Genomic DNA, 72,089 nt, shown 5'->3' with positions numbered 1-72,089 from the left:
AACAAATGCATACTACTCCCCAACCTCTCACTCCCCCCTCCCCCCAGGCTGTGGAGACCTAACTCATTTCTTCATTCCTACAAGGCAAGAACTTCACACCTGAGCTAATTCCACAGCCCTGACCATGCCTGTTCACTTTCCACGCAAGAGATAGAATCATAGTAATGGGAACCTGAGATTTCAGACTGTGTTTCTGTGGGCTGTCATAGAATGGAACACAGCCAGGTATAAGATAGCATGAGGGGAAGGCAAAGAGCGTCCTTGACTGTAGGAAGACAAACAGCATACTTAACAGCCCACCTATGTGTTTCAGGAATTCACACTCATGGTGATTTCCTAGGCCCCACCTCTCATGGTTTCACTATCAGTGTTCTATCTTCAAAGATGGCTTACTTACAGTAGGTTACTGTAGGACTTTGCAGATGGTCCTCCTCTAAAAGTATTGCCAGCTCTGTGGATCCCTTTCAGTCAATCCCAACAAGCCTTTTTGGTACATGCAGAGGATCTCTGTTCTCAATCTTCTCTCTTCTCAAATCTTCAACCCATTCTCTAGGAAAAGGTCATAAATTTGTGAACTGCAATAGGAAAACATTCAAATAGCCTCTTTTTTTAAATTGAGACAGGATCTCACTATGTAGCCATGGCTGGCCAGGAAGTTGCCATGTAGACCAAGATGGCCTTAAACTCACAATTATCAGCCTGCCCTTGCTTCCCAAGTGCTAGGCTTACAGAAGTATGCCACCACATTCAGCTTCAAGAAAGTCCATTGTTAACATGGTTCCTTCAGTTTTTCTTGTTTCAAATTCCTAGTATTACACCTCCATGAGCCTTGCTCGACTGATCTTTAAGATGTTGACCCTACTGTTTTAAAGGAAAAGCCCTAAGTATTTGAACAACTCAGCTTTGGCTTGAACATTAATGGACAACGTGATTCCCAGCATACTTTTTCCAAGTTACACCTTCCATCCTCCAGTGCAGATACTGAGCTGTCACTCAAAGAGAGCAGGCCTTCCCTTCTTTCTCCTCTCACTCTTATCCTCTTTGTAGTACTAAGAATAAAACTCAGGGCCTCATACACACTAGGTAAGCATTCCATCACAGAGCTATATCCCAGCTGGCCTAGACTTCTCTGTACCATCATCATTCATTGACTAAAGGTATGACTGCTCCCCATGGAAATTAAGAAATTATACTGAGTAGTATCACAGTGATAAGAAAGTTAAATATTTAAACAACTCAGACATTAGCACAAATTTATAAATAATTTCTATTTTATAAACATATATGAAAAAATTCTTACCTTACAACTTTGGGCAAATAGGTCATAATGGAATTTTGATGCATTAAAATCATATGTTGTCATTTTGGTTATTTGAAATATAAGCATGAATAGAAAATTTCTGAGAAACACTGTAAAACACACATGCTGAGACTTATGAGACATAAAGATTTTTGTAAATGAAAGCAAAAAATCAAGAAAACGACAAGCTTTTCAATTACTTAAGGGAAAAATATTTTCTTACACACACACAGAGAGAGAGAGAGAGAGAGAGAGGGAGGGAGGGGGAGAGAGAGAGAGAAACACACCCTGAAATAATATTTTTTCTAAAAATAAAGAAGCCTTGAGGGCTACAGATGTAGCTCAGAGTACTTGCCTAGTATACACAAAGCACTAGGCTTGATCCCAGCACTGCATAAAATCTGACCATAGTAGTGTACATCTGTAATCCTAGCACTCAAGAGGTCTTAAAAATGGAAATGAAATAAAATAAAGAGATGTCATAATTCAGTCTCCTACTTGAGTTAAAGAACCAATTTTGATGTGTAGCCAAACACAAGTACTGCAGCTTAATAGAGTAATTCTTTACTCCCTTTCTGTTTCTTTGTGTGTTTTTGTCTGTCTGTCTGCCTGTCCTCTCTCTCTCTCTCTCTCTCTCTCTCTCTCTCTCTCTCTCTCTCTGTCTCTCTCTGTCTCTCTCTCTGTCTCTCTCTCTCTCAATGCATGACACTCATCACACTTGCAAATTCTGCGTCAAAGACAAACTTAGACACTTAATTCTTTTGTCCCAGACTGAAATGGAACAGACTCAAGTTCAGTTAAGAAGACTGCAAGCCTAATCTATTATATTTCAGCCTCTCCCCAACACTGTTAGAATGGATGACGTGGCTAATCAATTACTGCAGCTGAGGTGGAATAGTGCAGAGCTTGTAGTCTCTGAAGCTTAAAATAAAATCCGTTTACAAAAATTCAGAGATACATCAAAATGACAAGGGGAATAAAAGTTCCTTCATTTTCAATTAACACCAGCCTGAGTCTTAGAAAGCTCTAACATCCTTATTCCCTCTTTTCTGGTCTCTTCTGGCATCTTCCAATTTGACAATAAACATGCCTTGGAAACAAAATTGATGGGATGTTTACAAAACAGATGTTTTCAAGTGATGCTAATAATATATTTAGAGCCAAAGATCTACTTTTCCAAAGGGACATAAATTACAAGTGACAGAATACAAGGTACATATTAAAATCTAGGCCACAGAGCAGACAAAAATCACGGGAGACAGTGTCTAGTCAGTACTTATTGAACACCTATTGTGTGATAGAAAGTTTCCAAATTTCTTATGGAGAATTAGTGTCCTCCTTTACTTTGTCAGACTATGTATTATATGTTTAGAGGCTGATATGAAAGAAAAGTACAATATTTCACACTACCCAGAGTCAACGGAGAAACAATCAAGCTTGTTCAGGATGTTATCTTCTTATGAATGAATAAATATTAGAAACTTATCTTATTAACTTGCATGCATACATATATATTCATCCATACTCCCATACCCACATCCATATGCTTTTTCCATGTTAGAGCTAGTGCTGGTATTATGGGTATGTGCCACCATACCAAGTTATATCCTCCCTGCATTGTTCAATTGTGGGTACAGGTCCATGCTTGCCACTATGCACATTGGGAGCTCAGAGGCTGATATTTGGGTGTCAGTTCTTACCCTTCCGCCTGGTTTGAGACAGGATCTCTTTCCTCGTGCTTGTGCCAGTCTAGCTAGCTGTGATGGTTTATATATTAGAAGTGTGCCCCCATTGGAGTAGGTGTGGTCTTGTTAAAGTAGGTGTGTCTTTAAGGTTGGGCGTTGGCTTTAAGACCCTCGTCCTAGCTGCCTGGAAGCCAGTATTCTATTAGCAGCCTTCAGATGAAGATAGAGAACTCTCAGCTCCTCCTGCACCATGCTTGCCTGGATGCTGCCATGTTCCGCCTTGATGATAATGGACTGAGCCTCCGAACTTGTAAACTAGCCCCAACTAAATGTTGTTTTTATAGTGTCTGTTTACAGCAATAAAATGCTAACCAAGACAGTACAGGGCCATACCTTCTAATGGTGCCACTCCCTGGGCGTAGCATACAAAAACTATCACACTAGCCTTCCAGCTTCTGGAGATTCTCCTGTCTCAGCTTCCCATTTCTTTATGTGGGAGGATGGGAATACATATGTGTGGGCTACTGTGTCAGACTTTTGGGACTCAGGTTGGACTTGTACAGCAAGCTCCCTTCCCACTGAACCATTTCTATAACCTCTATTATTATATATACTTCTTTTCCTTGTTGTGTTGCTTTCACTGGTAAGCTTTTTGCCTTTTATTTTTTAAAAATGTTTTCTCAACATAGTCTTTTCTTGATAATTCAGAAAACATGAATGTTTTGGGTGAATATTATCTAAGTAGATACATTTTTGCATCAATTTTAAATCCATTGACAAATTTTTTCTTTTATAGAAAATATTTTTTCTCACATAATACAACCTGACTGCCATTTTTCCTCCCTCTACTCCTCCCAGTTCCTCACCACCTCCCCTTCCATCTAGATCGACTTCCTTTCTGTCTCTCATTAGAAAACAAATGGGGGTTCTAAGGGTTAATAAGAGCACACAAAAACCAACACATAGAAATCGGACAAAACAAATGAACAGATGAAAAAGAGCCCAAAAGGAAGGCACAATAAAGAGGTGCATTCATTTACATACTCTCAAACACCATAAAAACAGTAAACTAGAAGCCATAATATGGGTACAGACCCATGCAAATTCTGTACTTGCTGGTTCCGTATCTGTGATTTCATATGAGCCTTGATCGTGTTGGTTTAGAGGAGTTTTCTTGAAGTCCCCCACCCCCTGTGGCTCTTACAGACTTTCTGCCTCCTCTTCTGTGGAGTTCCCTGAGGTTTGAGGGTGAGTGTTTCAAGGTTTCTCACTCTGTGTCATGTCTGGCTGTGAATTTCTGTTTCTACCTGCTGCAGAAGGAAGCTTCTCTGATAATAGCTGAGCAAGGTGCTGATTTATGAGTATAGCAGAATGTCATTAGAAATCATTTTATTGGCTTTTTTTAAAGAGTAGTAGTATTTGGTTTATCCTAGGTACTTGGAGTAGCCTTGAGTTCTTGGTCAACCAAGTAGTGCCAAGTTTCATCTTGTGTAGTGAGCCTTCAATCAAATCAGATATTGGTTAGTTACTCGCACATGTTTTGTGCCACCGTAGCCCTAGTATATCTTGCACACATGACATCATTATAAACCAAAGGATTTGTAGCTGGGTTTGCGTTTACATTCATCCTTTACTCACAAGCAGAGTACCTCTCTGTACTAAAAACACTAGAATATAGTGGCAAAAGGTCTTTGTAGACAAGAGCCCAAATTCTTGATGGTCAATAAGTCATCTAGGTGTTGTTCAGCAATTGGGCCTTGCTGCTATTTTGTGGAGAGCAAAATATAGTCTCAGCAACAGGCTGGGTTGTTTGGGGATTTCTATGGGACCCTCTTGTCCAACAACTCAATTGGATGTCACCTAGTCTTGCTGCTAGAAGCGTTATTTGGTGACAAGAGATGGTGAGTGGGGGGCTCTGTCTCCCTCATTATTTGATCACCTTCATATATGTAAATATTTTAGGAAACTTCTACTGTATTAGGTTTCCATACTACCCTTCAAATGGTCCTTAATTTTACCTTTCTCTCCCCTATATTCTGTCACTTGTCCTCCTTTTCCATCCACTTGTTCCTCCAGGTCACCACTGCATCCATCCATAACTGTGTGTTGTTCTCTTTCCCTTTCCTAGGGATATCTATCTGCCTCTTACCCCAGTCCCTTACTCTATATCTAACCTCTAAAGTTCTATGGTTTATAGCATGGTTATCATTGAGTTAACAGCTAACATCCACATATAAGTAAACAAATGTTACATTTGTGTCTCGATCTTTCTAGATTTCTTTTTAGTTTCATCCATTTAACTGTGATTTTCATGATTTATTTTTTAACAGCTAAGTAATACTTTTTTGTAAGTAGACAGCATTTTTAAATAATCCATTCTAGGTTGCTTCCGATGTCTGGCTATTATGAGTAGAACATGGTTGAGCAAGTGTTTTAGTGGAAGTATGGAACATCCTTTGAGTATACAGCCAAGAGTAGATGGATCTTGAGTTATGAGATCAATTACCTATTTCTAGAGAAAGCACTACAACATTTTCCATAGTGGCTGTTTAAGTTTGCACTCCCACCAGCAATGGAGGAGTGTTTTACTTACTCTACATCCTTGCCAACAAGAACTGTCACTTATTTTATTGAACTTAGCTATTCTGAGGGGAGTAAGATGAAATCTAAGAATAATTTTGATATACATTCCCCTGATGACTAAGGATGATGAACATTTCTTTATGTTTCTCAGCCACCTGAATTTTCTCTTTTGAGAATACTCTGTTTAGATCTATATACTGTTTTTAATTTGGTTATTTATTTTCTTAATATATAGAAGATTTTTTGATATATATATATAAATATATATATATATATATATATCTGATATTTGCTTTTTATTAGATATGCAGTTACAAAAAACCTTTACCCATTCTCTAGGCTTCTACTTTGTCCCACTTTTCAAGTGTCCTTTGCTTTTCAAGTTCATGAGGTCCCATTTATTACTTGATCTTTGAGCCTGTGCTATCAGTGTTCTGTTTAGAAAGTCATTTCCTTTGCCAATTAGTTCAAGACTATTCTCTACTTTATTTTCTATTAGGTGCAATGTACCTGGCCTTATGTTAAGATCTTTGATTGATTTGGAGTTGAGTTTTGTACAGGGTGAGAAGTAGATATCTATTTGGATTCTTCTATATGTAGACATCCAGTTTGACCAACAGGATTTGTTGAAGATAATTTATTTTTTTCTAGTGTGTATTTCTGATCTTTTACTCAAAAAAGTCAGGTGTCCAAAGATGTGTGAATTTATGTCTGGGTCTTCAATTTGATTCCATTGATCAATATGTCTGTTTTGTGCCAATACCATGCTATTTTTATTATTATTGATCTGTAATACAACTTGAAATTGGTGATGGTAATACCTACAGTGGTTCTGTTATTAAGGATTGTTTCAGCTATCCTCAGATTTTTGTGTTTCCATACAAACTTACTTTCAATTTCTGTGAAAAATTGTGTTGGAATTTTGATGGAGATTGCATTTAACAAGTAAATTGCTTTTGGTAGTATAGACATTTTTACTATTAATCCTACTGATCCCTGAGAATGAGAGTTCTTCCCATCTTCTGATATCTTTCTCAGTTTCTTCTTTCAAAGACTTGAAATTTTTATCATATAACTCTTTCATTTGCTTTGTTACCATTACCCCAAGATGTTTTATATTATTTGAGTTTATTGTGAGAGGTGTTGTTTTCCTAATTTCTTTCTCAGTCCATTTGTCATTTATGTATAGGAAGGATACTAATTTTTGTGAATTAATTTTTTATCCAGTCACGTTCCTCAAAGTGTTTGTCAGCTGTAGGAGTTCCCTGGGGAATTTTCAGGTCACTTATGATATGATCATATCATTTGCAAATAAAGGTACTTTGACTTCTTCCTTTCCAATTTGTATTTCCTTGATCTCCTTCAGTTGTCTTATTACACTGGCTAATGCTATATTAAATATGTATGGAGAGAATGGACAATCTTTCCTTGTTCCTGATTTTAGTGAAATTGGTTAGAGTTGCTTTCTGTCTATGTGGATGTTGGCTATGGACTTGCTGTAAGCTACCTTTACTACATTAATCTACGTCCCTTGTATCCCTAATTTCCCTAAGACTTTTATCATGAAGGGGTGTTCAAAGGCCTTTTCTGCATCTACGAGATGGTTGTGTGGTTTTTGCCTTTCAGTTTGTTTATATTGTGGATTATATTTTTCCATTTATGTATGTTGAACCATCCCTGCATCTCTGGGTAGATGATGATTTTGATGTGTTCTTAGATTTAGTCTGATAAGGGAAATTGGTCTGTAATTTTCTCTCTTTGTCGAGTCTTTTAGTAATTTGGGTGTCAGGGTAAAAGTGGCCTCATAAAGTGAATTGGACAATGTTTCTTCTGTTTCTATTTTGTGAAATAATTTGACAAGTATTGGGATTAATGCTTCTTTGAAGATTTGGTAGAATACTGTGCTAAAACCATCTGGTCCTGGCTTTTTTTTTTTTTTTTTTTTTTTCGAGAGTTTTAATGACTGCCTATATTTCACTTATCTGATTTTGATTTGTGTCTAGTTAGGGTTTTACTCCTCTAAATAGTCATCACCAACTAAAGCAACTCTTGTAATGACAACATATAATTGGAGCTGGCTTACAGGTTCAGAGGTTCAGTCCATTATCATTAAAGTAGGAACGTGGCAGCATCCAGGCAGGCATGGTGCAAGGAGAAGCTGAGAGATCTGCATCTTCATCTGAAGGCTGCTAGCAGCTAGGATGAGGGTCTTAAAGTCCACACCTTGTGACACACCTATTCCAACAAAGTTACACCTACTCCAACAGGGTCACTCCTTCTAATAGTGCCACTCCCTGGGACAAGCATGTACACACCATAACATTTCACTCTCTGGCCCCCATAAGCTTGTTAAAATATATGAGTCAATGGCAGTCATCCATAAACATAGCATAATGCAAAATACAGTTAGTCATTCAAAATGACTTCAAAAATCCCCATAGTCCATATCAGTCTCAACAATATTAAAAGTTCAAAGGTTCTTCTGACAACGCAAAATAGGAAACCAGCTAGGCAAACTTGAAACTCTGCATGTCTGATGTAAAAGTGGTCCTCTGCATGTCTGATGTAAAAGTGGCTACAAACTTCTTTCTCCTGGCCTGGTCCCTCTCCCTGTTAGCAGCATTCCTCAGGAGATATCCTACTGCTCTGGCATCTCAAAAATCTTGGGGCCTCCAAGGGAACTTCAACATTACAGCCTCTTGTTTCAATGTCTCGGCTCCACACATGATCTGGGCTCCTCCAAAAGGCTGGCATCACTTCTCCAGCTTTGCCCTTTGTAGCACTCTAAGCACAGGTTGATCTATTCCATTGCTGCTGCTGTTCTTGGTGATCATTCCATGGTACTGGCATCTACAATACAATACAATGGTGTCTTCCTCTGCAACTAGGCTTCACCAATAGCCTCTCATAAGCTCTCTTCATGGTGTCAAGTCTAAACTCCTTTGCATGACCCCATCATTCTTGGGCCATCAACTGCAACTGGGGCTACACCTTCATCAGTGGCCTTACATGTCTCTCACAGTGCCAAGCTTCAGATGTTCTTCATGATGTCTTCATGCCTTCAAAAATGGGTGACTTGTACGCATTGCCAAGTACAGTTGTAGCACGAGGTACAATCTTGGCTATCTCTAGAACACAGCTTCTTTGTGCTCTCAGAATACACTTCCTAGAAGATTTTACCTCATTGATGCTGGTCTCTTCTTAATCACCGCTAATTTCTTAGCTCCAGCTAGCCAACATTAATTGTCCCAGTAGATCCTTCTATTCTTGACTCTAAATCCAGAGCCAAATGGCTGAAACTGCTGAGTTCTGCTGCTTGCTGGGACTGGAATATGCCCCTCCCTTGTTCTATCACTTTATCAATGCTGTAATTAAAGATGTGTACCAACACACCTGGATTTAAGCTTTTCTTCACCCAGAATTTGTTCTGTCTCAGGCTGGCCTTGAACTCAGAGATCAGTCTGGCTTTATTTCCTGGGACTACAGGTGTGCACTACCATGCCTGGATCTAAACTTAGCTGGATAGGATCTTGCCCCAAAGTCCTAGTCCTTTAATCTGCTAATTCCTAGAACATAGGATTCAGCTCCATTCTACTTCCTGGTGCCCCTTTAATATTTAAACCATACATTATGGTTTTTTTTTTTTTTATTTCTAAGTTTGTTATGCTTGTTCGAAATGCTCTTCATGAAACTTAATCCGAGAACAAAGTCTCTGCTGGGCCTTTTTGAGACTTCCTTTGTCAATGCAACTAATATAAATCTCTTCACCTTAGCTTCTGGTAGATTCTTCAGACAAGGGCAAAAAGCAGCTACATTCTTCACCAAAATACCACAAAAACAGTCCCCAGGTCGCAAACTGAAATTTTCTCCACTGAAATCTCTTAAGACAGGTCTGCACATTTCAAGTCACTCTCAGCAACAAAGTCTTCTATATTCCCACTAAGATGTCCCATTTAGCCTCAGTTAAAGCATTTCACTGCTTTCCAAATCCAAAGTACCAAAATCCACATTCTTCTAAACCATAGCATGGTCAGGCCTATCACAGCAATAACCCAGTCCCTGGTACCAGCTTCTATCTTAGTTAGGGTTTTACAGCTGTGAACAGACACCACCAACCAAGGCAACTCTTGTAAGGCCAGCATTTAATTGGGGCAGGCTTACAGGTTCAGAGGTTCAGTCCATTATCATCAAAGTGGGAGCATGGCAGCATTCAAGCAGGCATAGTGCAGGAGGAGCTGAGAGTTCTACATCTTCATCTGAAGGCTGCTAGCAGAATACTAGCTTCCCGGCAGCTAGGATGAGGGTCTTAAAGTCCACACCCTGTGACACATCTACTCCAACAAGGCCACCACACCTACTCCAACAGGACCATACCTTCTAATAGTGCCACTCTCTGAGCTAAGCATATACAAACCATCACAAAGTGTTTTTCTTGGATGCAGCAAAATTATGGATCTTTTTTACACATACATTGTTTTATTCTATCTACTTATTGGGGGGATTGAGAGCATTGATGTTAAAGATAATCACGAATGGTGTTTGTTGATTACTGTTATGTTGTTGTCATTGTTGTGTATCTCTCTCCTTTAATTTGTTGGTCTGGGATTATTTCTTCCCTTGTGTGTGGTTAACCTCTTAACGTTGAAGTTTTCCTTCTAGTGCCTCTGTAGGGCTGGATTTGTAGATGTTGCTTAAATTTGGTTTCATCATAGAATACCTCATTTTCTCCAACTATGGTTATTGAAAGTTTTTCTGGATATAGTAGTCTGGACTGGTATCTGTGCACTTTTAGAGTCTGTAAAACATCTGTCCATGTGCTTCTGGCTTTTAGTTTTCTCCACTGAGCTATTATATGTTATTCTAAAAGGTCTGCCTTTATATGTTACGTGATTTTTTTTCCCTTTGCAGCTTTTAACATTTTTTTTGTTCTATAAGTTTAGTGTTCTTATTATCATGTGGTGAGAGGACTTTCTTTTGTGGTCTATACTATTTGGTGCTCTGTATGCTTCTTGTACCCTAATAGGCATCTCCTTCTTTAGGTTATGGAAACCTTCTGTGACTTTGTTGAAAATATTTTCTCTGCCTTTAACCTGGATTTCTTCTCCTTCTTATATTCCCATTATTCATAAAAATGTCTTTTCATAGAGTTTCGGATTTCCTGGGTGTTTCCTGGGAGGATTATTATCATTTTTTTTAGATTTAAAATGCTCTTGACCAATGTATCTGTTTCTTCAATCATGTCTTCAATGCCTGAGATTCTCTCTTTTATCTCTTGTATTCTGTTGGCAATCCTTACCTCTGTGGTTCTTGTTTGAGTTCTTAAATTTTTCATTTCCAGATTTCCCTCAGGTTGGGTGTTTCTTTTGTGATTATATATTTACTTTCAGATCTTGAACTGTTTTCATTTCCTTCCATTGTATGTTTGTGTTTTCAGAGATTTCTTTAAAGGATTTATTTGTTTCTTCTTTAAGGACCTCTATCTTGTGCGTAAAGACTGTTGGAAATTTAAGCTCTTTTTATGTGTGTTTCAGCTGTGGTGCAACACTCAGGACCTGCTGTGGTAGGGTTGCTTGGCTCTAGTGCAGACATATTATCCTTGTTCTTGTTGATTTTTGCTTTTTTGCTGGTGTCTCCGCATCTGGGTTTGGGAAGGCTGTAATTCTAGGTGCTGATAACTTTTCATTTATGGGTGGCTATTTTGCTACTTAGTTTCTGTTTCCTCTCTGGCTGTTAGGAGAGTGTGGTGGCTGTGTAGGTTACCTGATGAGAAATTCTTCTGGGCCCCTGATAGGTGTCCCAGGGGTTCCCAGGTAAAAATGTGTTTTTAGATATTTAGATCCACACTTAGGAATGTGGTTGAGCTAGGAGTGGTATCACTGAAAGAGCCACAGGAGGAAAGAAAGCAAGGGGTTTCACATAGGCTCAGCTTAGTCCCCTGGGAATGGAGATTAATGAGAGTGAGGAGAGGACATAGCAGAAGGTCTGCTTCAGAGCTGGGAATGAGACTGAGGCATTGGAATTAGACGAATGGAAGAAGAAGTGAAGATCAACAGTTAACCTACCTGCTTTGCTGGCTGGAGTGGCCTGTGGGGAGTTAGAGCCCAGGATAAAGCAAAGAATGGGGAAAGGGAAGTTAAGAAGGGAAGATCTGTGTAATGCATTGGAGATGGAGGTGGGTGGAGGAGAGCTTGCAGCAGCTGGTCTGCTGGACAACTAGGGATGAAACTGGGGGGCTTGGATTTGGAAGAGTGGAGGTACAGGTGAAGATTTGCAGTTAGCCTATCTGCTTTTCCAGCTGGAGTAGTCTGCAAGTTCCCAGGGAAACACTTTCTCAATTGCTAAAAAAAGATTTTAGGGTTGACAAGATTGCAAAGTGAATAAAGGCATTTTACCTCAAGTCTGACAAACTGAGTTTAATGCCTGGAACCTGTTAAAGGTAGAAGGAAAGAATCCCCTCCTCTACACGTGGACAGTGACACACACTCTGCTCCTCCATTTTCTCCATAATTTAAGGAAATAAGTGTAAAAAAAAAGAAAACTTTGAAAAAATAGGTTTTTAAATTTTTTATATGAGGAAATAGATATGCAAATTGATCAATGTGGTGTTTTTTTAAATGCACGTGCGCGAGCACGTGCGTGCGTGCGTGCGTGCCTGCGTGCGTGTGTGTGTGTGTGTCTTTACCACAGCACATGTTTGGAGGTCTGAGAACAATTTGTTGGTGTTGTTTCTCTCCTCAGTGAGAGGAGACCTGTTCTGAAACTACCCCATCAGTACCATGGCACCTTTCCTGAGACGGAGTGGTATTTAGACTCTGATATCCTGAGGTTCCAAGTTGGTTGGATTTTTGTGCAGCTTTGGAAACATCCAGAACTCAAATCCAAACTATCTGTGGTAGTTTGAATAAAATGGACCCATAGGCTTATATATTTGAACTCTTGGTCTCTACGAAGCAGTACTAGTTGACAGGTTTAGAAAGTGTGGCTTTGTTGGAGTAGATATGGCCTTGTTAAAGACTGTGCGTGGGCTGTGAAGTTTCAAATGCTCAAGCCAGGCCCCCCAACAGATCTGAAAGTAGGACTTTCCCGTACTTTTTCAGCACCATGTCTGCCTGCATACTGCTATATTTCCCACCATGACAACAATGGACTAAACCTCTGAAATTGTAAGCCAGCCCCCAATTAAATGTTTTCTTTTATAAGAGTTGATGTGATCATGGTGTCTTTTAAAGACAATAGAACACTAAGACATTATCCAAGTCCAACTTCTTCCTGCTTTCTCCTTAGACTCAACAGTGCTGATGTGGTCCTAAAAACAAAAATGCCAAAGGTGATGACACCTTTGTATTATGCAAAATGAACTTGAGACCACCCAAACTGGGACCTCTCAAGAGAAATGCAACTGCTTGCCAATTTGATACCAAATCAACCACTGTTTCCTTTAGCAATTGAATCTCAGAGATGCTGATTTTAAAAGAAATCTAATCTCTAGCATCAATTTATCATCCTAAAAATTGTTGCCTCAGTTTAGAAGACAAGAGACTCTAGTAGAAAGATTAGTTCTTAGAAACTGTCTTGTTATATCCTTACAAGGTTCCTTTCCCTTCAGGACTTCCGGAGAAAGCTTTTCCTGAGAGAAATGATAAATTAAGTTAAATAAAATATGGCCTAAAAAGGGATTTATACTTCCATTTACAAGAATGGATAGCAGCAGTAGATGAATCAAAGTCATGTTATTTAACTCATGCTCCTAACTAGCATGGTTATCTGGTTTCCCAATCTGTGGGGAATGAACGACATGAAATTGAGAAGAGATGGGGAGACAAGGTTCACAAGAGACTGCAAGGCTGGTGGCAGTGAGTAGACAAAAATTAATGTCTGCTTTCCTAACGGGGGTGGGGGAGGGCGATGACGTTCTAAGAGAATCTTGACTATTTAAAAATGCTAAAGAATTGTAAATTCTTATTAGACCAGACAAGGAAAGTAGAGTTTTGCCATTTTATTTTATAAACAGTATGTAGTATGTAGTGAACATCTTCCAAGTGTTTGTTGAATAGTTATTGAATGGATAGAGAACACAGAGTTAGGGCAAGGAGAAAAGGCAAATGGCCTCAAGGACATCAGTGGTGGCAGCCGAAAAGTATTTCATGTTTAGAATGCAATTTAGTAAAAGTGTTTCAAGCTTAAAAACGGGCCTGGGAGATGGCTCAGTGGGTAAAAGCACCTGCCAACAAGGCTAATGATTTGACTTGGATCCCAGAGATTTACATGTTAGAAAGATAAAACTGACTCCTGAATGTTGTCCTCTGACTTTCAAACATATTTTGTGGCATCAAATGGACACACACACACACACAAAATAAACAAAATGCAAAAAAAAATTAAAGCCCATACCTAGCCGGGTTTAGTGAGCCATGCTTGTAATCTAAGCCTTCCAGAGGATGCAGCAAGAGGGTTGCTACAAATTCAAGGCCAACCTGACCCACAGCCTATAGTTTGGACTTAGAGTTTTCTAAGAGTCCTGGTTAAGTAAATAATTTGACATTTTAAGACATTAAATTTATTATAAATATATTTTAATCATTAACTATTAATAATAAAACTGAAAACATGTCAAATTTCTAACAAAACTGAATGGCTTATTAAACACAGTAGTATACAATATAACCAGGAATAGTCATTGTTCAGGACAACCAATAAAACCTCATATAACAAAATGCATTAAATTCTTGAGACTTATCTCTAATTACCCATATTTCTGTACTCATATACTTATGCACATATATAGACACATGTGTACATGTTTATATGTATATATCTATGCATGTAAACACATGTTTATATGTGTACAATATGGACATAAATCTGCATAAAATAAGTACTGCTTCCCACATGAAGTACTATGTAGATTATAATATACACCTATACTATATAATAATCACATAGTTGTTGGGGCTGGATATCGGCATAAATTTTTTGCAACCTACTTTTAATAAGAGTTTACTCTCCCCTCTAGCCCACCACCCAGCAGAGGTAGTGGAAGAGAAAAGTTATTAGGATAAGTGGGAGGTGAACCTGTTCAGCAATAGTTCTTTGGATGCAAGCTTGATCTTTGGCAGCAGTTCAGTCCCACAGCAAACACCAAATACAGTCCAGCTGCAGATCAGTCCTCTATGTGCAGACATCAGGCACAAACCAGCAGCTACAGCTCAGTCCTTTCAGCCAGCAGACATCAGGCAGTTGTAGTTCAATCCTGAAGAAACCATCAGGCTCACCAATGGGCCTGAGGCAAGGCCGCAGAAGCTGCAAGCTGCCACAGAAACTTCACAAGCAGTTTTTGGGCAAGTTTCTCTCAATGGCAGAAGTTATCACAAGTTGAGCTCAGCAATACTATATAAAAAGAGCCAATACATGTGTGCCTTTAGCGAAGAATAGGGAGACAGAACAAACCAAACCAAAGCTCAGTCTCCTCTCCCACTGTCTGTGGGGTCATATTTATACTTCTTCATCAAGAGTCCTTTCACATGTCTCCTATATCCAAACATCCTTTCACCTGTGTCTACGTCAGGAAGTCTTTCACTTGTTTGTTTCAACAAGACATCTTTTCACCTGTGTTTCACAGCAAAACATCATTTGACATAACTAACTTTCCAAAGAACTAGAACTTCAGCTATGGATGTAGCTTAGTTGATAGAATGCATGTTCTGCATGCACAAATCTTTGGCTTTGGTCCCAGCACCACTAAACCAACTTGAATGTGTAACCATATAATATCAACACTTGTGAGAAGGGGAGGGAGAGGATCAGAAGCTGAAGCTCATCCTTGGCTATATAGTGAATTGGAGGCCAGTTTGGGAAGAAAAAAAATCGTCATTATAGATTTATTCTCACAAATAGTTGATCAAAGGCACACAGAAATAATACTGCATTAATATCTTCAGTAGGTAATAAATAACCCCAGGACAAAGAAAAGTCCAATGACAGAGTTTTTGTGAGTGGGGAATTTAGCAGAGGTTAAGCTGCAGATTTTTCTAGAAATATAATGGAGATGGTGACAGTACCTGGAGGCACAGCCATATGGAAAGTTAACATACTTCCCATGTTATGAATGCTGGCTTAAACCAGAGGGATCCTAGAGAGAGAAGGGGAGAGTCCACCTTATCTTTTATGAACTGATCTCACACATAGTTCTTTCAAGATCTTTTTTTTTTGTTTTGGTGTATGTTGTTTGTTTGATGGGTTTTTCGAGACAGGGTTTCTCTGCATAGCCCTGGCTGTCCTGGAACTCATTCTGGAGACCAGGCTGGCCTCAAACTCAGAAATCTACCTACCTCTGTCTCCTAAGTGCTGGGATTAAAGGCGTGCGCCACCACTGCCTGGCTCTTTAAAGATCTAGATTTAAAGATTCAGGTGTTATCTTTCACAAGGCAAGAGGGCATTACATGAGCCAATGAATGACAGAAATCAAGACGCTCTAGGGCCATCTTTGAGGCTAACGATGACAAATATCAGTTTTTCATCCAACGGCCAATGACTGCATCTGTGTCATAATCATTAGTGGCTGTTGACACCACAAGAGAAACAATTGGGTATGAAATACTGCTTTCCTAAATAACAGCAGAAGCCTTGAAATAATCTTGGTGGGGAGAAGCCTTGAATCTGGTTAAGTCTCCTCATTCTCTATATTAATTTGGTTAAGTCTCCTCATTCTCTATATTAATCTGGTTAAGTCTCCCCATTCTATATATTAATCTGGTTAACTATTCTCATTCTCTATATTAATGCACAGGTATTAGAAAGGGCAAAGGTCTATGAGATACAATTTCATGTAAATGCAATTATTGTGAAAATGTCATACCATGTAAATGCTAATCAGGATGGCAAGAATTTTACAAGAGAAATAATTTCTTCAAGAACTCAGCTGTAAGGAGATTTTAAGGAGACAAAGGAGGGTAAAATGTATCATCAAAAGAAACTAGAGGACAAATCAGCATTATCTCCATCCCAATCTGAAAAAGCCTATTTGTGAAAAGGGTTACTAAGCACATGGAATCTATGCCATTCCCCTTTATGGACAAATGCTATCCTCGTGTGACCGCCGTTCACATCATTTCCACTATTTGGCTATTGTCACAAATGTGTCTAGGAGCATTTATAAATAGATTTTGAGATGGACATTTTTTTTTTTTAGCTCTCTTGGATGTATACCCAGGAATGCAATTTCTGAGTTATATGGTAAATGTAGGTAAAAGAAAGTTTTCACAATCATTATTGGGTCATTACATTTATTATGTACAACGTGACTACCGTGTTCCTCCATACTGAGGATTATATACTGAAAGAGCTAATGTCATTATAAAATGTATTTAAGAATTGTGTTCTCTTACACCAGTGCAGCTTCTTACTCCAGCCAAAGGAGAGAAGGGGATGGGAAGAGTTAATAGTGTCTATACCATGGCCATGCAAAGCTACTCTCTGAAAAGCGTACAAGTTATAAAGCACGCAGGAAACACTTGGCTGAATTTCTGGTGCCTGGTTCGGTAAATTGCTCAGGATTTCAAAAACAGATCCGTGCTTCCAGAGTGCAGCTATTGGTTGCACTCACATGAGGCATGCTTGTGAGGTCGATCTGCTGGGTCTGTTTGAAGATACCAGTCTGTGTGCTGTCCATGGAATATGTGGAACCATCATGTTTGATGATATCCAGCTATCAGGCTGCATACATAGAGAACAGGCTTAAGAACCCACTATGAGGGAAAACATTTTACTCTTTAAAAAGATTTTCCCACTTTTGTTGTTATCAGTAGTTCTGAATGTTAGCTATTTCCCACAATGGGATCAAAAGAAACATAAGTATATGATTGCTATTGAAAAACTGGGACAAACAGCAGGTATTAGCAGTTTTTCTATTTCCTTTCTTTTGAGGTGTTTCTGTTTTGCTTGTGTTGCTTGTTTGTTTTGCTCTTTGAGACAAGGTCTCAGTAAGTAGCTCTGGTTGTCCTAGAACTCGCTATGCAGACTAAGCTGTCCTGAAACTCCCAAAGGTGTTTGTTGCCAACAGCAATAGCTCCCAACCTTCCTAATGCTGCGACCCTTTAATACAACTCCTCATGCTGTGGTGACCCCAGCCATAACATTATTTTTGATGCTACTTCATAAGTGTAATTTTGCAACTGTTATGAAACATAATATTGACATGTGTTTTCCAATGGTCTTTAGTGACCACTGTGAAAGAGGTCATGACCCATACATAGGTAGAGAACCATTGCACTACAAGTTTTCCATTTTCAATTTTGTGTGGATGTTTCATATACACTCAAGGTATAAAGTATTAATGTAAGTTAAAATGTTTCAGTGGACATGTTTAAACAGTTCAACTTTATTACAATTATAAATAAACATGTCAAATTTTTCTGGACCATACCAGCAATTGGACTTTTTGAAAAAAGTAAGGAAATTTCTCATTGACTACAACTCAATGATGTTTGTAGCATTTTTATCATATAGTGGATTCTATACACTCACTATACAGTGTTGTCCTACATGCAAGTACATGTTTTCATTGTTGTTTGTCTTCTGTATTGTTCCTGTAATTTGCTATTAAAATACATTAAATTATAAAAAAGAAAAAGAAATGTATTTAGTACATACCTCAGTTTAGCAACCCAAACTTCCATAGAGTCAATAATTTGTCTGATAACCATTGGTTTGAATGGGAGCTGCACTGCCTGGCATCATAAGAGAGAATTGCATGGCAATGGGCCAAGGGGAGAAAAAAATCCAAATTCAAACCCTAAGGACAGCTTCCAGGAAATGGGTACCATTTTGACACCATGATGAAGTCAAAAATTTCAAAGTTAAACCATTGCAGCACCAAGACAATTTGTATTTATCAAACACTTACAATATTTTGCTTTAAGTAGCCCTCCACTTATATCTAATTTAAAACTTTGTCAATGTTTAACTTCATGTGAACAGGTTGACATTTGACCTCATGCCACTTTCTTTCTTACCTTTTTTCTTTCTTTCCTTCTTTCTTTCTTTCTTTCTTTTCTTGTTTTTTTTTTTGTTGGGTTTTTTTTTTTTTTTTTTTTTTTTTTTTTTTTTTTTTTTTTGAGACAGGGTTTCTCTGTGTAAGCCTGGCCGTCCTGGAACTCATTCTGTAGACCAGACTGGCCTCGAACTCAGAAATCCACCTGCCTCTGCCTCCCAAGTGCTGGGATTAAAGGCATGCACCACCACTGCCTGGCTATATTATGGGAATATGTTTTCTTTTTAATTTCTTTTTTTTAGATTTATTTATCTTGGGTCCCATTATAGATGGTTGTGAGCCACGACATGGTTGCTGGGAATTGAACTCAGGACCTCTGTAAGAGCAGTCAGTGCTCTTAACCGCTGAGCCATCTCTCCAGCCCCCCCTTTTTCTTTATTACTATTTTGTTTACATTTCAGATGCTACCCCAATTTTCTTATATCATGTGGACATTATAGGTACTATGACCTAATACTTTAGCTATGCATCTTTTTGTCCAAGTTTTGCAAAGACTACTGTCTGTAGAGGAAGTTTTACATAAGATGCCATTTGAAAATTACTTCCAAATTTGAGTGGGAGGTGTAGTGAGTAATAGGAGAGATAAGCAATGAAATAAAATTGGTCAAGATATAACACAAATTTATCATGAAATATAAGCTCTCAATATCCTTTTGGGCCACCTTGTACATACATTTATGATTTCTCAAGGGGGGAGAAAGCAGTTTATATTTTAAATGCTTGTTTACTCTTTTTCTTGGTCTTATGTTTGAGACAGGGTCTCTTGTAGCCCACACCACACTGGCCTTGAACATACAACACAGGCAAGGATGTCCATGAACTGCTGATGTTCCTGCTTCTAACTCCCAAAGCCTGAAACTTCAGACAGGAACCACCATGCCCAGTGAGTGACATGCTAGGAAAGGGACCCAGATCTTCCTGTATGCTAGGAATGGATTCTACCAACTGAGATATATCCTTAAAAGGTTTCAAAATAAATGTTTTTTTATATTACTTTGATAGATTTAAATCAAAATTTGATTTTTCAAGACAGGTTTCTCTGTGTAGCCCTGGTTGTCCTGGAACTCACTCTGTAGACCAGGCTGGGCTCGAACTCAGAAATCCGCCTGCCTCTGCCTCCCAAGTGCTGGGATTAAAGGCGTGCGCCACCACTGCCCGGCAAAACCACTGAATCTTTATATTTTTCTTCTGAGAAAAAAAATCATTGTCTGTTTTTCTGTTATTAAACATGAACTCTCTTTTACTTGGGCTGACATGTTTTTTCTTCTTTCTTTTGTCCAGAGATATTTGAATACATAATTTTATGTTGTTTTGTGTTGTGGGTTTAGAGTCCATGTGGTGAAGAACACCTTTTCCCATCAATGTGTGCTATTAGGTTTTATGAAAGCAAAGGAGGAGAAAAGGGGAAAGAGGGCAGGTATACTGAGTCACATGTCTGTCAGGCAAAAGGTTAATACACTAACAACATGGTGGCGATGTCTGAGTGTCAGGCAGGCTGAAGCAAAGTTTTAAGCTTTCCTGGGGAGAGAGATCAGAATTGTATTTTTTACATTTTTTGGGGGAAAGTGGCCTAGTTAATATGACCTATACCTCCTGATAAAGGTAGGGGAGCCCGACTTAAGTAACTTATGTGACAGAAATCATTCTCTCTGGGTAGGGGATTGAGGCTTGGTTAATGTGTGACTAAGAGATGGAATAATAGTCAAGGTATCTTCCACTCCTGGGCTGCATGATGGCTAGATGTGTTCTTATCCTTTTTGCAAACCTTTCTGTGTAGGGTCTGGTTACCCAAAGAGCCTGTGTTCTCTAATGCATATCACAGAGTCATATAACATTGCTGGAGTTAAATCACTTAATAATGTAACTTGGAGCAGACTCTATCTTGACAAATTGGCTACAGAACAGGCACCTATGAAAAATGGTGCTGCAGTCATAGGGTCCTGACATGGATTATTTGTCAACCTGGCCATCATAAAGTCAGTCCATCAGGAACAGCAAACGGGCTTTAAAAGCATGTCCTCAAATTGACTAGAAGCCAAGCCATGATGCTAGCAAGTCCCCAGCAAAGCAAGGCAACTGCCACTAATTACTACATATCATCTCTGGACCACTGTCTTAAATCATGTCATAGCCCAAGGTGACAAATATATGCTCAGAGGCTCTTTGCTTAATCTGAGTGAAATACACAACATGGTCTTCAGCACTGAAAAAGCAGTTTGAATACATCATTCTTAGTGCATGGCCTGTGAGCAAAGTCAATTTTGCAGTACATCACAGTGAAAGATGTTAAAGTTAGACCTCTGTTTAATGCAGAAAGGCTGGGAATCAGAAAACTATCCTTAGGGGGAGAACTGTCCTTCTCAATACTATCATTTACAATGAGATATTCATGATAAAAATGCAATCCATAAGGTCTACTGGAAGGATGAGTTTTTCAAAAATATTTACTGTGAAGTGATCAAGGTTAGGATATACATGATTTGATGAAGGCAAGCAGGTTGAAAAGTGAATGGCATGTTTGAAGCTGTTCACTTTCTAGCTGCCAAGGCCTGGATCTTTCAGAACAGGCAATTTACACAGTAATCTAGCAAATCGAAATGAAATCGCTGTCATTTTTAAGTCTTCAACAAACTCATTATCGGTACTTTGAAATCACTCTGTGCATTTTAGAAACCATAGGAAAGGGGGATGCTCAGTCCCACAGCCCACCCATGACAGCCGTCTCAAGCTTGGCTTGCTAGTATCAGCCAGCATAATTAATATTGTAATTTGGCTTTCAGCGAAACGCAAAGTTTGAAGAGACAGTGGAGGGACTAGGACTATAGCTCTGCTGGTAAAGTACCTGCCTAATACATACAAAGCCTTCACTTCAGTATTCAGCAGCACATAAACTGGGTATGGTGCTGCATGCCTGGAACCCCAACACTTAGAAAGTAGAGGCAAGGTGGATCAGAAATTCAAGATCATGTTCAGCTACATAGTAAATTTACATCTATGATAGACCATAGACTACTGAGACACGGCCCACCTACCCTCCCCCACTGCACCTCCCACTTTCCAAAAATAAAAGGAAGAATAAACAAAAAGAAAAGATCCCAAGTATGATGTGGTAGTACTAGACCACTTAAAATCCTAGCACTTGACAGGTAGAGACAGGAGAATCAGACATTTAAGCTCATATTTGGCTATATCCAGCCTGGGATACATGAGGCTCTGTCTCAATGAACAACCAAACCAAAACCAAAATAAGTTTTTTTTTTTCAAAATATACAATCAGATGAGGAAAACTAGACTAGGCTAAGAATCCAAGGAGATGATGGTTCTAGAACGGAGCTTAAAAACTAAACCAAGGGCCTGGGAAAATGGTTCAGCAGTTGAACCATTTTCCAATGGTTCTCTGTCCAAACAAGATGACTGCACCTTGGTTGTTTAGAACTCAGGTAAATGGCAGTAAATGATGGGTGACTCTGGTACGTGCTTGTCTGGAAAGGTACCATAGCTGGCTTAGGAAGATGTTGGTCCGCGCCCCTCCGTGTCCCCTTCGCCCGTGGAAGAGAGACACAAGAGGCAGTGTTCGGGTGGTTACCACAGCGAGGCTTTATTTTTGTATATGCAGAAGCGGAAAAGACAGAAAGACTGGAAGAGGCACTGCTTATATACACCCTAGAGTGACATGTTCACTTCTGATTGGCTGTTTACTCATTACCCATAATATGCCCCGGGATGGGCAGTGACTTTTGGCGCGCTTTTTGCCTTTTGCGCCTGCGCAGACAGTAGTTTACTAGTGGGAGGAAAGGATGCCCGTGCCATCTTGGAATGGCGAATGTATCACCGCTAACCGCGGCTTCCTACAAGATGTCTTAGTTACTTTTCCATTCCTATAAGGAGACACTATGACTAAGGCAACTTATAAAAGAAAGTACTTAATTGGGGGACTTGCTCACAGTTTCAGATGGTGTGTTCATGACCATCAACTTAAGGAGCATAGCAGCAGGCAGGTTCTGCAGGTATAGCACTGGAACAGTAGCTGAGAGCTTACATCCTGAGGTACAAGTTGGAGGAAGGGAGGGAAGGAGAGAGAGTTCCTAGCTGTGGGTTCTTGACACCTCAAAGTCCACCCACATAGATACACCTTTTCCAACAAAGCTGCATGTCCTAATCCTTTCCAATTTTACCAAATACTGTTGAAGCATATTCAAATAGATGAGCTTATGGGGCCAAGTCTTGTTGAAACCACTATGGAAGACTAGCTGTATTGGCAGACTCTGGGGCTTGATTTAGAGACCCTGTCTCCAAACAATAATGTGGAAGATTGATCAAGTAATATTCCAGATACTCACTCAAATATATATATATATCTGCCCACACATGTATGCCAATATACATGCTAACATACTTCTACATAGCACAAACACAGTCACATAAAAAGAAGGAAAACATTTAACCCAACACGTGGTGACTTCATATTATGAGATTGTTGAGGAAACATAAAAATCAGCAAGTCGTTGGGGATGTTCTTGAAGGAAACATAAAAAGAAAATGGTGCCTACCAGGGAACCAACTTCTATGCTGGGTTCTGGAAGGCTGATTCCAGGTGGTTGAAGAGGCGGAGCCAACCTTCAAATGGCATATTCCCTTTCACAAAATGAAAGTACTAAAAAATCATCTATTTCAAAGAATCTAGGGAGAGACTAAAACTGACTTTCAACATCTGTTAGAAATAAATTTTATTTCTTTTTCTTTTGGTTTTGAGCCAGTACCCAAAGAGACTTTCACATCAGGTCCAGGAGTTGAGAAAACTTTGTGAGGCAGCAGGGGGAGGAGCCTAGGCAACCATGGCTATTGAATGAAGCAGAATTGTCCTGTCTTCTGTTCACAGTTGTTTGCCAGAGGCCCTGAATGTTCAGTGCTATTTTAATCCAGCATGAGCTTTGTGGACCAAAATCCACAAGGGAAGAGAATGAAATCCCTTCACACATGGGCAACAAACACTTTGTAAAAAGCTGTGCTCCTGGGAGACAGGAGCCTGAGGCTTGAAGTCCCTCCCTCTCTAGGCTGGAGGTGACAGCCTGGCCCAGGCAGCAGGCTGAAAATACAATGACATTACCACCAAAAGTAGCATTTTCACCTTTGTTCTGACACACTGTTAGTACCTGTCATTTAACACCTAAGAAGAATGAAGCAGCAAGATGAAAGAGAATTTCTATTCTGGTGTCTCATTTGCAAGGGAAAAAATGATCTCATACAGTGCTAACGTTTCAGGGATGAAATATGAGATATTAAGAGTTCAAAAAAGCAGAGAGGTCAAAAAGGAAAAAAAAAGAAAAGAAAAGAAAAACAAGAACTACCAAAAGTGGTCAAGAAGGGTTTGAAATTGTGACTTTCTCTTTGATTCATTATTCAGAACTCAAGAGAGCAAATATTTGGAGTCAAGGGAAGATAAAGCTGGTAAATGCATTTTGCAAATAGCAACCACGCCACTGTCTGCCTCTGCTTCCCAAATAGAAGTTTATATTCTTAGCTATCCTTTCTCCCTGGACAGTAAGTGATTTTATAGGCTCTAAAAAGGCAATGGTACCTAAACAAACAGGGTGATAGAATGCTGGCTGTCTACTGTTGTTAGAATAGCATGATGATTACACACACACACACACACACACACACACACACACATTCATTCATTAGATGTTCACTATCGTCTTAACCTTGGTTTTAGATAGCTAATGGCAATATTATTAGAATCTGAAATCTCCATTCTACATAATCAGTTTTCAATACACTTAGAATACAGTAAAAGCACTATTGTTTTTTTCTAGACCAGATGGCCACAAAACAACTCACGGGACACAGCTTGCCTGGCACCTGCTGTTGTTTATTTATTTCGAGGCAGCATCTCACACGGTTCAGGTTGTCTATGGACAGGTCATGTAACTGAGGATGAACTTGAACTTCTCAGCTGTTTGGATAACAAGTGTGAACCAACATGTTTAGTTTATTCAGTCCTAGGGATGGAACCCAAAGCTTAGAGCGTGCTAAGTAAGGATTGTGCCACCTGAGCTCCAGTTTCAGCTGAGCTTCATATTGTATCTATTTGCTTACAATAGGTCCATATCTGCTGTCCTACAATGACAGAGGTTGACTAGTTGGTACAGGGACTGCATGGCTCATGGGGCTTAAAATACTTACGACCAGGCTCTTTCCAGAAGACAATTTATCCTATTACTGTGGCACAAATGAATAAACACATATAAATTTCAGTATCTATTGCTCTGTTTTTGTGAATTAGATTACATTTTAGTAGATTCTATGAAATACATTCTCATTATCAATTTATGTTTCTGTCCCTGAATCTAGGGTGGTCTTGTGACTTGTTTTGGCATGAGAAGGTGCTAGGAGAGGCAGTGGTTCTCAGCAGTCCTAATGCTGTGACCCTTTAATACAGTTCCTCATGTTGTGGTGACCCCCACCACCACCATAAAATTATTTTCATTGCTTCTTCATAATTGTAATTTTGCTACTGTTATGAATTGTAATGTAAATATGTGATATGCAGGATATCTGATCCTTGACACCCCCCCAAATGGGTCATGACCCACAGATTGAGAACCTCTGTCTTAGAGCCTCAAATCACCCCATAGAAAAGTTGTTATCTCCTGATAGAAAGAAGCCTCATCAGACCTGGACACTCCAGGCCAGATTCCAGTCTTTGTTGAAGTCATCTTTGAAGTCCTAGTTCCACAGGAGCTCCCAGGTAGGATGCAGCCATAGATAGGAGTGTCTAGAGCCTGAACATTCTATGTGGAACTTTCTGGCTTAGGGCAATCGACAGAGTAAGGAGTATCAATCACTGTATAAATTACCAAGTTTGTTACTGCATAGCCATAAAGGAATTCACCTTAAGGTTTTTATGTTCCATTTAACACTGCTCAACGTTCAAAAAGCTATTTAAAAGTAGTCCTAGGAAAACACAATTTCATCATCTTTATAACATAAAAGCAAGAAACATCATCATGTTTGGATGGCTGTGTGAGCTGCGGGAAGAAAGCTGCCCCTCCTAGACTAGACATAAAATGTGGAGAGTAATCTTAGAAAGGGCTAAATCATTTGGCAACAACAATAACATGCACAATATAAACTAAATGCTGGAATAAATTCTTTTTAATTTGCTGTCTCAGTGGTCAGGGGTTTCAACATTTCTCCTTTGAAGAAAGCATTTTTTCCTCCAATAGACTTGTCTATTACATAGTAAATGAACCAAAAAAAGGACTCTTAGAAAACCAAAAGTGGCTGGCCTACTACTACAACTACTACTACTACTACCACCTAGTCAAAAGGATGTCAACAGATATTTGCATATTAATATTTATTCCAGTATCCCTCATAATAATAATAGCCAAGAAGCAGAAAGGACCTAAATATCAACAGGCAAGTGAATGGAACACAATATGGCCTTCCCTTTAAAAGAGGAAGATATTTTGACACATGTTACAGCATATATATACTCTTAGGACATTATGCTAAGAGAAATAATTGAGACACAAAAAGACAATCGCTGCCTGGATTCCACTTACTGGAGGTCCGTAGAATTGCCACATTGATAGAGATAAAAGGCTATAGCGTTTGACAAATGCTGGGAAGAGTAGAAAGTGAAAAGGTTTTGTTCCTATGATCAAACCTTGAGGTGTTCTAGAGGAAAGAGTTCTAATGATTTGCTGCATATATTTAACTATACACTTAAAGCGCTAACTGGGGAGGCCAGTTAGATGGCTCACTGGGTAAAGACACTTGCAGGGATGCAAGGCTGATAACTTCAATTTGATTCTTGGAACTCACACTCAGTGCAAGAAGAGACCCACCACCACTGCAAAGTTGTCCTCTGAGCAACACACATGCATTATGGTTTGCACCGCATGCAGCCCTCACATACACACAGTAATGACTTTTTAAAAATCAAAGAATTAATGGGAAGCAAAGCACAATGACACAGGCCTATAATTCACCTTCAAGGGAGAATCAAGAAGATCTGAAGTTCAAGGTCATTTTCCAATGTGTAATAAATGCAAGGTCAGTATAGGATACTTGAGACCCTATCTTATACAAAACAAACAAAAAATAAACATGCAGAGGACCGGGGATTCTCCTCACTTATATGAGGTTCACAATCATTTCTAATTCTAGGGAATCTAGCTAGCATGCAGGCAAAACATTCATACATATAAAGTAAAATAAATAAATCTAAAAGCTAAAAAAAGGAAAAAGTTAAGCCGGTGAATTTTATGTAATAAGTTTTTACAACAACTGAAAACTTAATTTTAATTTGCTTTTTTAAAAGGAGACTATAAGGAAAAGTACCAGATTCTGGTGACCAGCTATAGCAATTGAATAATAGATGATTTTTACTCTTCTTATTTGTGCTTTGATATATCTGCCTTTTAGTTTGCTTTTCTTTCTTTCTTTCTTTCTTTCTCTCTCTCTTTCTTTATTTCTTTTTGAATCGCAATGCTGGTTGCATGATATTTCAAGAGTGTTGGGAGCCAACTTTAGTAGAAAGCGGCTAGATCAACTTTGCAGCCATCTGGAACCATATACCCTGATGAAAGACTTGGTTGTCAAAAGCCTATAACAGCTGAAGCACACTCTGATAAATATATTGTTTATCCCACATAGCTTGTTTTGCTGTTTAGTGACCTCAGCTGTATGGTGCATGGTAAAATGTTTTCACCTGTGTTCTCCTACTTGTGTATATAAATACCTCAGCATTCCCTTCAATAGAAGAGACTTGATAAAAGAGAGACTTGATCACACCCTGACTTGTCTCCATTCTTCGTGTAACTTGCCCCAAGAGCTACACTCTCTCTTGACCAGAGCACTTAGCCCCAAAAGTGTTGAGGCAAAGTGTTGAGGCAGAATGTGGGCCTCAACATTAGTGGCGCCTGAACAGGGACTCCAGTAAGCGGGATACAGTGGAAGACACCCTGCGCTGGAGAACCAGTGGACTGACAGAGCCTCAATGTTTGAACTCCAGTAAGCGGGATACAGTGGAAGACACCCTGCGCTGGAGAACCAGTCGACTGAAGGAGCTGGCTGAATTCGGAAGTGAAACAAAGGTGATTGCATAGTAACAAAAACGGGGCAAGAAATAAGTAAATAGAAACAGATGAAAAAGGATTTAAAGATGCAAGGAGTAAATTGCAGGCTGCTCTGAGTCAAGAGAGCCAAACAGATAGATAAAGGTTATAAGTAACAAAAACAGGGCAAGAAAAAAAAAATAAGCAGAAACAGATGAAAAAAGTTTTAAAGATGCAAGGAGTAAATTGCAGGCTGCTCTGAGTCAAGAGAGCCAAACAGATAAATAAATAAAGGTTATAGTAACGAAAATGGGGCAAGAAATAAGTGAGTAAAAACAGATGAAAAAGGCTTTAAAGACGCGAGGAATAAATAGAAGGCTGCTCTAGACAGAGAGCTAAGCAGAATGATAATGTTAATAGATTTAACTTTCAAAATGAGTGTGATTCTGAGTTGTATAATATTTTTCTGGATAAAAACTCAATGTAAAGGTTTTTCTGGTTACTGGCTTAAGGAAAGGCTAATTTGGAAAAGGTTTTTCTATGTGTTTTCTGATGAGGTCATTAAGGTAGTAGTTATGTCTTCCAGAATTATATGGATCAGACATGACAGAGGTAGGCCTCCAGAACACTAGATTTCAGAGAATCAAAATAATTATCTTGATACTAAACCTTGTTTTGAGATTTGTATATTGCAGAATACACAGCCTTGGTGAATGAATCTTATCACCTGCATGTTCACTGATGCCCTGGACTTCCAGCTGGATGCAGTTAAGACAGACTTCAGATGCTTATCAATTTACCCTTCCCCTCATTCCTCTTCTAAAAGTCAACGCCCATGTTCAGCTTGAAGAAGTTAATGAAGAGTCGGTGCCCCAATTCCCTGGACTTGGGGACTGAGGTGGTTAATATTAGGCTGTCTTTATCTGTATAATTGTTACTAAGCTGATGCAAAATTCAAGGATTTCATTGGTATAAATTTGTGGGTACAAGGCTTAGACCTTTCACTTCTCCAACAGGGGAGGTTGTGTGTTGCCTTAAAGAGTGTTGCTTTTATATCAACGGTTTAGATATTAAGTCTCTTGTCTTTCGGGTTCATGCTGTTCAAACTGATGGCTTTGGTAAGGCAAGAGATAACAAATGAAACCCATACAGGTCCGCTATTACAGGTTGGAAGTAGGGGACTCTGAAACCTCTGTCAAGACTGATGAGGATTAACCCCTAACTTGCGTGCTAAGCCGGTTAGCCAATGGCGGGTAAGAGAGCATATCAAGACCCTTGCCCCTAAAATAAGGGAGGCCTCACCATCTTAAGTGAGGCTGGGGTCCTTTGTTCCAACCTAGGACAGGCACGGTTTCCGTAAGTTTTCCCAGCCTTCCCTTTTGAAAAAAAAATTAAAAAGGGGGATCTGTTGGGAGCCAACTTTAGTAGAAAGCGGCTAGATCAACTTTGCAGCCATCTGGAACCATATACCCTGATGAAAGACTTGGTTGTCAAAAGCCTATAACAGCTGAAGCACACTCTGATAAATATATTGTTTATCCCACATAGCTTGTTTTGCTGTTTAGTGACCTCAGCTGTATGGTGCATGGTAAAATGTTTTCACCTGTGTTCTCCTACTTGTGTATATAAATACCTCAGAATTCCCTTCAAGAGAAGAGACTTGAGAAAATAGAAGAGACTGAATCACACTCTGTCTTGTCTCCATTCTTCGAGTCTCTTGCCCCAAGAGCCACACTCTCTCTTGACCAGAGCACTTAGCCCCAAAAGTGTTGAGGCAAAGTGTTGAGGCAGAATGTGGGCCTCAACACAAGAGAAGGGGAGAATGGGTACTTAAAAGGATAATGATTATCCTTGCATCTTTAGAAAAAAATGTCTGTCTCACTAGGATGAAGGGAATAATTAAAGCATAAAAATAAATGTTAGAAAACAGAAAAGTGTAGGTTTATTTGTAAGTTTGCAAATTTCGTGGGTTGGGGGAGAGACATAACAAAAGGCTAGGGGGACTGCACAAGTCCCAAACCCCAAACCTGTACTCCCAGCAGTTAGAAGTAAAGGATTTGTGAAATCCCATAATCTTCCAGGGAACTGAAAAATCATAAAACTTCAAAAAGGACCCAGGGTCTGGTTTTCAAAGTCGATCTGGTTCTAACTTTTAGTTTCTGAGTGATCCCAAGCCAACCCCTTCGGAAGTAGGGAAATAAAAACATGAAAAGTTTTGCAGTTCTTTTTAGAAAGCTTAAACAGAAACAGAATTTCTAGAGGTCATATCTGCGGAATGATTCTGGCACAACCTGTGTGAAGCTAGTATTTAAGAGGAGGGGTTTCTGAGTCAATAGTCAAAATACTACGGGTAGTTAATACAGGAGTTTTTGAAAGAAGGCTAAATGAAAATGTGTGCAGAAGGCAATCCGGCTTTCAAACCGGTTTTTCCTGTTAAACCTACAGAGAGGGCGTGCCGGCCAGCTGCTGTACCAGCAGTTAAGGAGAGAAACTCAAGCCCCAGGCTCACATTAGAGGAAGAGTATTTAGTTATTGTTGCTTTTTCATATCTACTAAGGAGACAGTCCGGGAAGTTTTAAAAGTTGTGGACTGCAATCGCTAGACACAGCGCGGAAGCAAGCAAGCCAATCACCATGAGCCCTCGCCTCCTGTCCCGCCTTTCCTTCTCTATTGCCGCCTAGTGGCAGATCAGAACCGAAAGTTCAGGCAAGCAGCCTGCAAGGAGAAAATGGGCTTTGAAGAGTTCTGTTTTGGGCTACAGAGGTAGCTCGGCCATTAAAGGCTAGACTAACCACAAAAGACAAGAGTGCTATTCTCAGAAAAACCAGAGTGCTGCAGAAAGCCGTAGATTGCGAGCCCTTTGATCATCACTGAAAGAAGAGCAACATCAGAAACCTCTTTATAAAATTCTCCTACAGAGGGCCAGCGAGATGGCTCTGCAGGAAATAAGGAACCTTCTGCCAAGCCAGTGAAAGGAGAGAACAGATGTCAGAAAGTTGTCCTTTGACCTCACATCTGCAGTGGTGTGTTCGTGTGTAAATGTGCATACATACGATAAATAAATGTACATTTTAAATGAAAAAATACTCTAAGTGCACAAAATATATCAGATGTCTAAAAATCTGGAGCCTCGATCCCCAAAATCCTTTTTGTGGATGGTTTTTTTTTTTTTTTTTTTTTTTTTTTTTTTTTTTACAGGGTTTCTCTGTGTAGCCCTGGCTGTCCTGGAACTCACTCTGTAGACCAGGCTGGCCTTGAACTCAGAAATCTGCTTGCCTCTGCCTCCCAAGTGCTGGGATTAAAGGCATGTGCCACCACTGCCTGGCTGGATCCCCCCAAATCAAGAGCAAAAATACTACCGTTAGATATTCCTTTTAGAGTGACTACTGGAAGCGAAGAAGATTTTACTTCAGTAATGCAAACTTTATTTATTATTGGTTATCACTGTCATTAGGGATGTTTTGAGCTAAAGTATTACCATGTAATGCTATCTGACCCAGAATTACTTATGTAGACCAGGATGGCCTTTAACTCATATAGAAGCACACATCCTGGCCACCCTAGTACTGGGATTAAAGGCACGCACCATCATGCCCAGCCTTGTTGTATATTTGTTTGCTTTAATTTTATTTCTTTTTCAAATTTGCATACAGATACACTACCTCTCCCCACTTACGTCCTGTACTACCCTCTCCACCTTCACATTCCTTTCTATCCTAGGGAGTTTTAAGGACAATGTGTAGTTTTTTAAATAGCTTAATTTCTCTGTCTTTTTGTCTTTACAAAATACATGCTAGAGTATTCTGCAAACTAGCAGAGATAGATAGTTATAAGAGTTTAAAACTAAGAGGATCTGTATTGTAACCTGACATAAGTGCAAAAGTAGAAGCCATCTCTCAGATGTGGTTACAAACTGAAAGCAAAGGGGTGACATTGACATCATCCTGCTATGGTCTGCCCTTCTGTGCTCAACCTCGGGGGCAGAGGGTGCATACAATTTGTTGAAAAGAACATTTGTTATGAAGGCAGGCTTCTTTCATGCTAGTTCACTTTTGACAAGGGGTGTATACAATTTAAGATCATTTAGCTACCTCAATCTACAACAGTAATTTGCTCATTTCTAAGAGGGAATTTTGTTTTGCTCTTTTTTTTTTAACCAAAGTATACCATGGAATGTTTCCATACGATATCTTAGCACAGTGAAAGTCAGGTTTCTTGCTGTTGTTATTTTATGTGTATGAGTGTTCTCCCTGCATGTATCTGATATCTACAGGGGATGGCAGAGGGCTTCAAGACCACTAGAACTAGAGTTACAGATGGTTATTAGTCATTGTGTAGATGCTAGGAACTAAACCTGGGTTTTCTGAAAGAGCAACCAGTGTTCTTAACTGTGGAGCCACCTCTCCTGCTCCTAAAGTACAGGTTTCAAATTTTGACTTTTTCATTCAGGAATCCAAGAGGGAAAGAACTAGTTTGCCTTATTGAATAGCAAATCTAAGGCCCCCTCAGAAACGATCCAATGTGGTGTTTTCCCTACTTGGCATAATATTGGTGGTATTCCTTGGATGACCACTCAATTCCATTTTCACAAAGACATAATTAATTGCCCTGGGAACCAGGTGGTGAGCAAAGTAGCAGTTCATTGCTCCCAATCTGCCCTTTACCCTTGTGAAGTTACTGTTGTTCCGGTTTCTTGTGGTTACCTCTAATTTTCAGATGACCATCAAATAAGCGCACTTAATTGATCCTAAAATACTGGGAGTAAGATGGAAAAGATGAAGAAACTTGGAGAATGATTCAAAGAAATGGCAAGTCTTCATCTAATTATTTTCCTGTTATCTCCCTGTCTTATAAACATGTCTCATGAGAAAATCAGCCCTAACCAAAATATCAAGGAATTCCTAAAGCCAGGCCTTTGGTGAAGAAACTCTAGAAAGTCGAAAAGGTATTTGTCTAGCCATCCCAGTTTCTGCATTTGTGTGACCTGGAAAAAGACTGATATTTGAATACAAAGGATTCTGCAAAAGTGATGCTCCGTATGCTGAATTAGTGAAAGAGAAAGGCAAAAGAATTAGTAGAGGGTACTATATCCCATGACAGGCTATCATATAATAGCTATCAGGATAATTAAATGCATGTATGTAAAACCATATATTTGTGTATATATTACACATGTGTGTATACATCCAGATGTATGTCTGTAGAAAAACAACATCTACATGTATGTCAAAAGTATGATAATGTGTTAGAGTAACATGTTCCATGTATACAATCTGACCTCACAATACAGCAGATTAAAGCTAATATTGACTCTGAGAGAAGGACGGGCAGGGAATGAAATAAAGATGAAAGAGAATGTTAGCTCAACACAAAAGCCTTTCGATTTCAAACAGTGAGTGGAAACAAATATTACAGAACAGTAACAGTCCATCTGATGGTGCAAATATATTTTCTGTTTTCTTGCCTGGCTATTATGGTCTGAATAGGAAAGGTCCCCCAAAGGCTCTTACATTCACTGCTGGACCCATAGTTAGTTTGAGAGGTAGCAGGGCCTACCTGGAGGAAGCAGGTCTCTAGGAATCTGCCTTCTAACATTTGGTCAGCTTCCTTGTCTGTCTACTACTGGTCTACAGGAAGATGAACAGCCTCTACTACTGGCTCCTGCCACTGTGGTATAATACTCTCTACTTGGCCACATCCTTTGTGCCAGGATGGACCAAACCCTGTGAAATCTTGAACTAAAATCTTTCTTCCTTTTACATTCGTTACATCAGATATTTTGTCATAGTGTTGAGAAAGCTAGTCTATAGTTTTTTGGAAATTAATTAACTAAAAACAATAATCTCAGCCAGGCAGTGGTGGTGCACGCCTTTATCCCAGCACTTGGGAGGCAGAGGCAGGCAGATTTCTGAGTTTGAGGCCAGCCTGGTCTACAGAGTGAGTTCCAGGACAGCTTGGGCTATACAGAGAAACCCTGTCTCAAAAAAACCAAATAAATAATAATAATCCTTCAATGCCTCTCTCCACAAGACCCCATGCTAACTACAAAATCATGTGATGTATATTCGCCTTTACCATTATTATCTGAACAATAGCTCACATATGTTCCTCGAATACCTAATAGATTCTGAATATGCCAAAATTTCAGCCACTTTGGCCCGAGACAATGAAATCTGAGCTGTGCCATACATAGATGATAGATCATAAAACATAAGCAGCACAAGAGCACAAGGTGAAGTTAGAGCTACTGATGCTGAAGTCATCACTCCAAAATCCAATGACTTAAAACAGTATTAACTTACTATTGACCTACAGTTTACCTGAAGAGTTTTGCTAAACTGGGCTAGCCATAGCTCATGTATGGATCTAGCCTGAGGGAAGGCTGATCTAAAAGGATTTCCTTTACATGTTGACCAGTTAGCTGAATATTGGCTGGGGTGATGCAAATAGCCAAGCCATTTGGTTTGTATCACTTGGCAGATTCCCCTGGACTTGTTCATGTCTCAGCAAGGTTTGAAAGGAGGTGATGAAAGTGAGTCCCTTCTGTCATATTTTCTTGGCCAGAGCAATTCACAAAGCCAAGCAGATTTAAGGAAAATGAATATTACTTCTTTATGAGACTTCAAAGTTACAAAGATTAGGGAAGGAGGAGCTCTGTGAGAATGTTACCAGTGTAAGGTTTTAGAAAAGTTTGTCTACCACACCATGACTTTTTTGTTGAGTTCCAATAAAATGCTTCAATATATAACAGATAAAATATTTACTAAAAAGAACTTTACTAAGCATTTCCTCAAACGTTGTTTATATTATTTGATTCATTTTTCACAAGTATTTTATTTTTACAATAAGTTTTAATGATTTATTTTTTATGTGTGATGGTTTGTACATATTTTTCCCAGGGAGTGGCACTATTAGAACATGTGGCCTTGTTAGAGTAGGTGTAGCCCTGTTGAAGTAGGTGTATCACTGTGGGCGTGGGCTTTAAGACCTTCATCCTAGCTGCCTGCAAGCCAGTCTTCACCTGTTTGCCTTCAGAACAAGATGTAGAACTCTCATCTCCTCCTGCTCCATGCCGGCCTGGATGCTGCCACTTTACCACCTTGATGATAATGAACTGAACATCTGAACCTGTAAGCCAGACCCAATTAAATGTTGTCATTGTAAGAGTTGCTTTGGTCATGGTGTCTGTTCACAGCAGCAAAACCCTAAGACAATGCGTGTTGGTGTTTTGCCTGTATGCATGTCTGTGTCAGATCCCTCGGAGCTGGAATTACAGACAATTGTAAGCTACCATGTGGGTGCTGGGAATTGAACGTGGCTCCTTTGGAAGAGCAGCCAGTGCTCTTAATCATTGAGCCATCTTTGCAGCCCCAATTTTATTTATTTCATAGAGGGGATCTCCTGTGTCCCAGGCTGGCCTAAATAGCGCTATATAGCCAAGGTTGACCTTGAACTCCTGATCCTCCTGTCTAGGATTACAGGTGTACACTGTCATGCCTGGCTTCTGATTTTGTTTTACGTAGTGCCCAACCATGTTTAAATAGCCTTTGTCCCCCGAGAAAGCTGTATTTTTATACAGCTCACAAATGATTCCAGTCCAAATGACTTTCTGGATACTAATGAACAACTAACTAATAGATGCTAGTGACCTGAAATTCCTCCCAAAGTCCCCTTTGTAACACTGAAGACTGAGCTGTAAATACAGTCTGCAGACTGCTGTAATTTACCCTGCACCAAAGCATAGCTCTGCAACGACTTATTAAATGATCCCATGGAAAGTTGTAAATCTAAGTGTGGAAAGTACAAATCAATAGGGAAACACAGTGGAGCAGTCTCCTACCTGCCATTTTGGCAAGCTTCTGGAAGGGTGAAGATTGATGCTGCAAAGAAATCCCCAACATGAAGGGTTGGGAAGATGAACTGGCTTGTGGTATTCCTAACAATTCATTTTAGTTTGGATGTCACTAACTTCTATCTGCATTAAATTTTTTTTGGCTTATATCATACTATCAGCTTACATCCTGTCTGCCCAGCAGAAGATTGTGGAAGCCAAGGAAGTGTGAAGATATGTCTAGCAGGCATTTGTTTGTGGAAGAATTGCAGAAAGAAATAGTATTCACACATCTTCCTTTCAGATGCCTTGTGAACTCTGAGAAGGGAGGAACAGAACCCCAGTCTTCCTTAGAGAATGATGTATGGAAGAAATACCCAAGATTGCTGAAGAAATGGGGTTTCATGGTAACATTCCATAAAATTTGGTGCAGAGCAAAAATGCCAATCTTACATTTTAAAAAAGACATCACCCACATACCACAATATCCACGCCCTGGAGAGATGGCTAGTGGGTAAAGTACTTGCCACACAGCATAAAGACCTGTGTTCAAATCTCCTGAACCCACATGAAAGCTGTGTACGGTAGCAAATCTGCAACCCTGGTGCTCCTTTGAAGAGGTAGAGGATAAAGGCAAGACAAACCCTGGAACTGCACTTGCCAGCTAACCTACACAAAGAAGAACAACTCTACAACAAAGAAGGCATCCTGTCCCAAAAAGAGTAAAAGATGAGTGCACCATGGAAAATGAACACCTGTCCTCCTTCACAAAATAAGCAATAAAGCAAAACAACATAACCAAAACAACATCAGCAAAAGCAGCACAATAGTCTGCACTATCGGATTCCAGAAATTTCTATCATTCTAAAGAATCTGTATATATACCTCTTCCTCTCAATTCCCTCCCTTCCTGCCCAGTAACCACCACTAGCTCACTTGTTCTGTATGCTTCATACAACTGGAATTACATAATGTAATGTGTAACTTTTTGTTTGATTTTGGATGAGTGAAAGAAGCGGAGCCTGATGTCACCAGCTGTTCATGAAGGATACAGGAATATCAACAAGGAGAGTTCTTTCCTTATTCACCCGGATACCAGTTTCAATCTCAAAACTACTGCAGTAGTAGTTTGGCATGGCCCAGTCAGGAGTGCTGAGCACACAGAGGCGGAAGTGAAGGTGTGCCTCCTGATCCAGCACGCATGCTCGGCCCTCTTTCCAGCCTTTTCTTTTCCTGCAGCAGTCCCCATTGTTCTTCCTCTCCTCAGAAACCTGCCATCCCATTGACCCATAGCTCCATAGACCCTTCTCTAAGCTCTATCCTTTGCAAACCACTTTAAAGAAGGAAACATCCATGGGGTTGGAGAGGTAACTCAGCAGATAAGAGCACATCTTGTTCTCCTTGCAAAGTCTTGTTCTCCTTGCAGAGGAGCTTTGATTCCCACTAGCCAAGTAACATCTGTAACTCTGGTTCCAGAGAATCTGACACACTTTTCTGACTTCCTTGGGCACCAGGCATGAATATAGTACACATAGGCAAAAACCATACACATCAAATAAAAGAAATAAATCTAATTTTAAAAATAAGAAACATTAAGAAGTACCAAGGCTGAGGAGATGCCTCAGGAGTGTGAAGGCCTGAGTTCAGATCCCCAGAAGCCATATAAAGCAGACATGGTAGGCCATTTCTATAATTTTAGCACTGGGAAATGAGAAAGAAGCAGAGAGAGGGGACTTACTGGAACTCAGAGGGTCATATAACCTAGCATATGGAGGAGTAAATAAGAGCCTTGTTTCCAGGCAGCAAAGCATAGACCAACACTAGAGGTTGTCCTCTGACATCTATGGCATGTGGACACCTATACTGTTACACATGAATACACACACACAATTGAAAAAAAATGAAACATTGGGCTTGCTGAGGGCCTCATCCCATACCACAGTTCTCCTAAAATTCCTTCTCAGAGTTTCCCAAGGAGAGAATCATAATATATATATGATATCATATATATCAACAGTCAACATGATCTTACTACTTTTTGATTTTTTATCAATATATATTATATATAATATATATAGCAATATATATACATATATATGTATACATATATACATATATATTATATATAATATATATAGCAATATATATACGTATATATGTATACATATGCATATATATATATATATATATATATATATATATATATTGCTAGCCCAGGAAAAGATCAAACTTTGAACTACAGTTTCAGCTAAATACCAAAGACTATCCAGGGATAAAAAAATCTGAGAAATTATAAGCTAAACCATGGTAAGCTGGGAACTGTACATACTGACATCTTATGGAAGACACCGCATTGTATTGTTTTCTTTTTCCTGATTCATACAGTGAATAGAATTTCCCTCCATTTTCATGCTGTTTTGTAGTAAGGTCTGTCCTGCTTGCTGAAAAACAAAGTAGAGAATGATTTAAAGAAAATCCCACAGCATCAAACCCACAAGTAATATAGAAGCTCAGCCCGGGAAACTTTTTGTGGAAGATTATAGAACTTGTCTCTCATGCAAGCTGCTATCATCCTTGACTTTGTAGCATGGAATAAAACACTCCTAGAATTGCCCTACACTGGAAGGCTGCTTGATTGGCAGATTTTGAAGTTAATGATTTGGAAGGTGACCAATGGCCCAGAATAGCTCTTGAGGGCTGTGGTCAAGCCTGAAGTGCTGAGATAGCTCCTTCCTCTTGACCCACAGCTTGAGAATGAAGTTTAAGTCCAAAGTTGCTGACATCATTGTTATTATTTTTGGTGCTGAGCATTGGGCTCAGGTTCTCAAGCTTGTCTTATCACAGAGCTGAAGTCACAGCTCTGTCTCACCAATTTAGAGGCAAAGAAATCAGCCCTCCATACTGCAACTAACAGGCTCAGAAAACAGACCTGATTAGCCACTCTGAGGTTATTGAAGCGTAATGTGGTCTCTAACCAAAATACTGGTCTGGGGATGGAAGACAGGGAGAATATGGTGACATTGAAAAAAAAAAGTCGAAAAGTAAGATGATGTTGATTATTGATGGACAGAAATCAGGAACCATGCAGCTGGAGATGTGACTCAGTTAGTTGGTCGGGTGCTTGTTTAGCAAGCACATTGTTCTGGGTTTGACCCTCAGCACCACATAAACCAGTCGTGGTGGTAAATGCCTATTGTCCAAGCATTCAGGACGTGGATGAATGAGAATTGAAAGTCCAAAAGTCATCTATGGCTACATAGTAAGTTTGAGGCCAGCCTATGCTATCCAAGACCCTGACTCAAACAACAACAACAAAAACAAACAAAAATCCCCAAACAAAACAACAACAACAAAAAGGCCAAATCCAGAACTAGTAAGATATCGGCTGCTTTAAAGTATTTCCTAACAGTGACTTGAGTTCCATCTGGTGGACTGAAGCATCTACTTCCCAACAGTCCTAAATGTTCCTATACCAATGCTGTTCATTTAGCACTTATGTCATAGTTCTTACTAAAGCCTATCTAAAAAACAGAGATATTCTGGTTCTTTCTAGGAGAGCAAACATTAATAAAACTCTTGAATACATAGGCTGGTGAAATAGGTTATGTGTGCATTGGGGGTGGGGGATAAAAAGCAATAGCTACTAGTCCCAATGACTTAAATTCAGTGCCTTGAGTGTGCATAGCAGAAGGAAAACAGACTCCCGGAAGTCATCCTGTAACAACCCCCCCCCCCACACACACACATATACACACATGTATACACATACACAGAGAAATGCAACATTAAAAAAAAAAAAAAAAGCAAAACCTCTCAAGAGTGAGGTTAAATCCTAGATAAATGAATTTCCTTTGCAGTCAGTCCTCCAATTTTAGAATTGGAAAAGGGATACTCTGCTTTTTAACTGTGCAAACAATAAAGCCTTAAACTTAAAAAAAAAAAAAAAAAAAAGGCCTATTTTTTTAAAGAGCAGAATGAAGCAAATGGCCAAACAGATGGCAGTTTCAAACAGTAAGAACCCTGGAGGACTCGTGGGACGGATGGAGAAGATGGAGAAAATGAAAAGACTGCAGAAATTGGCTCTGAATCAGCCTCCCTGCTACCCTCTGACCAATAGAACATCATTATTGTGTTCTCTTAACTTGGAAAGCATTAAGGGAACATAGTTTTAGCATCAAGACAGATCTTGATTTGATTTTGACTTTAGCTTCTAATCCATTTCCTTGATTATGTAAAATATATTTTCCTTATGAAGCTGTCCTGAGAGGGAAAAAAAATATCATACAGAAAGTTTGTGCTTGAGACCATCTTCATCTGTATCTCATTCCTAGACTAGACTTGTCTCTGATAGGGGACATCCTTTTCGTGCCCCCACCCACCCACCCCCCGTAATCCCAGCATTTGATAACTGCCCTGTTCAAGGTGTGGGTTCGGAACTAGCAGTGTCAGCAGCCCTAGCACTCTATGAAGTACAGACTCTAGGGTCCGACCCCTTACCTGCTGAGTCTGAACTCACATTCTAACACAACAAGAAAGTGTGAGCAGTGTTGTCTAAGAAAAGGTTACTGGGATAGACTGCTTTCTCTGCCCGCCCCCTTCTCTCCTTTCCTTTCTGGTGTGTGAAAACTTGTGCATGTGTGTACAGAAGTCAGATTTCTTTCTGCATTGCTCTCCCTCTTATGTTTTGATGTTTTGAGTCACTGAACCCCTTGCTTACCAATTGGCTGGTCAGCAAGCTCCAGGGTCCACTTGCCTTATAGTTACAAACACCTGCCACTAAACTACACTCAGCTTTTTTAGGAGTGTTTAGTGGATCTGAACTGACTTCATCAGGTTTGTGCAGCATAAACTTTATTGATGGAGCCATCTTCCCATCCCTTCCCCTCCATCTCTCCTTTACCTTTCTATTTTTCATTTTCTCTGTGATGAAAGATGTCGGAAGTGGGTTTTCCAAGTGATTCATTATTGGTCGCGTGTGTGATCTGGATAAAATTACCTGGGACACACCCTCTTCACTGATGCCTTGTCACTCTTCAGAGGGAGTGGGGCTAGCTAGGCATCATAGACCCCACACAGGTAGGTAATTTACAAAGAGCCTGCACATATACAAATGGTAGGCAAGCATTTGCGCACTGAGCTATAACCCTAGCCCTCTTAAAATGCTACTCCATATAACTTGTACAGCCAGTTTCTCCCCTGCCTTCCCATTGCCTTTTTACTCCCTTGAGACAGAACTTCATGTAGCCCAGGTTGTGCTTGAATTTGCTTTGTAGCTGAAGATAATCTTGAACTTCTGATTCACCTCCTGGGTACATGACTACACCCTTTTAAAAAACAATTTTGTAGCCTGACAATTGTACACATGAGTATAATGTATTCTAATTACCCTTTACCACACACCTTCTCTTATCCCCGGTCTGTCCCCCCACACCCCCCCCTCTCACACACACACATACACACACACACACACAAACACACACACAAACACACACACACCAATTCCTTTCCCAGATTCATGACCTTTGGGTTTGTTCTGTGGCCTATTTAATTTAATAAGAGCCAACTGTGTGACAATTGAATTGGGGCTACCCACTGGAGACCGGTGCAGTCATCAGTAGTTACACAACTGATTTCCCCCTCCCCGGATCTACTAGTAGCAAATATTTCGGCACTGAAAGCAGTGAGGATCATGCAGGTGCACAAGCATTAAGCCAGCACCACAGAAGCCAAATGGAGAGGAATCCTATTGTACTACTCGCCCAACCTCCATCTCCCCATCCCACCAATTACTGTAACAAAATACCCAACGAAAGCAGCTTAAGGAAGGAAGCATTTATTTTGGCTTACAGTTTGAGGAGATACAGTCCATTATGGTGGGGGAAGTCATAGCAGCAAGACTCATAGTTAGGAAGCAAAGAGAGATGAATTTTGATTTTCCACTCACTTTGTCCTTTTCACTCAGTGTAAGACCCCAAGTCATAAAATAGTGCCATCCATATTTAGGGTGGGTCTTCCCTCTTCAATTAAACTTCATAGAGACATATCCAAAGGCATGTTTCCAGGGTGATTTCTGATTCCACCCAAGTTGATAATCAAGATCAAGCATCACTAGTCTACCCCTGGCCAACCTGACACCCAAAATGCATCACTACATCAAAGCATTCCACCTCTGGCCCAAAAATTCTCATTTTGATCTCACAATTCAAAATACATTTAGTCCCTCTCTAAAGCCCTCCATCGTCTTTAGCAGTTCCAGCAGTGTTAAACAGTCCAAAGTCTCCTCTGAGATTCAAGGCAATCTCTTATTTGTGAACATCTATAAAATCCAAAACAACTTACAAAGTTTCAACAAACAGTGGCAAAGAAGAAACAGTCCCATTCCCAACAGGAAGAGTAGGAATTACAAGAAAAGATGTGACCAAAGAAAGACCTACACCCAGCAGGGCAAACATCAAATCCTGCAGATCTATGTCCAGCATCTGGAGCTCATGATGGAATCACATGGGTTTCCAAGGGCTTGGGTAGTCCCAGCTCTCCAGCGCTGCCATTTACAGTAGACATAGCTTCTCTCTTGGGCTGACACAGCTCCATGCTTGGGGCTTTCCTCAGGTGATGACCCACAGTTCTGGCACCTCCACCATCCTGGGGTCCACACTGCAACTTGGACTTCACTTTTACATCTTCACATAATAGCCTCTCAGGTCTAGCTTACAGAGACTCCAACCAAGCTACACATTACCTGGTCTCAGTGCTTTCTGGAACTCTAGTGTAAGTCTCCATGACTCCTCCACTCCTGCATCTTTCATACCTGTATGCCAGTACGATGGGGGTGACCCTACAAAGTTCTGCTGTGACCTGGCTCCCTTAGACTATAGGTGCTAACCATGGGGAAAGGCTTAAGGTAACTGTTTTTCAAGAAGCCGAAAACACCATCAGCAGTTTATGCTTTCTCTCCTTTCAAATGAATTCATATTTCCACAGAACAGGGTATTTATTGGGCAAGGTCTTATCTTTAAGGAACCTAATGTCTAATACAGAGCACAGGGTTTCTCTTTAGTGTTGCTAATGTCTTTTTAACAACTACTGCCGATTTCTCTGCATCTGCCTTGCCTGCATCTTTAAGTGTATTCCTTTCCCTGCCAAGCTGATACATCTATCTTATGTTGCCTCATTTGTGCTTCCCCTCACTGGATACCTGGATGACAGCAGTAATCAGTAAATATTACACAGCCTGAATGCTAAGCTTTCTTCAGATTTCTTCCACCAAGCAAATGAGTCCATTGCTTTAGATTCTAGGCTCACTCCAGTTCCTAGGACATGGCACTGATGACATGGACTGATACCAGATTCTTTGCCAGGTTATCACACAAATGGCCTGTAGCTCAATTCTCAATAATCTCTTTTTTCTCTCCAAAACCCTGTGAGCCAGATCTCCACTATCCACATTTGTCTTGGCATTCTAGTTTTCCAAAACACCACTGGAATAGCCCATTAAACTCTATTTATAGCACTCTAAGGCTTCTCTAGCTCAAAGTTCCAAAGTCTCAGCCTTACACTAGTTCCAAATGCCTATGACCCACACGGTCAGGCTTAGCCACAACAGCCCCACTTCTCAATATCAATGTTCTGTTATGAACCACTTTTGTGGTTGCTGTGACAAAATACCTGAGAAAAGGATTTATTTTGCCTCACAGTTTGACGGTCCAGTACCTCATGACAGAGAAGCATGGCAGCAGGAACATGAAGTCATTGGTAATGTCAGGGAGCAGAAAGAGGAGAATACTGGGAAATCACTTCTTTTCTTCTTTGCACTGGGTCTGGGACCCCAGTCCATGGAATGGTGCTGGCCATAGGCAAGATGGCTCTTTCCTCTTCAGTTCAAACATTTCTGAAACAGTATCATAGACACACCCACAAGTGTGTTTCCACAGTGATTCTAAATCTATTACATTAACAATTAAAATTAACAATCAAATCTACCAAGAACTTGAAGGCTGTTCCAATCAGTCCCCCCACAAACCTGAATCTGTGTTAGCAACTAAATAAATGCAGCGGGGAAGATATCTTATTCAGGTGATCTGGAGGTAGTGAATCTTAGTAGTCAGTGATGCACAAGGCACTTTAATGGGACCATTTTCTAGTCAAAAGTCCTTGAGGCTCCTGTTTTTCATGACCAGCAGCTTTTGGAAATTAAAGTCAACTGAGCTAAACCATAAGAGAAGTGCTTTATTTAATGCTTTCATGGCATCGGTATCCTTTCCAGCCCTTTAGAGCTCTCTAAACAGAGGAGAAGGAAAGAGAGAGGAAGAGAGAGAGAGAGAGAGAGAGAGAGAGAGAGAGAGAGAGAGAGAGAGAGAGAGAATATTAAAAGGATGACTGTAGATCACATCAGTTGGTCAACTTGAAGAACGATAGACCTGCCTGCATTGGGTCCATCAGGACCCACAGACGAGCCACAGGTTGACACAGAGTTACAGTGACTTCTCATAACTACCAACAGTCACCGATGCAAAGAGAAGCCAAACCAAAAAAGGGAAAGACAAAAACGTACAAGGGGCAAACAAATGCAACAAAAGTTGGGAGCGAAAAGGTTACCCGACTGCTGCCCTGCAATAAAAAAGAACAGGGAAGGCCAGAGCGAAACTCCTCTTGCTTCTTTCAAACAAAACTTGGCAAAGCTTTATTTAGATCACCCAAAATAACATTTCATAGAAAAAGGAACTTTAACATTACATAGCAGAGTATGGCTGTAAAATCTCAAACAAGACAGGCAATGCTTTATTTAGAGCAACAAAAATAATGTTTCTGAGAAAGGGAACTGCTACAAGCAATGCATAGGTGCATGGTTCTCTTTTGCCATCAATATCAGTTCCCTCAGAAATACTTTGAGAGTGCTTTGCAGCTTCCGAGCACCGACTAAAATCTGTTGAACAGAAAACAGTTTTCAAAACCATTTTTGTTTAACATTAACAAATAATCAAACAACATGGTTCTTGCTAAACAACCAAGTGCGCTGTCTACCAGAACAATGCTTACCCTAAGTATATGTTCATGAACGTATCCCTACAAAGACAGCTATGGCTGTTTTTATCCTGCTAGCACACACAGCTTGTGTACCAGTGTGACTTTGGAATACGTTCAGGCACCCAGGAAGTAATCATTACATTTTAAAAAAAATCATCAATTAATTAATTAATTAATTAAATCGACCCCCTCCCCATAGGCCTGGACCACCATGCTGAGCTCAGAAAGTAATTCTTAACAGAAATAATAGTATGTGAAGAACTCAAAAAAACAGAGCCTGTTTCTGTCAGAGTATTCCCACCCAGGGTAGGTCTAGCATCTCATTAACACTTCACCTGGGACCTAAAATATAAAGCAACATAGTGCAGCTGTTTTCCCAGAACCATCAAAAGTTTAGTAAATTGCCCTGGGGTTCTTGGTGCTGTAGTGTGCCTCACAGGCAGCGACATAAGCCGACTCCGGGAAGAAGTCATCATGGTATTCTGCTAAAAACCTAGAGAAAGAATAATAATAAAAAAAAAAGCACCAATGAACATCATACTAAGAACTGAATACCCTGAAGCTAAATAATAGCTTTCAGCCAATGAAATGTGAAAACATGTCAACATTTTTTTTTGTACCAGAAGAAAAACACGATTCTATTGATTACTTCCACCACATTCATTTAAGTGGGCTCTGTCAATCATTCCTCATCTGAATCGCTTCATCATCAGTGTTAGAGAACTGATTACATACATGCATTTGTGAAAAATAACCTCAATAAATCCCGTTTTCCTGTTGTCCAAACTATAAAAACAACACAAGACAAACTCAATAAATGTCAGTTAAGAAATTCATGAGGCTAATTATACAGACTAAGTTACACCGAAACTGAACAAAATAACCAATGCCAGTACTTTCCATACTAATTTGCCATACCAAAAGGTTAATTACAAATTTGGATGACAGTATCACCCTTCAAAAGACTGCTATGTCTAAAGATGGCTGTTACAATGTGGCGAGTCACTAAAGAACCTGCAGTACACTGGTGAAGGGACTTCAGGCTAGCATCAGGCATGGTAGCTCATGCCTGTGTTTCAAGCATTTGGGAAGCTGAGGTGGGAGGAACACTGTTTATGGCTATCTGGAACTATGTTGTGATACCCCGTCACAAAAGATCCAAAACAACAAAACGAAGCAAACAGGTCCACAAGATAGAAAGCAAAACAAATTCCAAGTGGATTTGCTCTAGGAGAAGCATGCTGTAAAATTTCCCATGAACCACTCTGCTACCTCCCACTTGTCCAAATTTCTAAAACTGTCACACCTCTCTAAATAAAAAAAAAATGTCAAAAATCACTTGACAGCTATGTACTTTTATTTCTGTTCGCACTTTCTTGAAAGTCAGTGTTGAGTTCCTTGATTCTAATTGATGCCATTGACTACTTTGTTTAAAGAATATTTTTATTTACTCTGAGGTTTATTTAGAACACCTTCTATGTTATTTCCTAAAAGTCCTAACTTCGGCTTTGTATGAGGAGCTTTTCAAAATCCGTAGGCTTCCCTACACTAACCTGCAGTCTCCTCACACATGCTCAGTGCTATTTGCTTTTAGTAAACAAAATTTTAGGTTAAACAGAATTGTGAGTTTGTCTGAAGAGTCATCTGGAAGGGAAAAGAGTATTTTTAAAACCAGTTTTCAGTAAAATGCAGGAAAGGATAATTATGTTCAAGGATATCTTATTCAAAATTCCGATAGAACAACACCTTTCCAAACGTTAAGCCTGATGTCTCTGGGTAGCGTACTCTACTCTTGCAACCCCTCGATCAGTCAGATGCGGCCCAGCAGAATGAAAATGGCTCCCTTTCAGGTCAAGTAGCCAGGCTGACTGAGTGGGGCAAGGTGAAGACCAGCCTTGTAGGACAAGGTAAGGATGGATTTAACAGACATCTGGATGGCAGAGGAACTCAGTGGCCAAAGACATGAAGATGGGCATCAGAACCACAGGTCAAATATTCTATTAGATAAGAAAATGACTGGGTATATCAGGGGAAGAAATCAATACCTTTCTCTGAATTCATAAATGTCAGCACATACGCAGACTTATTATCATTCTAGGCTAATATTTAAGTCAATTTATGTACAAACAACAAAAGAGGCCAATGTTTACAATACTCTAGAATAAAAAAATATAAAATGAATGTCAATCTTAAGTACTTCTATGTCAGAAAATTCACTTTCTGCTTACAAGGTTATTTAGTTGGAATCTTCCAGTGACATAAAACCTACCTCACCTCAGTATCATTGACCTAGAAACTGGACAAATGAAGGATAAAACAGACATAAAACCAACCAATAACAAACCAAAAAAAATCCCTTCCTATCTTACCCTATTCAGTCAGAACACACCATGTACCTCGTATATAGAACAAACCGCAGAGCTACCTTCCATGGGTACCAAACCTTAAGCCTTGGAAAGTCACCTGTTTGCTGCTAGAGGTAGGTGTGACAAGGTAATAAAAATACCTCAGAAAGAGATCAAAGTGCTTCAGTAAAGCCTTCAGATTCTTCTCAGAGAAGGACATCTTCCCAAGGATTTCTGGAAGTTTCACTGGATTAAAAAGAAAAAAATACTTGCAATCAGCAGAAAGCCACAATGGGCAGGACTCATTGTGGGATCATCTGGGTTAATCTTCCTCCTTTGGGGACTAAAATTAGCATCTATGCTATCAAACAATCAGTTACTGAACAAAGGTAGAGTGGTCAAGTCTATGAAACTAAAGCATATCCAATGCTTTTTCTTTGGAGAGAAAACCAGGTTTCCACACTTACAAGATGTCCATAAGCCAAAAACCCTGTTTAAAAAATAAAAGAGCCAAGCAATGTGAGGCTGCCACCATGAGGTCTCATTTCCCTTTGACCATTCATAAGATGTGAATGAATGATTGCTAGGAGAGAGACTTTTTCTTCAGTGGTGAAACCACTGGTAAATTGCTCTTGCTTCCTTCCTTAACCGTGTGCCTCTGAGCAACTCTAATAAAACACACACACACACACACACACACACACACTCACTCCACGTGGAAATAGAAGGATGAGTAGTTGGGACAAGAGGTAATGTGGTATGTGACTATTCTATGATCACCATAAATTCAATAAACACATGAAAATATCACAAGGCATGGTGGTTTGTATATTCTCAGCCCAAGAAGTGGCTCTATTAGAAGGTGTGGCCCTGTTGGAGAAAGGTGTATCACTGTGAGTGTGGGCTATAAGACTCTCTTCCTAGCTGCCTGGAAGTCAGTATTCTACTAACAGTCTTCAGATGAAGATGGAGAATTCTCAGCTCCTCCTGCACCATGCCTGCCTGGATGCTGTCATGTTCCGCCTTGATGATACTGGACTGAACCTCTGAACCTGTAAGCCAGCCCCAATTAAATGTGTTCTTATAAGAGTTGCCTTGGTCATGATGCCTATTCACAGCAGTAAAACCCTAACTAAGACAGAAGTTGGTACCAGGAACTGGAGTATTGCTGTGATAGGCCTGACCATGCTTTTGTTTGGAAGAATGTGGATTTTGGGACTTTGGATTTGGAAAGTGGTGGAATGCTTTAGGATGGGCTTAATGGGCCATCCTAATAGAAATATCTAAAGTTGTGTTGCTGAGAATAATTTGAACTGTGCAGACCTGGCCCAAGAGGATTCAGTGGAGAAGAATTTCAGAATGTGGCATAGAGACTGTTTTTATGATATTTTGGTGAACAATGTAGCTGCTTTTTGCCCTTGTCTGAAGAGTCTACCTGAGGCTAAGGTAGAGACTCAGACTAATTGCACTGACAAAGGAAGTCTCAAAAAAGTCCAGCAGAAACTTTGTTCTTTGGTTAAGTCTCATGAAGAGCATTCAGAACAAGTATAGCAAGTTTAGAAAGAAAAACATAAAATATATAGTTTTATTAAAGGGGCACCAGGAAGTGAAATGGAGCTGAATCCTGTGTTCTAGGAGATAGCAGATTAAGGGAGTGGGACTTTGGGGCAAGGTCCTACCCAGCTAAATTTAGATCCAGGTATGGTGGTACACACCTTTAATCCCAGGAGATAACACCAAGCAGATCTCTGAGCTCAAGGCCAGCCTGGGACAGAGCAAGTTCTAGGTGAAAAAAAGCTTAAGTCCAGGCATGGTTGTAGGCACCTTTAATCCTAGGAGTCAGGCATGCAGATCTCTGAGTTCAAGGTCAATCTACACAGAGCAAGATCCATGACAGCCAAGCTTAGGCAATAAAAGAATTAGAAAACAGAAAGCTGGTGATGATGTAATAGAACAAGGGGGACATGTTCTAGCTCCTGCAAGCAGAACTCAGCAGCTTCAGCCATGTGGCTCTGGCTTTAGAATGAAAAATAGAAGGGACTACTGAGACAATTGGTGCTGGTTAGCTGAAGCTAAGAAATTAGTGGTGATTAAGAAGAAGCCAGCACCACTGAGGTGAAATCTTTCCGGAAGTGTTTTTCTGAGAGCACAAAGAAGTTGTGTTCCAGAGATAGCCAAGGTTGTACCTCATGCTGCAGCTGGACTTGACAATGTGTAAGAGTCACCCAGGTGATACTGGCTTTGAAGGCATGAAGGGGTCATGAAGATTACATGAAGCTTGGCACTGTGAGAGACCACGCCATTGGTGAAGGTGCAGCCTCAGTTGCAGTTGAGAGCCCAGGACTGAAAGGGTCATGCAAAGGAGTTGAGGCTTGGCACCATGAAGAGAGCCTATGAGAAGCTATTGGTGAAGCCTAGTTGCAGCAGAAGACCCCAGTGTATTAGAGATGCCAGTACCATGGGATGATCACCAAGAACAACAGCAGCAGTGGAGTGGATCAACCTGACTTTAGAGTGCTACAGAGGACAGAGCTGGAGAAGTGATACCAGCCCTTTGGAAGAGTACAGATCATGTGTGGAGCCCAGACATTGGAACAAGAAGCTGTGAAGTTGAAGTTCCCTTGGAGACCCCAAGATTTTTGAGATGCCAGAGCCATAGGATATCTCCCGAGGAATGCTGCTAACAGGGAGTGGGACCAGGCCAAATGAAAGAAGTTCGTAGCAGTCAACAAAGATGAAAAAGGAGTTGGAGATCTGAAGACCACTTTGACATCAGACATGGAGATGCAGAGATTGGAGTTTTCCTAGCTGGTTTCCTGTCTTGCTTTGGGGATTACAATTAAGACACTGGATGAATCTCAGAAGAGACTTTGAACTTTGGACTTTGAACATTGTTGAGACTGCTATAGACTATGGAGACTTTTGAAGTTGGACTAAATGTATTTTGCATTATGCTATGTTTAGGTATGGCCCCCATAGACTCATATGTTTGAAAAGCCTATGGGGGCCAGGGAGTGAAATGTGGTGATTTGCATATGCTTGTCCTAGGGAGTGGCACTATTACAAGGTGTGTCACGGTGGGTGTGTGCTTTAAGACCCTCTTCCTAGCTGCCTGGAAGCCAATATTCTGCTAGCAGCCTTCAGATGAAGATGCAGAACACTCAGCTCTGCCTGGACTATGCCGTGTTCCTACCTTGATGATAATGGTCTGAATTTCTGAACCTGTAAGCCAGCACCAATTAAATGCTGCCCTTATAACATTTGCCTTGGTCATGATGTCTATTCAGGGCAGTGAAAGCCTAACTAAGACACAGTGAAAGACACTATTATATGTAATTAATAGATGCTAATAAGAAAATGAAAACTGGAAAAACATAAAGAATAAGGATTCTTACCAAATAATCGGAGCAAATGCTGTGCACCATAAATGTATGAAGGGGGAGGTGGCTGGTCTCCTGGCGGATAATTGTCAGGCACAAGTTTCCAAGACAAGACCTAGAAAAAACCACCACTTAAATGCTTCCTTTATTCCAAATGGAGGCACTCCTAGATAGACTTCTAAATCTATGACAGTAAATCATATGGAAAGGATGAAACTATATTGCTACATAGTGAGCACAGGCCTATAAAAATAAATGTGAAGGTCAAAACGACTTAAAATTAGATTAATAAGATACTGGCGTTTAAACTTTTCGACAGTGCTTATTGTCTGGGGATACATTCCATCTTGGTGGGGAAGGCATGTTGGCAGGATTGGGAGACTGGCAGCTCACACTACACCAAGTCAGGAAGCTGAGAGTGGGCAGAAAATCTGGCCAGTCTATATATCTAAAGGCTCAGTCCCAGTGACCCACATCCTCCAGCAAGCTCCACCTTCTACAGGTTCCACAATCTTCCCCAAGAATACCACCAGTGTTGAACACTTAGTGTTTAAAACCAGTTCACATTCACCCTACCAAAGCCACTTAGCCCTCTTCCCTCAAACAGGAAATATTATCAAGAATATCTATAGTCCTTAATTGCTGGCTCTTTGAGTCATATGGAAACTACGTTGAATCATCTCAGAATTGGTTTCTCTGCCTTTACTTCAATTTTCAGAATGCTAGACAGACTTGGGATTTTGGAGAAATCGAGAGCTATCTTTCAGAACTCTCTGGTGAATTTCTCTAGAAATAACTTGGTCCATCAGCAAACCAGAGCCTAGTCCCCTTTTGTTATGTCTAAAATCTATTACCACAGAAGAATGTTGCAGGAAACCCTCTATGAGAAAAAGCAGAAGGGTGCCCATCCACAGAACAACATATATGCTGGCACAGTCAACCACAATAAAAGAAACTGAAGTTCACAAGTGTTCTGGGATGCCAGGAGGAAGGCCCCAGCTTCCTTCAAGCTTCTGCAGCCTTCATGTAGATTCCCCATCTCATCCTAGGCAGCCAGTTCTAACATCTTCGCACCAACCCGGCATCTAACCTGGTGCCCACACGGGAAGCTTAGAATTGCCTTGGCACTGAGTGTTGCTCAGAGGGAAGAGATGGGCATTTATAATTAGGACAGAGATTCTCAGTGAGAACCAAAGGGCAGCTTAGCCAGCCATGTGATCATCCACATCCTTCCCAAATACAATCAGCAACTGGTACGAGGAGGAAGGGACATGAGTGCTTTGGCTAAATAGTCCTGGATAAAACTCACCATGGAGGAGGTTCCTAATTAAAATCACTAAGTTCCTGAGTCCCCAGAGGCTGCTAACTCCATTGCTTACCACAAAGCATCCTGCTCTGCCATTAACCACTAGATGGCAGCACTGACCCAGGTGGAAGTGGTCTTTGCCTGACTGAAAGCCCCCATTTTGTTTTGTTTTGTTTTGTTTTTAAAGAAATACATAAATACAAAGCCTTCAGTGGCAAGGCATTCAAGTTAATGGGCTTAATGTCTAGCCTAATGCTGGCATTTAGCATGCTTTCAAAGGGATGGCTATTAGGGTTACTCTTCCTGGAATAGAATCATATATCAAAAATATAACCTGCTGCTCACATCTTATCCAATTGTTTGATGTCTATTTCTATATTGCCCCTAAGCTATCCTTATGATTTGTGTTGAAGGACAGACTGCCTAACTGGGAGCTTTGTCCTGAGGCCCTGGTGTATGGAGAAGGAACATAGTTCTTCCTCTAAAACAAGGAATAGCTTCAGATCCTGAGAAGCCATCTTTTTCCACTGTGGGGATTATGATTATCAGTCACACGGCTGCTGTATGTTCGGTCTGTAATGCTCCTGAGATACCTGGTGCTTCCTCTGTGCAATACTCATTAGCTTCCCTCTAACTTAGTCCATTGAACGATAGTTTCCACTGACTCTGTCCCATTTTGCTTCTTAATAAATTTGCTTGGCATAACAAATAGCCCATGAAAGACCACCTGATCCTAAACTTTCTTTTCTCTGTATTATATCCTCTTTACCTTCTGACCTCCTGGTCCTCCCTCTTAGGACCCCATCACTAGAGAACGACCTGCTGGTTCAGGTCACCTATAAAAGATTTAAAGCTAAAAGAATATGTTTAGGTGATGCATATCATATACTGTTCATATTTCAGTGTCCACAAAAATGATTTACTGAGACACAGCACACATCTATCTCATTTATATACTCTCTGAAGCTACTTTGCAGTTGTTTCATCTTAACTGGCATCACATGGCCCACAAAACCTAAAGTGGTTGGGTTCTTTGTTTGTTTCTTTGTTTTTTCCGAGACAGGGTTTCTCTGTGTAGCCCTGGCTGTTCTGGAACTCACTCTGTAGACCAGGCTGGCCTCGAACTCCTCTTGGGTTCTTAAGAACAAAAGTTTTGATATGTTATACAGAATGCAAATACAAGTGTTTCAATAACTGAATGGTCTTTAGGGTAAAAGATCATTATGATTGTAAAACACGAGTCCTGGCAGTTTTCTCAGATTTGAAAACTGGAACACACTATTAAGCAGAAACCTCTCTTTTGTTCTATGCTATTCCTTGTAAAGTAACACGATATTTTGAGAACTTAGGATTTTAAGCAACCATGAAGGTTAAAAAAACCCTTGGAGTCGAACATCAAGCACCCTACCTCATTGATTTCATTGGTTCTTCTCCCTTCAAAGCCAGCAAATACAGCACTCCCATCCTTACTTGGAGTCAGAGGAATGGGGGAAGATGATCTGCTGTGTACAGGTGTCTCTGCCAAAGAGAGAGTTACAATCATTTACCCATAAAGTGACAGAGAGACCGAATCAGAGACAATCTTAGGACCCTGATAAACACCAGACCCCAAATCAAAATCAATTCTCAAAAGCTACAAACCATTAACAAAAGGCAGCATCTGGAATGTTATTTTTAGCCTGGTACTGATATATACATATATACATACATATATATATATATATATATATATATGTCACAACATGAGTCAACCTTGAGAAAGTTATGCTAAGCTAAAGGGACCTATCACAGAGCTACATATTGTGATTCCATTCCTATATAATATGCAGAATAGGCAAACCAGAAAAAGAAGATTCATGGGCTCTAAAAGGGTGGGGGTTGGGGTGACTGCTAATGGGTATGGGCTTCTTGTGGGGAGGGGATTAACCATATTTTGAAACCATGTTGTGAAACAGATGGTGTCACAATCTGTTAATACATTAAAAGCCAATGGATTAGATACTTTAAATGGGAAGCTGTATGGTGTGTGGATTACAGCTCAACAAATTAGAAAAGTAAGGCTACTAAATTAGTCACTTTAAAACTTGGACTGGGTAGACAGCTCAGAGGTTAAAAGCACTGTGTCCTCTTCAATCCCAGCACCCACATGACAGATCACAACTCTCTGTAATTACAGTTCCAGGGGATTTGACACCCTCTTTTGTCTTTTGAAGGCACCAGGCACCGCCATGATGCACAGACATATATGCAGACAAAGCATCTATACACAAAATAAAAATACGTCTTAAAATTGATTAACTTTACATGTGATTTTTACCTAAATAACTAATGCCAAGAAAACATACCAGGGGCTTGGCTGGGAGTCACGGAGATAGTTCATGTTTTAAATTTTGTTTTTAAAAAGTGTTATATTTCCTAATTAAACCTTCCCAGTTTTCATTCTATCAACTCATCCATTGTGTACATACATGCTACATTATTCCATTAATATAAAATATCTCAAACTGGCAAATCTAAAGTGTCAAGTAGACTGGTAGTTTCCAAGAAAGGTGGGGAAGGACAGATGAAGGTAGGACAGGTTTCTTTCATTCTGTGATGAGAATATATGAACTTATGGTGGAGGTGGCTACACAGTTCTAACTATACTAAAAATCACATTGAATAGGGAATTTGACAACATGCTCCGTCAAAACCAGCAACTCATTTGGACATTTCAGTCGAACAGAAGTCTTCAAGGTAAGTTTTGAAAACAGGAATGGAAATGTAGCCGTCAGTCTACTAGCACAATTCATCTTGAATATGTATAGAAAACATAGGATTCCAATAACTCTACCATCTCACAGTGTAGCCAAGAGGAAGGATAACAAATGAACCTTAAACACAGAGCCCAGTCTTGCTGCCCAAGTTCTCACTCAACCACCTAAGCCAGTTGCTTTTCCATCTTTCTATGGATGTTTTCCTCTTCTACAAAGGAAGCAGCTTTATAGCAACCTGAGTGAGATCTGGAGACTAACACACACTTTACACATACTTAGGGAGGCTAACAACAAAGGGAAAAGTGGCTTTTCCCTGGCCTGGGGCTCTTAGGGCAAACTCACTCTTTTCCAAGTGCAGAAACAGCTTCGGCATGCTGGCAGATGTGTCCTGTTGCCGGCGCTTCGGCTGAGGTGAGGAGCTGCTCTCAGACAGCCTATCGCAATTGGTACTGTGCCTCGTGGACCGCCTGAGAGACTGCAGTGCTTCTGGCTCGGCTTTGCGCCTCTTGGGGGTGGCTGGTTCACCAGTAGGTGGCTGACTCTCTGTAGACTGTGGTGTGGATGGATTCAACAAAGGCGGGCTAGGAGACAGCTCCTCCTGGCTCCTGGGCAAGAAAGAGAGTGTCACTGGCAGCCTCTAAAGATCTGAGGGCTTCTACAAGGCAGGTTCACCAATCAACTTGGGAGGGAGGAGGTGACACACAGGTATCTCCAAATATACTCAAACATACATTTTTCTTAAGCAGTTCCTAAATAAATGAGGTCACCATAACTCTGCAAGGCATGCAGAACAAGGGCTCTGAGAGGAGAGGCAGAATTTGGCCCCAGCTCAGAAAGCAATTGTCAATGTTTGATGACAACAGTGCCAGTCTGGTGAGGGCCTGTCACACCTGAGGGCAGATATGCAGTTCCCTAGTGGATAGAGACCAGACATACTGCTATCTGTCCTATGTCAGAACAGGCCCCAGGACAGAGAAACTCTGGTCTAAGGAAAAGGACCACCACACGATGTCTTCAAAATGTAAAAATTGTCAGGACTTGAGAATGGCACAAGTATGTCTAAGTCTATGCCAGACCCTGAGAATCATCAAGTCTGAAGCAAACCATTCTTGGGGACTTCAACATGGGTCCCCAGTGAGTCTTGCTGACCTCTTGCCTGAGCTGAGGCAAAAATGACATGGAGAAGGGAGGAAAGAGAAGGGGAAGAGGGAGAGGGAGGGGGGAGGGGGAGAGAGAGGGGGGAGGGGGAGGGAGGGGGAGAGAGGGGGAGGGGGAGGGGGAGGGGGAGGGGGAGGGAGAGGGAGAGGGGGAGGGGGAGGGGGAGGGGGAGGGAGAGGGAGAGGGGGAGGGGGAGGGGGAGGGGGAGGGATAGGGAGAGGGAGAGGGAGAGGGAGAGGGAGAGGGAGAGGGAGAGGGAGAGGGAGAGGGAGAGGGAGAGGGAGAGGGAGAGGGAGAGGGAGAGGGAGAGGGAGAGGGAGAGGGAGAGGCTGCCAAAGAGATGGTAGAGAGGAAGAGAACCATAAAAAAGAAAGGAAGAAGAAAAATAGCTAATGCAGGGCCCAGAAAGTTATTTGTGACAAAGGAGGTAGAGTCTAGTAAAAGAGCAGCAGATAAGAGCAGATGCTGGTTTAACACAGAGGGATGCTGCTGTTAATGCTGGCAACTGTGGTCTTCTGATCATGATAGAACCACTGCCGTCTTGGAATGAGAGCAGCTATGATGACTCACATGAGATCCTCATAACCACTTGTGAAACGTGGCCGTTCTCCTAAGCCACACAAGAGCTGCCTCCTTATGAGTATTCTTAAACAGTTAATGCCTGCCGGCTCTTCTTCAGTGGTGTGGCTACCTGTAAGTAGCCCATGTTCCTGTAAGTAGCCCCAGTTAAACTCATTCCCTCACCAAGCTAGACTTGATACACACCATTCAGGAAAAGAGAAAGGACATGGCCGAGTGCCTTAGAAAAATTAAGGGAAAAGTCTTTAGGTGAGGACGGATCCATCCTGGCAGGCACTGCCAGAACAGAGAACAAAGCATGCACAGGCATAGGAGAAAGCAAAGCAGTAATTACAGAGAAGTAAGGAATGAACCTACACTGAGAGCCAAAGGTTGTTGAATGACATCATGAATGTTATTCAACCTAGGGAGACAGCCACTCATTCCATACTACGGATTTAAAGGCAAGAGACTCAGAAGAAGCTGACCCAGATCACATAACATCAAGCAAAAGATGTCCTTTGTAATTCCACTTTCTACCCTTCTGGCCCATGTTGCCTGGTTTACTGTGTTCTGAAAGATGGGACAGCTGCTCAGAATCCATTGATACTGTTTGCTATGGTTTGTATATGTTCAATCCAGGGAGTGGCACTATTAGAATATGTGGCCCCATTGGAATAGGCATGATCTTGTTGGAGTAGGTGTGTCACTGTGGGTGTGGGCTTTAAGACCCTCATCCTAGCTGCCTGGAAGCCAGTATTCTGCTAGCAGCCTTCAGATGAAGATGTAGAACTCTCAGCTCCTCCTGCATAACACCTGCCTGGATGCTGCCATGCTCCCACCTTGATGATAATGAACTGAACCTCTGAACCTGTAAGCCAGTCCCAATTAAATGTTGGCCTTACAAGACTTGCATTGGTCATGATGTCTGTTCACAGCAGTAAAAACCTAACTAAGACAACGTTCTATTTACTTAGTTCCTGGCTAGCCTAGAACTCCCTCTAAAGACCATCTGTCCTCAAATTCATAGAAGGCTCCTTCCTCAGCCTCTTGGATGCTAGGATGGCACATGTCATCATGCCTGGCTACACTGGAATGCTTACTTGGGAAAATCTTTCACAACCATGAGAATGTGAATGATGATCTAGCTAAGAAGGGAGGGAAGTGTTGGCGGAGGCACCAGTAAGTACACCCTACAATGTTTCCCTTCCTTTAGACATTTAGGCCACCATATCAGCAGATCAAATACTTCTACAAAGAAGTGAGTCAGGTCAATGCTGACACTTGAGGGTTAAGATGCACTTCCATGTTGTCTAACTCACCGATTAGTTGTCGTGGTACTTTCCTTAATAGGAAGAAAAAATTTTGATGATGTCACCCTTTTATATTGAGTTTGTTCATATGGATAGAGCAAAACCAATGGGAGAGTATAATCAAAAGTTATTCGTAATCCATCCACCATCTCCTTACAAAGGTCAACACTAGGAAGATTGAGAAAGAAAATATTAGAGATTAGAGACCAAGGAAAGTCATATTTTCCAAACTTCATGATAAGGTATACATTTTAAAGAAAGCAGACTTATCTTTATTTTTATTTTATTTTATTTTATTTTATTTTATTTTATTTTATTTTATTTCATTTTGAAACAGGGTCTTACTATGTAGGCCTGACTGGTGTAGAACTCTCTATGCAGACTAGGGTGAGGCCAAATTCACAGAGATGCATCTGCCTCTGCCTCCTTGAGTGCTGGGGATAAAGGTGGGTACTATCCACTGAGGGGAGACTTTTAAAACAGATAATCACTTACATAAAAAAAATAAACATAATATAGTAATGATAATAATAAAGAAATAGGGGAATATAGACCATAACATAAACTGCAGGCAGTATGCTAATAACTTAAATGTAGCCATAGAATATAAATGAACAGGTTCAATACAACCTGACACATTCCAGCAGCCAGGCCTCCTGGCTTCTGTTTCAACTATAATACTCTACCTCCCTAACACTGGTCAAGTCATGAGGGGATATCAGGATTCTGACTAGAATAAAGTGTTGTTTGAGGGTAGAGAGGTGGTGGATCAATGGGTAAAAATGAATGCTATACAAATCTGGCAACCCGAATTTGGATCCCCAAAATCCACTTAAGAGTTAGATGTAGGGCTGGAGAGATGACTCGGTTGTTAAGAGCACTGACTGCTCTTCCGGTGGTACTGAGTTCAATTCCCAGCAACCCCATGATGTCTCACAACCACCTGCAATGGGATCTGTGTGTCTGAAGGGAGCGACGGTGTACTCACATAAAATAACTAATTTTTTTTAAAAGCTAGATATAGTACTGCACAGATCTTTAATTCCAGAGTTCCTGTGGGGAAACAAGATACCAAGATGGACAAATCTCTGGAAATTCAAAGGCTACCAAGGATGGTGGACCTAGCAATGAACAACACCAGAGGGACTGTTCCTAACAAGGTGGAAGGTGAGAACTTATACCAGGGGTGTCCTTTAACCGTCAAGTGTGTGTCATGGCACACATGCACTCATACACATACATTAATTAATGTTGAAAAAGACCAGTCATAAGCAACCTCTGATCCAGTTCTCACGGCCTATTCTGCTTCCTCAACTAGATAGTTCTTCTCCAAAGTGGTATTCCTGAAAATGTTGGTCTTGGCAACAAGGTAACGCACAATCAAGCTAGGACTCATGTGGAATTACTAAACCTTTCAGCAAAGGCACAACAGTTTCCTAGTTGACTGATAACCGAGCCAATAATCCACAAGTCATCGATGAAATAAGAGACGAGTTCAATAGAACTGAACAGAGAAAAGGATCCCTAGTTGTAAAGTGTAACACAGAAGGGAAAACCTGAGGGTACAGCCAAACGGAAGACCACTTGCCTGGCATGCATGAGGGCTGAATTCGATGCTGACTAGCAGCAAAACAGCTAACAATAATAACAACAAAACCAAAACCCAAAGGCCGAATTCAAAGACTAAACACCCCAGTTACTCACTTCTTTTCTGCTGGGACATAGTGCACATTCATGTGTGCGTGCATCATGGCATGATGATGACGAGGCCTCTCATTGGCCGAAAAGGCTGCATTAATAGCAAAATGTTTCACGTAGGATTCCAAAATTGTTATGATGTTGGTCTGGCATGGAAGTTTCACTAACTGTTAAGAAAAAATAGACACATCTGATACTCCTATCCCATTATATTCAGACATATATTCCAAGCAGAAATAGCTATGGTTTTATGAGTTTAACTCTGTCAGCGCTGCTCAAGAACTTCTTAAATAAGTGTATCTTAAAGATCTTTGATAATCTTCTCTTTCAAGGATCATGTTCGCACATGACTATAGTCTTAGTGTTTTGAATACAAAGAAGCAGTAATCCTCAGTCTTAAATGTTCTATTAAAAAAAAAAACAAGAAAACCTCTCAAAGTATATTCAAGAAAGGTGCACCTAACCTACTAATTAAATCCTAATCTATCCATCAACTCTCTGAGTCCAGCTGTCCTGGAACTCTCTATGTACAGTAGACTGGCCTTGAACTCATAGAGCTCTGTCTCCTGAGTGCTAGAATTAAAGTGATCACGTGAGCCATCAATCTTGGCTTAAATCCTAATTGTAGTTGTAACCCAGGTATCAGGATTTTGGAAAGCTCCCTGAAGGACTCAAATGGACAGCCTATGGTATATAACTCTGAAGTTTTTGCTTAAGTTAAGCAAGAACCCAGCACTACTGATAATCAGCTTTAGAACTTGACCCAGCACAAAACTGGAAAGGAAACTACCATCCATCCCTCCATGCTGCCTGGGGTTTGACACATTGACCACGAAATGCAGCCAAGAAGAAGCATCCTGAACAATCGATCCCTCCTGCATACCCGTTTCCTCCTGTTGATATAGTAACAGTCATCCTCAAGCTGCTTCTTGAGAACTTCCGGGATATCTATAGTGATTGTTCTTTCATCCATGTCCTTTCTTGAGCGCAGCGACAGTACCTTTTTTTTCTGCAATATCACATTCCATTTTTAATTATTGAGAACAGTGAGAGAGGCTACCAAATAAGAGTCTGCTATGCAACCAAGCTAGTTTATTCACAACTGTCACATCATGCCACATGTCCACTATTAAAAGACAAAGACATAAGGATACTTTGCCACATAGCTAAGTGTTTTTCACAGCGTTAACTACATTGAAAATTCACTTTTGTTTCTTCCTCATTTATGATTACCATTGGGGTTTATGTTCAATTTGGAGGCATGCAGAAGCCAATCTCTCTTATGCACCATTAAAAACTAGTCATTATGAAGTATAGTTCACAATCTTACTTAAAAAAAAAGTGTATAACTTGTGGAAACACTCTGTGGGTATAAAGAGTCTTACCAGTATTCATATAATGAATTCAGAATTCATATAAATTCATATGTGTGTGTGTATATATATATATATATATATATATATATATACACATATATACATATATATATGCACGTGTATGTATATGTGTGTGTATCAAAGACAAAGTTTCTATAGTTTCTAAAATAAAAATGTTTTTGTACCGCTTTAGTCTTTACTTTAATACGACGTTGACGGTGTTCTTTTATTCCTCCATTCTTTTCTCCACAGCTCTCATGACAGGTACTGCTTACTGCTACATAAAACAAAAATATCAGGCAAACTCACATTATATACATTGACAATCCTTACAGTTACAAATTTTTAGGTGGTGCATGTACTTGACTAAGAAGAGTGGTCTGTAGTTCTGCATACATTTTACATCCTAAACACAAATACTGTACCATTCGGAACAGAAACTTATTTTGATAAATATAACTCCAATTTCAATGGATACAAAAAACACATGAGCTAATGATCTGAAAGTGTTTCACCAGCTAGGATCCTATGGTTCACTGTTGGATTCATATGTGATGGCAAGGCCCTGGAGCTATCAAGAAGAAAATGGGCTGTGAGAAAGGATCATGTGGGCTTGCTGGCTGGGATGAAGGCGGTTACTGGTAAGACTCTGATAAGAGTCTTATCCCCACATGCTGACTGATCACAGTGACTTCAATTTTAATTGTCTAAAACAAACAGAGTGCATATTACAAAGATGTTCCTTCACATAATGGAGTTATACCTAGATTGATGAAAATCACCTTGCTTACTAAACTTTAAATAGCTGATTGCTTTAAATATAGCCAGAGCACTTTGATTAGCTGACAACTGGGCAAACTCATGGAAATAAAGCTTACCTGGTGGGAGTACTAATAGCTCATGTATTTTATTGCATAGTATACTGAAAGTGGAACAAGAACATTTCATACCATCACACAGTCAACGAAATCCTTAAACAAGAACATCTGTATGGTATGAATTTGCACTGTTTCCCTGTCTATAATTTCAATGACTCTTTCTCTCCATCCTAAGATATAAAACGACTACATGAAAATGGATTTAGTTGAGGAAAGTAAAGTAAAAAAAAAAAAAACACTCACAGTTTTCGTCATTTTTAGTTTTTTCTTTAACTGGCACACCTTTTAAGACAGAGTCGACACCAGGTAACCTACAGCGCCTCTTCTTTTTTCCTGTGCCTCTTCTGAAAATGGCAAACAAATCAAAATAAAACTTCATACTGGGACTTGCCACAGAGGACATAATAAACAATAATTCTTAAAGATATAGAAGATTAAATGTTAAAAACATAATGGTAATTCCCCACTACCAAATGGACAAGTTATTTTGAAAATATCTGTGATTCTTTAGAATACTATAGAAATGCTTCATTTACTTTAAATATGTAAGATTACTGAAATCTGTCGTGCTATTACTTCTATATCGTAAAAATCCAAACTAGTAAAAAGAAAAGAAAGAAAGAAAGAAAGAAAGAAAGAAAAAAGAAAAGGCCATGCTAAATAACACTTCCATAAAAGTTTTTGTATCCTTACAGGCGAGCTATTGCTTTTTTGGCCAATTTGCGCTGTAATCTCCGATTTTCATCTGTATCATGTAGCACATGATCTTCGGCTGCCCATCTATCCCAACTGGTTGGAAAAAAAAAAAAAGAAGAGGATGCAAAAAGTCAGTATTTTAAAACAAATGAAACATATGCTAAAAAGCATCATGAAGAAGTGGCCCAGATTTGCTGACATTTTAGAAAGCTATAAAAAGACTTCAAAACCACCAAGAGGATACCAATGAAGCTCAAAGGGAACTCAGTTACAGCAACCAAGATTTCCAGTGATTATTCGTAGATCATCCAAACATAACAGACTGTAAAATAATCATGCCTCAGAACAGGCAAACTTTCCAAACAAAGCAGAAGAAGGAAATTAAACTTTTCTACAAGTGTTTCTAAAACTTAAAGTTACAAAATTATCTTGCTACAAAGGCGATTAAGTCTAACTGTAACAAATTCACTGACCTTCTGTTCCAACCATTAAAATGTATCAGATATTCTGGAATCTTTCTGCCCTTTTCGTCTTTCCCGATAATAACATCGATGATCTGAAACCAGGAAATACTACTCACGCGTGGCACAGCAAACCGAAAATTACTATACGTTGGGTAAAAAAAACTAGATCACAGTCCCTTCTTAAAAAAAGAAAGAAAGTATTCATTCCCCCTTTTAGATCGAGAGCTGGGTTGTAACATTCTTCAACATTTTTTTTTCCTCTTTTGCCGGAGTGGTTGCCTCAAAATAGGAAACATCCGTCCAACCAACCTAGGATTGGTTTCTTGAGTTTGAGACCGGGTGAAGCTTCTGAAGTCATTGGTCGGTGGATTTGTCATTAGCGAGGGCCCAGATTGGAATGAACAGCCCTGAGACCTCTGGGAGTTGTAGTCACCTGGGCCTTGCCTTGTCCGGTGTCCTGCCTAGCTAGCCAGAGACTTCCACAACACTTCCTCTTCCCTTAATAGCCATGCATTCCCTGGGTGGATATCTGATACAAATGAAATGGTATATCCTTAAGTTTCCAAGCGCTGTAGCAAGTTGGAGGGATAGCAATAGGAGGTAAACAGAATTAAGGATTGCAGTTGGAACCAAAGGTACAGAGCCCAGCACAGACCTTGGGGTGTCCCACAGGATAGCACCACTTAAACGTTGCTAAAGACGCACCTGGTGCTGCTTCAAGTTGTCTCTGCCACTAAAGACTATGCCTTGGTGGCTGGAAACACTGACTCTCGCCCCGACCCCCAGTGCGCTGATATTCACCTTCTTGGGGCTCTGGAGCACTCATGTGTCCACCCCTTCCCTCCACTTAAAAACTGACAACTGCAAAATATAGCTCGGCCTGGGCTGAACGAGCTGGATACAGGCAAGACACAACTCTTTCCTAGCTCTGTTCGCCTCCCACCAATCCATTAGAAAGCGATAGAGCAACCTTGAGCCCCTCCCTTCCCCCAAGATGGCTATGAGCCTAAATTCAACCAGGGCCCAGGGACTATGATGTCGCAAGCTGACAGCTGGCAATAACTGACGACCAGGTTAAGGATGTGGGTGGGGAAATTGGTCAGGGTGTCCGCTAGGGAGCCCATGTGGCGAGGAGCCTCATGGGACAAGGAGAGACTAATAGCAAAAGCAGAGGCCTTAGGCGACAATCCTCCTACATTGGGCGCCCAGATTGGCGCCCAGCACTCAAACTGCCACCCTGGCCTAGCAACCGCGCCAGAGCGACGGGACACAGCCGGAAGCGGAAGCATCAAGGGTCCTTTCTAGTTAGGGCAGTCGCGCGCCCAGCGCGTCTCGCCAGCGTCCCCTGCCGTCCCGGGCCGCTCCACGCAGGCCAAGGCACGCCCTGGTGACTGTCCAGGGCTCCGGGCCACTTGTCCTCCGCTGGCCCCTTTGCCTCCCATCCCTGGAACCCAGTCCCGCGTCTCCTCCCTGTCCCCCCGCGGCGGCACCTTGGCATCGTACAGCACTCGCGCCTTGGTGGGGTCAGGTTCGAAGCACAGCACTTTCTCCCCAGAGTGGAATTGAAATTTCATGCCCTCGCTCGCGCTCATTTGCTCATCGTGGCGGAGGGCGAGGCACCGGGGCGGGCGGAGTGCGCGCGGTGGGGGAGGACGGCCAGGGAGGCGGCGCTCCGCCACCGGGGGGGCCCGGGAGTGGTGGAGGCTACGACCGCCCCGCCCTCGGCCCCTCCTCCGGCCACCCTGCGCCACTGCGAGGACCTTGGCAGTGGCGATGGAGGCGCGCGGCCCCGCCAGGGCTTGTCCCCGCCCGTCCCCTCTGGGGCTCCGGGAGGGGTGCGGACGGGAAGCAAAACCCGCCGACCGAGGTCTTCCTGCAGAACGTTCCCTCTCGTCCCCATGGGTTAGGATTCCCGCGGTTTCCAGGCTGCGCCCACGTGTGCGCCGGGTTGTCACCCCCGGGCGTGCGCTCTCTGGCCTGAGCGTGGGGATCTCTTAGGGAGAGGGCTGCTCTGGGGTAGACACCAGGCGCCCAGGAGGCTGGATGGCGTCTGCCCTCCGGAGCTTCCTGGCCGCGCGCACGCTTCAGGCCCCTCGGCAGAGCTGCGCGCAGATGAGTGTGGCCACGCGAGAAGGACGCGGTGTTGGAACTGGCCGGAGACGCGCATGGCCTTGAGCGAGGGGAGGAGACATTCTGGGCAGTTAGCAGAACACCGAGTCATCCTGAGAGGAACAGCAGGTAGCTGGCCTGGAGGCCCCGAGTGAGCAGTGGGCAGCATGGCTTATGGATCTTTAAAGGGTCGTTAACATCTTATGTGTAAGCTTGTAGCACTCCTGAATTGCTCCCCCAATGGTCTGTCTTTAGTGACTCAAAAACTCCTGAAGAGTGGAAGCACCATTGAGACCTCTCTTAACAGTGTACCTGCACAGACAGGGTGTTTAATAAATACTCCCTGAATGAATGACCAGAAGATGGAAGACCTGAAGGGCAGACCTTCAGCGACAGAGAGGGCAGTGCTGGCCGGTTTCTTCTTGAGTGCAAAGCCACTAGGCAGTATGACTGCTAGATTAAGACCTGGCTGGAGAGCGGAACAGATGGGCTGGGAGGTTAATCCCTCCACTTTCAATGAACTGTCAGATTTCCCACACTACTCTGTTCTTGCTTCAAGAATCTGCATCTCCCCACCCCCACCCTCCATCACCTGGTACAAGGTCCAAATCTCTCACACCTCCACTTGGGCACTTCCAAGAGAAAAGTCCCTCAGGCTTCCCTAGAGGAACTATACATCTGTCCAGTGTTCCCTCCCAGAACTCGAACTCGACTTACATTTTTTTTTTGCTTTTTTGCATTTACTGATTTGCTGTAGAAGGGGTTGTTCATTTGCAAGATGGCCCCAATTAAGAGGGTAAACTGCTTGAAACTGGGGTTTGGGGGTGTCTAATCCAGTCATTGTATACTCCCAGCACACTATAAATATTTAATGAACGAATGATCGCAGATTTATGAAATCGAATCCATAAAACTCAGCGGTCAGTTGGATACGAAGTAGGGAAGGGAAGGAGGAGTCTGGGAGATCTCCAGGTTGTCTAGCATGAATCGCTGAGTGAGGGATGGCTCCACTGGCCAGATAAGGGCGAGGAAGAGGATAGGTTTGAAGAAAATGACCAAATGATGACTTGTATCTAAGACAATAAAGTTCATAAGCCAGAACTGGAATCCCGATTCTCCAGGGATGTGGATAGTAGATGGTAGTGTTCCCTGCAAATGGCAGAGGCGGCTCTGAAGCACATGTAACAGCTCGTCACATGTAACCATAGCTGGAGTAGTTTGATGTTTCTGGTTCATGAGCCAAAAGAAAATTCCACTCCATGCTCTAACTGATCTAACTGAGGTGAGGTGGATTCCTTTTTTTTTTTTTTTTCCTATTCAGGTCGATCCTTGTGTCATGGGTCACTCTCTTTCTCTACCCTCCTCTATAAAAATCTAAAAATGATACTTATACAGCTATATACCATATATTATATACATATAAAGTCTGATCTCTCTCTCTCTCTCTCTCTCTCTCTCTCTCTCTCTCTCTCTCTCTCTCTCTCTCTGTGTGTGTGTGTGTTATTCTGATAATGGCAGCAGTTCTTGCAACCCTCTTGAGTTAGGATCCACTAGAGAGGTCTCCATATCTGGGGATTCACCCTTTGCCCTCTTGGGTGAAAAAAATAAATCACTCAGTAAACACTGTAATCTATTCTCTGTGAGGCCCAGTCTCATGATTGTCTGTTCATGTGCATGCCTCTCTCTTTCTCTCTCTCTCTCTCTCTCTCTCTCTCTCTCTCTCTCTCTCTCTCTCTCTGTCTCTGTGTGTGTGTGTGTGTGTGTGAGTACCTTGCATATAATGCTGGATAAATGCTTAATATTAACAATTTCCTATTCATTCACCTGGTCCCTTATTCATTCATGCAATAAATATTGATTGACCTTCCTGAGTACTTGAGGTTAGACACACTAAGCAGAGTATATACATTACACCTGTCTTCTAGGATGGTGCATTTCAGGATGGCAGAGCACCAAATAAGCAAGTTGAAGCCTACTACACACCATGATAAAGCTAGTGTGGCGGAATAGAGGTGGCACACGTCCTTATTTTTCTCTAGGAGGGTACTGTCACAAAAATCCTGGCAACTTAAATGTGTCAAAGTGCTCCCAACATGACAATCTAAACATTTTGGTCCAGCCCTAAGCCTATCAGCCAGAGTTTCATTTTAGTTTTGTTTTAGTTTTGTTTTGCTTCCTGACAGTCTTGCTGTGTTGCCTAGGCTGGTCTGGAACTCTTGAGCTCAAGAGATCATCTTGCCTCAGTTTCCCCAGTAGTTGTGGCTGCAGACCCGGCTCTGCATGCTCAGTGTCTCTTCATCAGTTTTGTTGATCTTGTGTTTGCTCTTCCTGTGGCATAGACTGGACCTCCCATTAGTGTGAGGGCAGTGGTGAAACTTAATTAGGCTGATACAGTAGCATTCACTTAGGGACACATTTGGAACAACTGGGGAATATCAGTGATACATTGTTGCCAGGCATTGTAATTTTGTTGCCAAGGCTTCTAGGTGCGTGCAAGACAAAGGCAAGGCTGAGAAATACAGATGCAAACTGATCCTGGAATCCCCTTTCCTCTTGCAGTCATTGGGTTAGGCATAAGCATATGAGCCGCTCTTGGCCAGTAAGTTTCTGTGGAGCCAAAGCTAGTTAAAGAGGCTATTTCTGGAGCAGGACGCCAGAAGACTTAGATGAGGTTTAAAGTCACCCCTTCCTCTCCGGCATCTTGATATGGAAGAGTTCATCAGATAGCCCGCAGGCTTCTTGCTTTGTGGCATTATAAACCCTGGTGCAGCTAAAAAAAAAAACTTCCTGACCACAACTCTTCTGCAGTTTTAGAATCACATTCTTTACATTGAGCATATCTGCACTGCCAATAATGTTAATGTGAGGCAGGTCTTCAATAATATGATATGTGCTTCTTCATGGCTCTTCAGACAAAATTGACGGAGTGGAATGAAGAGGAAAGCTAATGACCCGTTTATGTTGTGCTTTCAATAGGAATGTCAATTTTATTCTGAAAGCAAATGTCTGGGGGCTGAGGATTTAACTCAGATGGTAAAATGTTTGCATAGCCTGTGGGAAACCCTGGGCTTTACCTCAGCAATGTATAAACCAGGCATGGTGGCTCATACATGTAAGCCCAGCATTTGAGAGGTGGAAGCAAGAAGATCAATTCAACATCATCCTTGGCTACATAGCAGGTTAGAGATCAGCCTGGATTACATGACATGGGCAGGAAAGGGAGGAGGGGCACTCACAAAGGATTCCTGGAACAATCCATTCATAAAACTATGAACAATAGAAAAACCCTTTCAATTAGATATTTGGGCAGAGGCAGTACTAGGCAGAACTATACTCTTAAAATGTGTTTTGTACTTAATGAATATTCTGATAAAATGTTATCGATCCTTTACAATAGTTTCAGTATTTCTTGGTTTTTGTAGATGCTTCTCAAGTCAGGAGGGATGCTAGTTAATTTTTGTCAACTTCACACAAACTAGAGTAACACGAGTAGAAGGAACCTTGAGAATGAGACCTCAATGGAACACCCTTCACCTACCCCCCACCTATCTTCCACCCCTAGTCTCATGTAGGCTAGGCTGACCTCTAACATGCTGTTAGATGGTTGCCAAGGATGACTGCCTGAGTCAGGCTGGTCTATGAACATGTCTGAGTATAGGGCATTTTCCTGTTTAATGATTGATGTGGGAATGGCCCAGGCAATTATGGGCACTGCCATCCAAGGACAAGTGGGCCTAGGCTGTATAAAAAAGGTAACTAAGTGGCAAAGCAGTAAGTAGGGTTTCTCCATGGTCTCTGCTTCAGTTCTTGCCCTTAGCTTCCATACATAGACTATGGACCTTTTCTTCTCAAGTTGCTATCGTAGCAAAAGGAAATAGGACAAAAGTCAGTACCAAGAATAGGCAGTACCACTCTGACGAACCCAACTATGGTGGCTTTGGAGAAGATTAGGAAAGAATTTTAGAGGATTGTGCTCAAAAACATGGTGGAGTGTGCAGAACTTAATGATCTTGGAAGATAGCAATGTTGAGAAAAGTGCAGACAATTGGGGGCTTGGCTTGTGACGTTTCAAAGAGAAGCAAAAACTCTATCAGGGCCATTTGTGTCACATTTTAGATTAAGAGTCTGTAAAGGTAAAGTCTTTGTTTTGCGGAGACAATTGAAGCTGGTTAGTGGAGGGTAAACAATCAACAATCGGCTGTGATTAACAAGAAACCAGCCTCATTCAGTACTCGCAGGGCTTGCCCAGCTTCAAGCTAGAAGAGGGCCCAGCCATGAGAGGAGGAAGTAGACATGGCTCCCAGCCCTAACCAAGAGACTATCTGCTGTTGATGCCGACTTGCAAAAAATAGTGTTCTCTAATGGCTTCTTAATTGGGTATATTGCTTTGTTTAGGCATTTTTTTCATCTGCTTGTATATTATGGTTCCCAGCTTGTGTGTGTGTATGTGTGTGTGTTGTATTTTTAAATATTCATTTGTATATTGTTTGTTTGCCTGTTAGAGAGACAGAGACAGAGAAAGGGCTTAGAGTTGAGTAGGTGAGGAGGATCTGGGAGAAATTGGGGGAAGGGAAACTGTAATCAAAATTTCTTGTGTTTTTTAATAATAATAATAATAAACAACTTTTCACCCAAGGTGTGTTAGGGTGGGGGTTAGAGAAGAACTCATTACATGTGAACAATGTAAACCTGGCTAGCCTAGAACTTACCATGTAGACCAGGCAGGCCTCAAAATGACAAGAGATTCTCCTACATCTGTCTCCCAAGCACCATGCTGGACTTCAGCTACCTTTCTTACACAATCTTCTGAGGAGTGTTTCCTGGGGTCAGCACACTCAAGCTGTGGTCCAAAGGGGTCTGAGGAAGCATCTCAAACTGGCAGCCAACCTTGTAAGCTCTATAAGAAAGCAGCACGAGCAACCTACAAGGGAGCATCCCAGTAAACAGCTGTCCTTCATGGCCTCTGCACCAGGGGCCAGCCTACAGGTCCCTGCCCTGTTTTCCATCCCTGATGGACTATGGCATGGAACTGTAAAAATAAACCATTTCCTCCCCAAGATGCCTTTGGATCACAGCAATAGAATACCTAAGACAGTGATTGATGTGGGAAGGCCTGACACACTGTGGCTGTGCCATCCATGGTCTGGATTGTGTAAGAAAGGTAGCTGAAGTCCAGCATGGTGCTTGGGAGACAGATGTAGGAGAATCTCTTGTCATTTTGAGGCCTGCCTGGTCTACATGGTAAATTCTAGGCTAGCCAGGTTTACGTTGCCCACATGTAATTCTGTCTCATGTAAACAAATAATCCAACTGAACATTTGCTGAAGTAAAAATTTCGAGTGTGTCTCTATAGAATCCATATGGAAACAAGATGAACACCATCATCAACAGCAACAACAAAAACCCATAACACAAATAGTATAGCAATGACATCAGGTCTTTTGAGGATACAGGTCCCTTCCTTAGTGCCAACGTAGGAGAATGCTCTGGTGCCTTCGTTTCTGGTGTACCCAGAACAACTTAACTGCAACTTCAAGAATGTTTAACCTCAGAGGACAATTCTATCAGGAGACATACATACCAAGATGCAGCTGTGGTGTTCCTGACTTTCCTCATCTCTAACTCCTTACCTGTCTGCTATCAGTATTGCATTCATCCTCATCAGATACAGAAAGGGAGACTAACTTATCTTACGTTGGGACGTGAGTTCAGACTGACTGAGAAATTCCCAATCACTCTGCATGTGCTTTGGAATCAAGGGCCAAATAGTTGTCACTTTATAAGTAGCAACAGTATTCTTATGTGCAAAGGCTGTCTTAGACTAGAAGCCAGTCATGCGTCTAAAACAAATTCTCACAGCATGGCTACATTATGAAACCATTTAGCCAATGCTGTAGAAATATCTATATTAACCTTTGGGAAAACAACTCTTTAATAACAATAGCAAAAAACCAAGCTTGGACCACCTAAGTCAGTGGTTTGCAACCTTCCTAATGGTGTGACCCTTTAATATAGCTTTTAATGTTGTGGTGATCTTCAACCATAAAATTATTTTTGTTGCTACTCCATAACTGTACTTTTTGCTATGGTTATGAATCATAATGTAAATACCTGTGTTTTGTGGTGGTCTTAGGCAATACCTGTGAAAGAGTCATTTGACACCCCCCACTCACCAAGGGGTCTTAATTCACAGGTTGAGAACCTCTGGCCTAAAAAGTTTTATGAATCTGCCCAGACCTACTAAATGGAAATTCCAGGGTGAGGTCCAATGTTTATATATCCAACAATGGGAAGCTTTATTTATAATTTTAGTCTACTGGTCTCTTGGATGGGTGCTTGTCAGGTGTTTCTGTTTTAAAAACATGAACATCAATGCCAATGCTTGAGTACAGTTGGTTCTGATGGACTGCGAGCTGGGGCATGTAGTCAATATTTTTTTGCAATACTCTACATTATTAAGGTCAGCTAGTGCTAAGAAGGTAGTGTCAATGATTATTTTACATCCATTGTTAAGTTTGAGTAAAGCTCATTTTACCCCTGGCGATAATTTTTTAAATTATATATATATATAATTTAAAAATTATATATATTCATATATATTCATGTTGAGGACCTGCTCTGAGCTACCAAAGCAAGTGGCTACAGGCCAGGCTTAACATTCGTGCTTTCATTTACTCCATAAATACTCGACAAAGGAGATTGTTTTCTTTTGTTTTGACACAGGGTTTCATGTGTCTTAGGCTGGCCTATGTAGCCAAAGATGATTTTGAACGCTTGATCCCCCTGCCTCCAGCCCACCCCTACTCAATAATGGGATTACAGATGTGCGCCGACACACCCAGTTTGAAGTTAGATCTTGTCTCCATTTAAAACTAGGGAACCTAAGTGTCAGAGATGTTAAGGGGTTTTCTCAAAGTGGCCCATGAATGTACATCAAAACAATAAGGTATTTGGTAAGCTACTCAAGTTCCCATGTGATTCTTTCCCAGTACACCCGTGAGCATCTCAACAAGTTTTACCAGCTTTGAAAAAGGCTTGTTAAATTCTGAAGAGGTTTCAAATATCAGTGTCTTTTGACAGCTCTATAATGTGTGCGTGCCCTCTGCACCTGGGTCATATCAAATTAGCACTGGCATGGGACATATTATTTGCACACAAAAGGACACTAACGTTGCATTTGCATTGTCATTTTGGTCTTCTTGATAGATATTGAGAGTCTATCAACTACGAAAGACAAATTAGAGGAGTGTCCTTACAGTTAGATTTCCAGAGAACTTTGCAGGACATAATTTTTTGAAGCTACAAAATCTGAAATCTATTTTTTTGAATGATTGAAATAATTTTGACAATCTCTAAATACCAAAGGCTAGGAGTTCTTGTAATTTACTGGAGGCGACTTAAAGGGATCATTGGATGTGGTATTCTAAGGCGCTCTGCTTCATTAAGGGCAATGATGCCCCACAACCGGAATCTGTCAGTAAGAAATCATTCAACCATGAGGACCCCTGATGCC

The 72,089-nt window shown here is 40.9% G+C and overlaps 1 protein-coding gene across 3 annotated transcripts; it reads right to left on the bottom strand.

The window, feature by feature from the left end:
- Positions 1-41,332: 41,332 nt before the first annotated feature.
- Positions 41,333-64,140, bottom strand: Msl3 (MSL complex subunit 3). 3 transcript variants are annotated; one of them, XM_034485335.2, is made up of 13 exons: positions 63,958-64,140; positions 62,477-62,559; positions 62,001-62,096; positions 61,551-61,651; positions 60,615-60,703; positions 59,937-60,062; positions 59,060-59,220; positions 57,365-57,523; positions 54,669-54,931; positions 52,979-53,088; positions 50,280-50,379; positions 47,046-47,130; positions 41,333-45,032 (listed from the first exon to the last, which is right to left on the bottom strand). In XM_034485335.2, exons 1-13 carry the CDS (start codon positions 64,057-64,059, stop codon positions 44,933-44,935), a joined length of 1,575 nt encoding a protein of 524 aa, XP_034341226.1. In that variant the 5' UTR covers positions 64,060-64,140; the 3' UTR covers positions 41,333-44,932. The 3 variants fall into 3 exon arrangements, with proteins under 3 accessions (XP_034341226.1, XP_034341225.1, XP_034341227.1); XM_034485334.2 differs by having other exon boundaries at positions 60,615-60,706; positions 63,958-64,137; XM_034485336.2 differs by lacking the exon at positions 62,477-62,559 and having other exon boundaries at positions 60,615-60,706; positions 63,958-64,116.
- Between the last annotated feature and the right edge of the window lie 7,949 nt (positions 64,141-72,089).

Source organism: Arvicanthis niloticus, chromosome X, assembly GCF_011762505.2.
Source record: "Arvicanthis niloticus isolate mArvNil1 chromosome X, mArvNil1.pat.X, whole genome shotgun sequence".
NCBI lineage: Eukaryota > Metazoa > Chordata > Mammalia > Rodentia > Muridae > Arvicanthis > Arvicanthis niloticus.
Note: the sequence above shows the minus strand (reverse complement) of the source record. Positions and strands in the feature narration are given on the sequence as shown.

What these genes read in the sequence shown, in the direction of transcription:
- Msl3 (XM_034485334.2), bottom strand. Translation starts at nt 64,059, where the DNA reads ATGAGCGCGAGCGAGGGCATGAAATTTCAATTCCACTCTGGGGAGAAA. An exon ending in AAAAAAGCAATAGCTCGCCT is followed by an intron (nt 61,652 to 62,000) that starts GTAAGGATACAA and finishes TGCCATTTTCAG; the next exon opens with AAGAGGCACAGGAAAAAAGA. An exon ending in CACTTTGATCTCTTTCTGAG is followed by an intron (nt 45,033 to 47,045) that starts GTATTTTTATTA and finishes TTCTTTCTCTAG; the next exon opens with GTTTTTAGCAGAATACCATG.